General features: G+C 37.2%; 7 protein-coding genes across 12 annotated transcripts in view; 4 read left to right on the top strand and 3 right to left on the bottom strand.

Moving 5' to 3' along the window:
• LOC117984702 (acyl-CoA Delta-9 desaturase) overlaps positions 1–10101 on the top strand; it is an 11230-nt gene extending 1129 nt beyond the window's left edge. The window contains exons 2-7 of one of the 2 annotated variants that reach the window (XM_034971347.2): positions 4079–4255; positions 6347–6477; positions 7037–7242; positions 7803–7988; positions 8504–8610; positions 9553–10101. In XM_034971347.2, the coding sequence (XP_034827238.1) occupies positions 4087–4255; positions 6347–6477; positions 7037–7242; positions 7803–7988; positions 8504–8610; positions 9553–9746 (993 nt within the window). In that variant the 5' untranslated portion in view covers positions 4079–4086 and the 3' untranslated portion in view covers positions 9747–10101. The remainder of the gene's footprint in view (positions 1–4078; positions 4256–6346; positions 6478–7036; positions 7243–7802; positions 7989–8503; positions 8611–9552) is intronic. The other variant, XM_069500327.1, reaches the window with a different exon arrangement.
• LOC117984526 (probable glutamate receptor) lies at positions 10007–22473 on the bottom strand. 3 transcript variants are annotated; one of them, XM_069500281.1, is made up of 11 exons: positions 22362–22473; positions 21339–21486; positions 19175–19766; positions 16977–17178; positions 16020–16190; positions 15361–15584; positions 13582–13790; positions 12382–12533; positions 11073–11192; positions 10462–10628; positions 10007–10140 (listed from the first exon to the last, which is right to left on the bottom strand). In XM_069500281.1, exons 2-11 carry the CDS (start codon positions 21483–21485, stop codon positions 10052–10054), a joined length of 2073 nt encoding a protein of 690 aa, XP_069356382.1. In that variant the 5' UTR covers position 21486; positions 22362–22473; the 3' UTR covers positions 10007–10051. The 3 variants fall into 3 exon arrangements, with proteins under 3 accessions (XP_069356382.1, XP_069356384.1, XP_069356383.1); XM_069500283.1 differs by having other exon boundaries at positions 21339–21508; positions 22362–22422; XM_069500282.1 differs by lacking the exons at positions 21339–21486; positions 22362–22473 and adding an exon at positions 20606–20697.
• Positions 22474–24385: 1912 nt separating this feature from the next.
• On the top strand, positions 24386–31886 carry LOC117984700 (acyl-CoA Delta-9 desaturase-like). Of its 2 annotated transcripts, none has more exons than XM_034971346.2 (6): positions 24386–24540; positions 27866–28214; positions 29288–29418; positions 30113–30318; positions 31018–31200; positions 31556–31886. In XM_034971346.2, exons 2-6 carry the CDS (start codon positions 27869–27871, stop codon positions 31803–31805), a joined length of 1116 nt encoding a protein of 371 aa, XP_034827237.1. In that variant the 5' UTR covers positions 24386–24540; positions 27866–27868; the 3' UTR covers positions 31806–31886. The 2 variants fall into 2 exon arrangements, with proteins under 2 accessions (XP_034827237.1, XP_069356424.1); XM_069500323.1 differs by lacking the exon at positions 24386–24540 and adding an exon at positions 27021–27214.
• Positions 31887–34131: 2245 nt separating this feature from the next.
• On the bottom strand, positions 34132–41454 carry LOC117984704 (uncharacterized). The gene is made up of 3 exons (XM_034971349.2): positions 40916–41454; positions 40611–40717; positions 34132–39893 (listed from the first exon to the last, which is right to left on the bottom strand). Exons 1-3 carry the CDS (start codon positions 40983–40985, stop codon positions 39381–39383), a joined length of 690 nt encoding a protein of 229 aa, XP_034827240.1. The 5' UTR covers positions 40986–41454; the 3' UTR covers positions 34132–39380.
• A 1087-nt stretch (positions 41455–42541) lies between these two features.
• Trim9 (E3 ubiquitin-protein ligase Trim9) lies at positions 42542–55064 on the top strand. 2 transcript variants are annotated; one of them, XM_069500284.1, is made up of 10 exons: positions 42542–43935; positions 44286–44381; positions 45308–45541; positions 46485–46632; positions 47051–47077; positions 47370–47512; positions 48286–48424; positions 48705–48935; positions 49204–49376; positions 49516–55064. In XM_069500284.1, exons 1-10 carry the CDS (start codon positions 43255–43257, stop codon positions 49648–49650), a joined length of 2007 nt encoding a protein of 668 aa, XP_069356385.1. In that variant the 5' UTR covers positions 42542–43254; the 3' UTR covers positions 49651–55064. The 2 variants fall into 2 exon arrangements, with proteins under 2 accessions (XP_069356385.1, XP_034827235.1); XM_034971344.2 differs by lacking the exon at positions 47051–47077 and having other exon boundaries at positions 42553–43935.
• Positions 55065–57961: 2897 nt separating this feature from the next.
• On the bottom strand, positions 57962–67645 carry me31B (ATP-dependent RNA helicase me31b). The gene is made up of 8 exons (XM_034971345.2): positions 67519–67645; positions 66879–67094; positions 66726–66807; positions 66431–66637; positions 64982–65153; positions 64092–64242; positions 62768–62963; positions 57962–60774 (listed from the first exon to the last, which is right to left on the bottom strand). The coding sequence occupies exons 2-8, from the start codon at positions 66938–66940 to the stop codon at positions 60325–60327; spliced, it is 1320 nt and encodes a 439-aa protein (XP_034827236.1). The 5' UTR covers positions 66941–67094; positions 67519–67645; the 3' UTR covers positions 57962–60324.
• Positions 67646–68992: 1347 nt separating this feature from the next.
• Positions 68993–71553, top strand: part of LOC117984703 (WW domain-binding protein 4) — a 10689-nt gene continuing 8128 nt past the window's right edge. The window contains exons 1-4 of the mRNA XM_034971348.2: positions 68993–69149; positions 69631–69703; positions 69780–69971; positions 71087–71228. Of these exons, the coding sequence (XP_034827239.2) occupies positions 69148–69149; positions 69631–69703; positions 69780–69971; positions 71087–71228 (409 nt within the window). The 5' untranslated portion in view covers positions 68993–69147. The remainder of the gene's footprint in view (positions 69150–69630; positions 69704–69779; positions 69972–71086; positions 71229–71553) is intronic.

The following is a 71553-nucleotide window of genomic DNA, read 5'->3' as shown; positions in this document are numbered from 1 at the left end:
TATACTTATGTCACGATTTTGCAAATTCCACCCCCTCACCAGTTTTCGGAAATTCTACTCGAGCATAGCCCGGGTGGGTCAGCTAGTCTATATATATAAAAGGAAAAGCTGACTGACTGACTGACTGACTGACTGAAAGGAAAGGTGACTGACTGACTGACTGATCTATCAACGCACAACTCAAACTACTGGACGGATCGGGCTGCATGCAGATAGCTATTATGACGTAAGCATCCGCTAAGAAAAGATTTTTGAAAATTCAACCCCTAAGGGGATGAAATAAGCGTTTGAAATTTGTGTAGTCCACGCGGACGAAGTCGCAAGCATAAGCTAGTCTACCTATGAAGTAAAAAAAGATACAATTTGTAAATTTTCCATAATAATATTATATTAACATGCTCTACATTTGATTAGGCACAGCCATTCAACGCATAATAACTGACAATAAGTTGCATCACTGAACCGTATTATTATTATTTCACGTGCAAGTGATTGCCACTTTAGAAGTTAGCTATTGTAGTCAGCTACATCGTTTGTCGACGATCACACGGCTCAATATAGGTACGAGTATAATAATTAAATACCTACGTTAACATATCGTATAGGTATAAGTATTTTAGTAATATCGATGCAAAAGGCAAAATCTATTTCTCATTAGTGCTTACATATTATTTCTTAAGTATTGTAATAAAACGATGAACGATGAAATACCGGTGAACATTTTTGAATTGCTTTAAAAATACAATCATGAAAATTTAAGTGCTCTTAATTTAACTGTGTTAAATTTTTGTCTAGTGGCATATTTACCACGTAAGTCGATTGTCGAATTCATAAACCGACATAAATTATTTAAATTTTTAACTACCTACCTACTAATTAAAAATAATACTTTAGTCAGTTTAGTAAATGCACTAAATACACTCGAAAGCCGCGATAGCCAGAGGGTTGCAGGTTCAATCCTTGCTGGTTTTGCTTATTTAATACTAGCTGACCCGGCGATCTTCGTTCCGCCTAACAATCGATTCAAAATTTATTTTTTTTAAATATCAATTCACTATCAGAAATTCTCAAATCCCCACGATTTAGGAGTTCAGTACCTTGCAGCATCAGGATTGAGGAGTTGGGATCCGAAGTTCAATGATGTAGCCTATGCTTCGTACCTAAAATAATTTTGCATCATCCGCAGTTCCTGAATCATTATAGTTTAGGAGTGCTGTACCCTACATCATCAGGGTTGAGGAGTTGGGACTTGAAATCTGAGAATGCAGTCGTTGCTTGGTACCTATAATATGAATTCACTATGAACGCTTCCTGAATCTTGATAACTTAGGCGGGCAGTAACCCTGCAGCATCAGGATTAAGGAGTTGGATCCAGAATTTTTTATGGGACTACCACGAAAACTTCTTCTGTTGATTTAAAAAAAATTTTGCAAATCGGTCCAGAAACCTCGAAAAAATCGATGTAAAAAAAATAACCACCTCCTTTTTGACAGTTGGTTAAAAACCGATGACCTTGAAATATTTACGGAACAATTTTTAAAATATCCCCTTTCTAACAAAAAAAGAATGAATGAAATCGGACTACGCGTTAATGAATTACAGCTCAGTATACATTTTAACTTTCAACCCCTCTCCTAAGGGAACCATGCTGAATTTCGGGATAAAAAGTATCCTAGTGGCCGTGATACAGACAGACAGACAGACAGACAGACAGACAGACAGACAGACAGACAGACAGACAGACAGACAGACAGACAGACAGACAGACAGACAGACAGACAGACCGACAGACAGACAGACAGACAAAAATGAAAAAAATTACAGTTTTGGGTTCAGTATCGATTATAGAGTGCCCTCGAAAAAAAATTTTCAAAATATCTTCAATGTACAGAATTGGACCTGTTACAGTTTTATTATAAGTATTGATGTTATGTATTAAAAATTTGTTTCGGAATTTCCTTCAAGATAGTTAGGTAGGTACTCACTTTAATAATATATACAAAATCGTAGACCAAAGCTCTCATTATATAGATTGGTCCCGCCATTACTGCAAATGTCGATTCTGCTGGGAAAATTAATCAAATGATTGATCATTTGATTAATTTTAGTTTAGAGATTGTGTACAACAGAATTAGCTACATTAGTATGTGTTTGCATTCAAATGCAAACACATACTAATGTAGCTAATTCTGTTGTACACAATCTCTAAACTAAACGAAAATGACAGCTCAAATTTTATATTGCTATCCCTTTCCTAATATTCCCTGCGGAAAAGGTTAGGACTAGATTTAAACCTGCCAATTTAGTTTAGAGATTGTGTACAACAAAATTAGCCAAATGTTTACGTAAGTCGTACTTTTTAGGGTTCCGTACCCGAAGGGGACGCTATCATTGTACTAAGCCTACGGTGTCCGTCCATCCATCCATCCGTCCGTCTGTCAGCCTCAGCGGGCTCTATCTGATGAGATTGTGGAAATGAACTAAAATCTATAATTATTCTGAGGTTTAAATTTATAAAACTTACAAGAAGGTAATCTATTATATTAACGTGTATTAACGGTAGTGTAAAACACCTACCTACTAAGGCTGGTACTAATTTTATTTGCATCATAATACAACAATGTGATAAACTCTACAGGTCAAGTTACATTGAACTCAGCATTTATTATTCGTCGTTGTTAAAGTAATACTGTATTCAAAATATGCAAATGCAACCTTTGTGACGTGCTACGTGGCGGCCCTACCTGTCTGGAAAAACAGTTTAGATTTAGACATTCAAAAATTCTGAGATATTATTAGGGCGAGCCATGGGCGAGCCTGTTATCTGATAGAAAATAAAAATCAGTCAAGTGCGAGTCGGAGAACCCTCGTACACGAAGGGTTCCGTACCATCGTATAAGAAATAACACTTTTTTATAAATTTTCCTGGCGGTCATTTTGAAATTGTTATTAGGTATTTGTTGTTAAAGCGGCAATAGAAATACACATTCTGTGAAAATTTCAACTCTCTACCACGATTCACAAGATAAAGCCAGCTGACAGACAGACGAAGGGAGAGCGGAGTCTTTAGTAATAGGGTCCCATTGGCAACCTTCGGGTACGGATTAAGGAACTCTAAGAATTATTAAACCTTAGGTATTTTTGCTGCGCATATAAAATAAGAATATACCTAACATATTATAATATTTCTTATGAAGGCGCTGAAGATTAAATTTTAATCAGTCTTAAAATGTATAACAATAATATGTATATGTAGTTTTTTATAAACTGCATTGCATGGCCATTAGTACCTACCTACCTCACGCTGCCTACCTCAGGTGGAGTAGGTAGGTAACTAGGTACTAGCAGGTACCTACGAATGAAATTGTTACATTCTAGAAGAATATGTATTAGATGTAAGATTATTTATTTGTATAGACAAATGACCATGACCATGTCGCTGTCGCTTATAAATTGATATTGGAGGTACCTAGTTTTGAACTCGAGGGCCCAACTCCTCAGCCCTAATGGTTTAAGGAATTGCACGGGCCTAAGCATTTCTCATTCTGAGAGGAGACCCGTGCTCAGCAGTGGGCCGCGGCCGGCGCGGCGATGGGTTGGGGTTGATCATCTTGATGATGATGTACTTAATTGATACAGTTTTTTTAAGCGAAGTTGTATTTAACTTTTTTTGGAACAAATAAAGATTTATTATATCTTCTCTCTCGCCCGTGTACAAGATAAATACATATATATATATATATATATAAAAGCCAAAAAGAAATATAATACACTTACATACATAAAAATAGATAAAATTTCATACACTTTACATAAATACATATTTGTACCGGGCGAAGGATTCCACCCCGGCAGGGGAGACCAAACGGCCGGGGGTCAGGGCGACAGGTTTAGAAATCGGCGGACTATCCTAGCCGAGTCCAGCAAGACCGCTTTTTGCATCCTGGCTGCGAGCGAACTGCCACGCAACCCCAGTCGCCTCAGATGGTGAGCGAGGCTGACTGGGATCAACCCATTCGCAGATATAACGATTGGGATTTTTTCGATGGAATTGGTTTGGTTTTATTATTATTATTAGTTGCAGGCATGTCCACCACAATGACCGTGGAGCCTACTACGGTGCAGCTGCCGAAGCTAAAGAAGTCACGCGAAGCCAACTGGCCGGCGGTGCTGTTCTTCATACACATTCACCTACTTTCGTTGTACGGCTTATGGCTACTACTCTTTGAAGCCAAGCTCTTGACTATTTTATTGTGTCAGTACTTACATTATCTACTAGCTGATGCCTGCGACTTCGTTCGCGTGGACTTACGTTTTTAAAAATCCCATGGGAACTCTTTGATTTTCCGGGATAAAAAGTAGCCTATGACACTCTCCAGATCTTTAACTACACCTACTCATGTAAAAAACTGGCCAAGTGCGAGTCAAACTCGTGCACTGAGGGTTCCGTACTTGTGTAGGTAATTTTTTCGACATGATAAATCAAAAAGTGTTGTGCAAAAATAAATAAAAATTTGTTTTAGAATGTACAGGTAAAGTCCTTTCATGTGGTACCCCACTTTGGTATAGTTATCTTATTTTGAAAATTGAAACATATTTTAATTTTTTTATGTGATGTAACCACAAATTCACGGTTTTCGGATTTTTTACTTTACTTGTGCTATAAGACCTACCTTCCTAACACCTACTAAATTTCATGATTGTAGGTCAAAGTGAAGTACCCTATAGGTTTTCTTGACAGACACGACATATAGACATACAGACAGACGGACAGATAGACAACGAAATGATCCTATAAGAGTTCCTTTTTTTGCCTTTTGAGGTACGGAACCCTAAAAATCACGTCGATGTCTCCGTTGCGATGTGATTAAAGGACAAACCAAAAACCAACAAACAAATACACTTTCACATTTGTAATATGGCTATGGATGAATATCAGTACCCTTATTATAAAGTGTGTTTGTTTGTTGGTTTGTCCTCCCATCACGTCACAACGATGCAACGGATTGACGTGATTTTGCATGGGTATAGTAAAAGACCTGGAGAGTGATATAGGCTACTTTTTATCCCATAAAATCAAAGAGTTCCCACGGGATTTTTAAAAACCTAATGCCACGCGGACGAAGTCGCGGGCATCAGCTAGTATTAAATACTAATCATCACAATTCTTAAATAATAAGATGGTAGCTGTCCTAGAAATGCAGTCTTTCATACCGAACAGTCAATAAGAGAATTATCGAAGTTTGAAATGTTGATACTCAGACTAAGAGTAGGTACTCTATTAAATTCCCTCACTTTCATAGTTCCCTTCTCTACTGGTCATTGCGTGTGCTCTAGTCGGCACTGGGTAAGCAGTAAGCACTCTCTTTTCTCTGTCTCGTAATTCCCTTCACCTCTTCTAGTCATTGCCGTATATCGATAAATTACCCACTGCGCAGGTACAAGATCGGAAGGTCTTTTAACGAGCCTTCAAACAGTAGATATAACAAGCGAATGCCAACTTGTATAATTCTTACGTACATAGTAGCTACATCTATTAAAATTTCTAGACCTTCATATTTATAATTGCCCACTGTTTATTATTTTCAGTAATTAATTTTCATGAGCAAAATAATAACAATAACGTCTCAGGGCATGCACAGTATTACTTCTTGGAGGTAGGATTCCCATCCGTCCGGGTTTCCCCGGATTTGTCCTAGTTTGGAGGGCGTCCGGGGAGCGTCCGGGCGGAGTTTAGCGTACTGTCCGAGTTTTAGAAATTTATTTCAAGTAAGGAATCCATTTTGATTAATAATAATATCAAAACTGAGTTTGTTTTTATTATATCTTCAATTATGAGATACTAGATGATGCCCGCGACTTCGTCCGCGTGGATTTAGATTTTGAAAATCTCGTGGGAACTCTTTGCTTTTCCGGGATAAAAAGTAGCCTATGTCCTTCCCCGGGATGCAAGCTATCGCTGTACCAAATTTCGTCAAAATCGGTTGAACGGATGGGCCGTGAAATGCTAGCAGACAGACAGACAGACACACTTTCGCATTTATAAAATTAGTATGGATTTCAAGAAATGTAATTTTTAGATGTTTCCGTTATCAGTAGTATACACTATACAGTACACGGCAGAAAGTAATGTACATCGGTCTTTAGAATGTAATTTCGGCTTTGTAGAGCGTTGTCTCTGTCACTTATACTTATATGACGTATTGTCGGTCTCAACGACAGAGAGACAACAATTACTTACTTTTACTTACTCTACAATTAATTTACTATCTCCTTCTAAAGGTCGATTACTTTCTGCTGCGTACTGTACTTATTGTATTTTTTTTAATCTTACCTATCTTTTCAGTGGCTTTTCTGTCTTCCGTCGCTATACTAGGAGTAACTATAGGCTCACACAGGTTATGGGCTCACAAAACATACAAAGCCAGTACAAAACTAAGGATAGTTCTTATGCTGTTTCAAACATTAGCGGGACACGTAAGTAATTCAAATTAATTCAAAGTTACTTTATTTACCTCTCTGATACGGAATAAACCAGGAGCCGATCTATTTCCTAAATCCGTTTAGACTGAATCTTTAATCAAACTAAGATGATTTCTGCAAGGGGTTTATGACACAAATTTTAATAAAGACCGGGTATAGACACCTTTAAAGTTTAATAAATTATTAACGTTTAAGGGCATCTGGCGGGAGATCCCACGACACTGAGTATCTGGCAATGCATGCCGTGATTTCATACTACTCCGAAGAATATAATATAAAAAAACGGGCCGAATTGAGAACCTTTTTGGAAGTCGGTTAAAATAGACTTTATTCTTAGACGTAACATTTTTTACACCTTTATTACCTGTTATCTTCCAAAGCCACCATTACCCAAACAAACGTTCCTCCCAGTGATGGGGACAACACGCAAAGAAACTTTCAACTTTTATAAAATAAGGAAGGTCTGGCACGCGCTGGCTTTCTCTTTATCTTTCAAAGTTGTAGGTATATTGATTAAATATATATGTAATATGAAAATTGTATTTTGTTTCAGGGATCAATATACGACTGGGTACAAAACCACAGATTTCACCATGCGTACTACAAGACTGACGCGGACCCTTACGATTCAAGAAAAGGCTTCGTCTACGCACATTTCCTCACTAGGCTACAGAAACTCAGCGAATATCAGGAGTCTTTTAAGAATACCATCGATATGTCAGATATTGAAAAAGATTCAGTAGTTATGTTTCAAAAAAGGTAAGGTGTTAAAAAGTATTTTCGTATATTTCGTACAAAATGATTCCTCTCGTGCCATTTTAACGCCATTTTAACTAAGTATATCAATTGTCATGTCAAAAGTAGGGTTCACTTAAAATAAGGACTAAAATCGTACTTTTTACATGAAATTTGACAAGTTAAAATGGCGCATGAGGAGTTAAATTTTATGCGTTATACCTACCTACCTAATACCAAGTATTTATATTCAGACTAATGACAAAAAAATAAGAATAAGAAATATGGGTTTGGGCCCATAGTCCACCAAGCTGGCTAAGTACGGATTGGTAGACTTCAGACACTTTTGAGAACATTGTGGAGAACTCTGTCTCTTTGTTGCTGTACCCTCCTACATCATCCGGGTTGAGGAGTTGGGACTTGGAGTCCATGCATGAAGTCGTTGCTTGGTACTTACAATATTAATTCACTATGAACACTTCCTGAATCTTGATAACTTAGGCGGGTAAAGATTAAAGTTATATTTTTACCCGACTACGTCACGGGCTTTTATTTTATTCAGAACGGTAGGTATATACTTTCAGGTTTTACTGGGTTATGTATGCTGTTCTATTTATTCTGCTGCCTATTAACGCACCCCTCGAGTATTGGAACGATACCATATTGAGCGCTGTTTTCATAATTGGTTTCGTTCGCTACGCTATTGTTCTTCATGGATCCTGGCTGCTGGAGAGCGGGGTGTGCCTGTGGGGTCTCAAGGAAGGCGAAAAGTAAGATTTCCTTATACAAACCAAGAGTGAATAGGCATCTTTCAGGCATGCGCGCTCCACCTGGCTGCATCGTCAATCATCGCTCTTACCATCGTAAAAAACCACCATACCACACGTACCATAAAAGAGAACACACTACTGCATACTATCACTCTATTTGATATGAGGTATGATAATATGAGTACTTACATTTATTTTATTTTACCCTTTACCGCGAAGAGCAAACAATAGCAAACAATAAATCCATTTATTGTCAACAATCAGACAATTAAAAGCCTTTTTTATTCTGCTTCTTTCTTGTATTGTCTTTGTACTTATTGTGAATTGTGATGTACAAAATATAATAATATGTTCAACCAAAATTATGGTTGCTTTGAAATTTACGTATGTTCGGTTGAGCAAAAAGTTTCGTATGAGATATTTTGATGTCAACTACATAAATAAGGATACTCATAGTCATAGGATATTAATATTCACGACTTCTCTACGACCTGAAAATAAAATCTATTTTTCAGGTACCCTCCAGATACAAACTTGGTGTTCATTCTCTCAAAGACTTACTGGCCTGAATACCATTACATATACCCTTGCGACTACAAGTCAGGAGAATATGGCACTTATGGTAAATATTTATTTTATTATTTTTATTTTTGCTAGATCTAAGCCCGCAGTAAAGTAATGCTTTATTGTGACTTAAGTGATCCATCTTAGCACGGTGTAAAAATGGATTAGGTACGTGTCGTCACAGATTCGTGACTCACGCAGTCTTTTGAAGTACTTTTCACACCACTCGCTCTAGAAAGAATGCCATTACAAACTTGATAGCTGGTACGTCATAATATTTCTATGACTTAGCCGGGTGGTAATGTTGTACTGAAATCCATTACGCCTTAAGGGATGTAATGTAGCCGAAAAAAATTCTGTTCCTTACAAGGAGTTTATAGTTCAAGCTGTTCAAGCAAGAAGTGAGACAGCAGTAGCCTGCTGTCTCACTTCGACGTATGATGGCGATCCCTCTCACTCACCCTAGCCTCATAGATTATTGAAAACCAAAACTATCTCCGAAACGTTGTACTTATTAAAATTCATTATTTTGTTAATTTGAAATAAAAAGGTCGAGTAGCAGCAGTAATTTAACTCCGGAAACTATTAATGTTCAAAGTGTTATAAACGATTTGCTCCAAGAAACTTCTAAAGACAGATAGGTAGGTACCTATTCAAGCAAACGAAGATTTTCATTGTATTGTCTTCCTAGGTGTGAAAAATAGAGTATTGAACTTGGGGGTAATACTGTCTTAGTCTTGGGCGCCCCTAAACCCAGGATTCTAGATATAACACCCTCGTTACGCCCGGAAGTTACTCTAAAATCTCTCGTTACGCTTGAGATTTATCCCGGCGCCCGTGACGACGAGACATTACCTCCATGTTGAATTATCTACTATTAAAATAAATTCAAGTAGAGGCGCGTTGTTCGTCGAAGGTCGTTATTCATCCTTTAAATATTAAGATTGAGTCGTTAAGTTTGAGTTAAGTTGGTCGTAATTATCACGTATTTATATTTCAGGATCTGGCTGTTCAACTGCTTTCATTCGGGTGTTCGCCGCGTTGGGAGAAGCAACAAATCTTTGCACTTTAGAGACAAACACACTACACAAGGCCTTAGCTGTAGCAGCAAGAACTAAAAAACCCTTAGCTGCATGTATAGAAAGCGCTATTTGTCAACAAGCCTTAGAGAAAGACCATTTCTTAAAATCATGATAATTTTACACAAAAACTCTATTGTTTTTAAACAATTTATTCAAATTTAAGTATTTAGTATCTAACGCTACCTAGAATTTAATGACATTTTCGAATTAATTAAGATTATAACATGTTAACCTCCATAGACCTAGTTTTAAATACATAATTGTGTCTGTTCATTCGTCTGTCTGTCTGTTGGTCCGGACTAATCTTCGAAACGGTTGAACCGGAAAATACAAAGAGGACTACGTAAGAAAGTGATCCTGAAGCTACTTTTTATCTTATCTACAAATGAATTGGCCGGTATTCTTTTTTTAATTAAATTACGTATTAATTAAAAAAAGACGTTGAAATGGCTTCTTCAAAGTACGGCTATATTTACTTTTATTTTTCCACGTATATTCAGCAACTCCTGTAAGAATATCAACGTTATATTATTACTAATTCTTACAAGAAGAAAAATTCCCATGAGTTTACACTAACGAAACATTTGCAAAAAACAATATATAATTGAAAACTCTATTTCCAAGTAGGTATTATACATTGTCATTGAAATAAACCTACAAACACATGACTGTTCAAACGGGCGAAGTTTGGGCGAGAAGACAGACCTCACCTAAGCGTATTATTAGGTAGGTATGATTAAATCTCTATACTCGCGTGTCTGTATTGAAAAAGAAAAAAATAGTAATGGAAGGCACAGTTACGTAGAAAGATGAACTTAGATACTTACCGAGCAACAAGCCGGCGTGCAGGCCCGCCAGAATCACGAAGAGTGCTGTCTTGACGTCAGCGGCTCGGGCGGAAGCGAAGCCCGACGGCGGAGTGCACTGCGGCATGGCCGGCACCAGTGCCGCTTCCAACCGCGACAGCACAGCGCCACTACGTAACTGTAAAAGACTTCACACAACGCCTACCTATGTACCTTATCCTTGCTGCCCCTCCCTCAGTGTGATAGATTATATAGGTCGGACATACTAGTAAAATAATCTCAATTGTACCAAATATCAATCAGATCATTACCCAGCCAAATCCCTGGTTCTGCACAGTTCTAAATATAGAGCTGATTAAATTATTATCAAAATATAATAATTAGTGTAAATAAGTATCTTAAACACACTCGACCTGTGGCGTACTATACATAAATTATGTATAGGTCGAGATGGCAATCGGGGAGGGAACGCCCCGCACACCGGCATAGCCCCCGCGCTAACCCGGTGCGGGCTCGTGCGGGCGACGTGCGGGTGAGCAGGGCGGTCCCCCCGCCTCATACCCCGATTGACATCTCAACCTGTCGCGGACTATAGTTAATAGGCATGTACTAAAATATGGAGGACAAAATACCTCATGAGGATAGGTCGAGCATACGGAGATCGTGAAGGCAGAGGAAACCCGAGCTGAGCACGCGTGGATTGCACGGGCAACTCACGCAGGTCACAGCGACCTCGGGCTTGGCTGAGAGACCTGCCAATACAATATACCCAATGAAATAGCTAATAGGGCCTGAGATAAGTAACAATTAGGTTTTGAATAAAGGTGCAGTTCCATTTTTACGCACTTCATGCATCGACGCACAGCGTACCTATTTGCCGCGTCCGATGCAATAATATAAATCCATACTAATATTATAAATGCGAAACTGTGTTTGTCTGTCTGTCGGTAATCTGTATGTCTGTCTGCCAGCTTTTCACGGCCCAACAGTTTAACCTTTGATGAAATTTGGTACAGAGCTAGCTTACATCCCGGGGAAGGACATAGGCTACTTTTTATACCGGAAAATCAAAGAGTTCCCACGAGATTTTTAAAAACCTAAATCCACGCAGACGAAGTCGCGGGCGTCATCTAGTTAATAATAATTTATAGCTGCATCTTCAATAATTGTATACTTAGTTGTTGCAAAAATTGCTGATCATACTATGGAAACAAAACAGATTAGTGTGCAAACGTGTGGGTTGCCATTCCTATACCTACATACAGGCTGTAACCAGAACGCTAGCAAAAACGAAGGCAGGTGATAGTTCTGATGATTACTGGTGTGATACCACAAAAAACGTGATTTGTTTTACAAAAATCCTATATTTTGTAAAAGTTCACGATATATTGCAAATAAAACAGCTGACTGACACTAGAGGTACGATACTAAATTACTAAAACTACAAAATGAGGCAAATGGTAATTGGTATTAGTGAATCCCAATCACAGGTGATTGCGATCGTGACATTTTTTTTTTTTTTTTTTTAATATTCTTTATTGTACACTAAAAAGAAAAGACACAAAAAGAAACATGTAAAAGAAGAACATACAATCAGCGGCCTTATCGCTGTGAAGCGATCTCTACCAGGCAACTAGGTTGAAGAGGATTTAAGGGCTAGTGAAAACTGGGTTTAAGGTGTACGTAAGTTGTTAGGGAACATAAAGATAATAATTATAATATAAGTAATATGTATATTAATAGGCACAGAAATGCCTTAATAATAATATATAGACATTGTAGCTGTAATTCTACCGCAATCGCACAGCAGCTCCCTGCGACTCGTTTGACGTAGTCTGTCCTGTCCATCTAGTGGAGAGTCTTCCAACGCTGCGCCTATGGTAAGGTTTGCGTTTTTCCTTTTGCGGTACGTAACCCTAAAAATATGAAAAAGGAATGAACCTGAGAGTAGATCTGGCCACTCTTTGACCAGCGAAAAAAGCGTAATCCTGGCTCGCAGCTCTCACCAGTCCCTCTTCTGCCGAAGATACTAAGTTTTCTGCTTCAGAATAACCGCGGATGTAGAAAGCGTTTAGCTGCACATCTTTAGTTGACTGTGAAAGAATATAAACTGTATAAGTAGTAATAAAATAAACCGGCCAAGTTCGAGTCAGGCTCGCGCACCGAGGGTTCCGTACTACAGTCGTATTTTTTCGAAATTTTGCACGATAATTCAAAAACTATGATTGATTATGTGGATTAATTAATTAAATAATAGGTAATCAGTAGGTATACATTCCCAATGATCTACTTACAGCTAAAAATAGTTTAGCTTACCAAACACACTCTTTCTTTATACTTTACGGACTTAATTAAGTATTAATTTTATTTGGGTGTACTTCAAATGAGGCTTCCTGAATACAAATTATTTGAAACATAAGAGATACTTAATAATAAGAATAGATCCGCCCACTTTGAGTTGATTTTATCTTGAAGAGAAGCGTTGAAAATGAAAATATGAAGAGTTTAAAATAACCTTTCTTATAGGTACCTAAAAGATTAAGTTATTTATCGTAACATTTCTATTCTAAGTTCGTAGAAGGTAGAAATACCTCCAAGTTTGTATTTGTAAAGATTTGATTACGATTTCCACGGTTTGAAAGAAAGGGAATTGAAACTGACGTCTACAACAAACTTGGTTTCGCGATATTCGTATCCCTTGTAGATATTCATCTTTATTCTGATACAGCTATATGCAGGTCTTTTGGTCAAATTGTCTGTACGACTGCCTTTTCGGTCTAGTAACTAACTTTTGGGTGCGGATTATGAAGTCCCGGGTAAGGCCAAAAAAGTTATATAGTAGATTTTTCTTTCAAGTAATTTTTAGTAACATCCCGGACGTTGGGACGTTTACTGTGTATCACCCCCAAGCCCTGAGAGTGCCTCTGTGTTTAAGTATGGATTTATATTATGTATCTTTGCGCATGCACATGTGCTTTATAATACCTCCTGCGTGATTAAAATTGAAATTGGGAGACAGTATCATTATTATCACGTTGTCGACCACTATCGATCTCAATTCTCAATCTGTTATTATGATCGCTTTATCAAACGCGAATTATACCTACTAATCCAAAATGAAATCACTGTGAACATTATTACCATTAAGTACATTTGGTCAGCTCCATTCCTTACATATCCAATCTTCATATTTGACTGCAGCACATCAGAGAGGGAGCCCACACTGGCTACTCGAACGGATAGCACAGAGGTTATAAAGGCTGCATATGCGTTGTAGGTCACCAGAGCAAAGAATAGGCACACTATGAGAACAATACTGGCAGCCGGATTCTGAGGTGTCCACGTACCACCTATGAAAATGTTTAACACACGTTTAACAACATCATAGACTATATTGTCCTTACTAAATGCGTATTTATACACAACACAATGATGTGGTGTATTGTGACTCGTGACGCAACAGAATGCTATAATCCGACACACTGTATATCCTAACCACGTGCACGATGTGTCGTTGTGATTTGGTGCGGCAGAACGTACTACGACACAGATACACACTGTATCTGCAGAATAAAACCATCTATCTATCAGTTTTCCCCTCCCTCTGGGTCCCACTGGGTAACTTCAAGTCAAGAGTTAATAGGCATCTTCTAGACAAGCGCGTGTGAGATTTAGATAAAGCGTTAAAATAGCGTTTAACAGTGATGATTAATATGGCTTTAATAGTGATAGTTAATGACGACTAATGAAAATTATCATCTATCAATTAATTGAAATGTAGGTAGTTGTAACTTTTGTCAGGTAAGGCCAAAATATTAAGTAATTAAAAATCAAGCAAGGCATCTCTACAAAGCAATCATTACTACAAATATTTATTTTAGACTCCAAGTTTATGATTGGGTCAATTTTAGCATAATAATTTTGTATCCAATTTTATCGTAATATAACACGCGCATCTCATCCATCATAGGCTGCATCATCTCTTGCCACCAGGTCTGATTGCAGCCAAACGCTGGCTTATATTTTAAAAGAAAACTATGTCACTGGCTTACATATTAACACAAAAAAATACTGACTAACACAAATTATCAACGTATAGCTCAAATCAGTGGATCCAGCAAGAATCTTGAGATTTTGCATGTGTGTAGGTAGAGCCCCACTAGGATGATTTTCAGAAAATCCATACTTCCATATTCCATATTCGCATATTATAAATGCGAAAGTGTGTCTGTCTGTCTGTCTGCTAGCTTTTCACGGCCCAACCATTCAACCGATTTTGATGAAATTTGGTACAGAGTTAGCTATCCCGGGGCTACTTAGGGGGGCGTATAGGCTACTTTTTATCCCGGAAAATTAAAGAGTTCCCACGGGATTTTAAAAACCTACATCCACGCGGACGAAGTCGCGGACATCATCTAGTCTAGTGAGAAATAATTATACCTACTTATGACATTCTCCTTGGAAATAGATGGGTAGTCGTCAGTACTAAGTTCGCGCAATAGCTCTGCGTATCCGCAACTGCTCCTATGGAGACGGTACTTGCGTATGGGGAAAAACTCAAATCAAAATGGTACGCACTCTCGAAACGTACAAAGCTTCGTATTATCGGAGCCACGACTTCGGGCAAACGTAGGCTGCTAAACTGAACGTAAAGGCAGACGGTTCTGAAGTAGATACTTATAAGAAACGAAAAACTAACAAAATGTGGTTCAGTGAAATTTACTGCATGATGTGGCACGCCTTAGATTAAGATACCGCATGCCTCGAGACACCGCCTCAATCTGCCTTCAACCTCTTGAAAGCTCAGAGATGAACGTGGAGGTTTGAAGCGGGTTAAAGGAGCAGTTACTGAGGCACAGAGCACAGCTGACAGTGTGTGAAATAGTGGATATAAAATAAAAAGAATTAAACCAACAGTACCTTGTTGACAAAGAATTCCGGTGGACCAAATAACGCCCTCTATGCAGCTCATGCGTCTCGTGTCTACTGAGGATATAGACAGTGTGTTCCTGCTTATAATAACAATTGCGACAGCGGCCACGAGTGCCATGCAGGCTACATAAGCTATTAGTTTTGAGCTAAATGGTGCTAAAAATATGTCACGAACTGCTGAAGTCTCCTGGTGACGAATATAGATGTTACACCTACAATCCATGAAAAATACATGTATTTTTTAACATATTAAATATTATAATTTAATTTATCAGTAATCAACTGAATAGATTTACATAAAACTTCGCGCAAGAATTTTCTTAACATGACAATTCAACATTAAGTGAACTTCGGGTTCCAACACCAGCTCAATCATGATGCTGTATGGTAGGTACCTACTTCTCACTTGAAACGCGACGAGCATCTTAAGATTTGCTGACTGTAAATTGATGTTGAAGGCACAGAGTAGGTACCTATAGATTTTATTATTGAACTTCGGGTTGGAACGCCTCAATCCTGATGCTGCAGGTGTAATGTACACGAACGATGAGGATGGGTAATCTTTCGATCAAGTCTTATAACGTTCTTAACTTATAGCAAAACTTTCTTACCCACTGTGGTAATATGTACCTAGCTACTATACTTACATTGTATCAGCTATAGGGAATATGAAATCCATATCCTTATGACGTGGAGCTATCGCTGTAACGGGCTCTAGCGCCATGTCCACGGAATGATCCATCAAAGCTCCGAGAAGGCCAGTCCAAGCGCCTTCGTATGTGCGGAACCCAAGTTTGGCATAATAACGTGTGAGAGGCCTAGCGAATATAGAAAACATAGCAATTAACGCTAATATCCTCATTCCCCTGACCAAATTACGGCCATGGTGGCCAATCTCTACAGTCTACAGCAATCAGCTAGGTATCCATACACGGGAGATATAAGAGTGCACTAGTATGAGCACAAACACAGATGCACTCTCTATTCTCTTACTCCCATTCTTCTTCTTCTCGAGTCAACGGTCACTTCAAACACGGGCAGCCCAACGAGCCGCAACCGAGATAGCTCGGTCGGTTGCCGCGATTACTCCAATAGTCCGATGGGATGGCAATCCGACACGACCGGATGAACGACCGGAAGATCAGGCGCAGGACCGACGACGGCTTTACGTGCTCTCCAAGGCAAGAGGGTGAAACAACTTTCTAACTCTTGGCTGGTAGGTAATGAGAATATCTTCACAGAAAAATGTGTATGTAAGCGAATACACGGACAAATACGGATTGCGACTTTATTTTATGCTATTCATCCAGTTCATCTATGTGTGAACATTCATACTTAAATTTTTTTTTTTTTATTATTACAATAAAACTTAAAGCTAGCCTTATCTAATTACTATATAAATCATGACCGCGTGGAATGGTGCCAAGAATACTGGCTGCATTTCCGCGCTGGACAGCCAGGCTGATCCGTTGCGCAAAAAATGAGCCAGCCCTTCTGTCACCAGATGAGGCTATTAATCGCGGTGAAATGTCTCGTAAAAATTTTTTAGCACTAAGACTCCATGGCCCCATACTTAAATTAATTAATTAAAATTATTTGTTTACGTAGCGTTTAGTCTCAAAGTGAGAAATTGAAGAATGTCATCCAGCAACTCGGGCGCAGAAGGCCCGTCGTCGTCCAGCGCCGTCGACCCTTCTGCAGAAGAGTTGCATCTTCCAATTATAAACTTCTCGCCCATAAAATTACGTGCTTCTACTGGGTATGGAATATCCACTAAAGACATGGATCGCGTTGTACTCCATGCACCTGTAATATATTATAACAATAATTAATACATATAATAATTAAGTAGGTAGGTACCTACATAAAGATCGTTGGTTTGTCCCATACATAAAAGAGGTCGCCTTTGCCATGTCATAGGTTTGTAGTGTCGGGAAAAGGCAATCGGAGGTCATTTATTTTTCTTTTAGTATTTATCGGTCGTAGTTCTTATTCCCGCTAAGGCAATTTTTTAATAAAACCTTAGTCATCTGATATTATGATTGTAAAAGTACCTACCTACTCTGCTGTTTCTAAGTTTTGTGTTCTCATATTCTAGGGCTTTTGATTCAATATCACACGATAGCATCTGGAAAGCATTAAAAGCTCAAAATATAAAAGAAAAATTCATAAACATTTTGAAAAACATCTATGCCAATAGTACGAGTAGAGTCAAGTTAGACAGAACAGGCACAAAAATTAACATAGATAGAGGCGTGAGATAAGGGGACCCGGTCTCTCCAAAACTGTTCATAGCCGTCTTACAACATATAATGGAAACCTTACCATGGTCTAAACATGGCATCAATATTAATGGGAAGTTTCTAAGTCACCTCAGGTTTGCCGATGACATCATTCTGTTTTCAGAGACCACACAGCAATTAAATGGTATGATAGATAACCTACATCAGGCTAGTATCGAAGTTGGATTAGAAATGAACCTCGACAAAACGAAAGTAATGACTTATTTCCACAAATCACCGATTTTGGTAAATAACATACCTCTCGAGTTTGTAGAAAAATACACCTACCTTGGCAAACAGATCTCTTTTAACAATGAAAGAAATATAGAAGAAGTAGAGCGTAGAATAGCGATCACCTGGAATAAATACTGGGCTCATAAAGAAATATTCAAATCGCAGCTCCCGTTGCCCGCTAAGAAAATAGTTATGGATTCAGAAATATTACCATGTCTTACCTACGGTTGCCAAACTTGGACGTTTGATCACAAAACCAGAAACAAAATTCAGACTACCCAGAGCAAAATGGAAAGAAGTTACCTAGGCATAAAATTAAAAGACAGGGTGAAGAATGTGGACATTCGCAAGAAAACAAAAGTCACTGACGCCTTATCTTTCTCGCTACAAAGGAAATGGAGGTGGGCAGGTCACGTGGCTAGATACGGTGACGATAGATGGACCACAAGATCAGTTAGATGGTCGGGACCAAGAGGCACCAGAGCCAGAGGCAGGCCATATGCCAGATGGGTAGACGAAATAGTGGAGATAGCGGGTCGAAGGTGGCTAGCCTCAGCTAAAGATAGAGCCAAGTGGAAATCCTTGGCTTTTACCCGAAGGGGGTCCATACAAAAACTTAAATTTTACATTATAATATAATTAGACCTACTTATGTAAATAATTTGTAATACTAACATACTAACCCTAATTTTATTTTATAATATTAACTAACTACTAATCATAATTATTTTAAGTACTTACTCACTGTAACTTTATGTCAAAAACTTTGTATGGAATTAAAGCTTTATTATTACTTAGGCTTTTAATAGAAATCTCTTAAAGAGATAAGTAAGGTCAACTCATCTCTTTAAGAGATTTCTACTAGAAGAATGTGAATGTCCTTTCAAAGTTTATGTTTTAGTTTTAAGTTTTGGTACAAAATAAATAAATGATGAAAATTATGTACAGTCAAAAGTCAAATCATTTATATTCAGATTGGGTATTATTGTATACACTTTTTGATTGTTGATTGCTGAATTTGCAATACAATGATGTAGTGATAATAATTAATTACTCGAGGCGAGTAGAGGTGCAGAGTTTAATTTTCAATAAGCATCGTGTGTGATGCAACGTTTTCATATTATATACTTGTGAGTAAAAAGAGTGAAAAATTTACTTTAGGTAGGTACGTCATAACATTATGTTTAAAAATTACAGCACCGATCACCCATCCACCAGGTCCACCCAGCCATTTACGCATCCACTCATCCTAGCAAAAAAAAATATTTTTCTAACTACTTACTCACCTAAATATTTCACATAAAGCGTGGCATTAATGCGTACTTTAAAACACTGTACAAGGTAGACGTCGAAAACTGTTTTATTGAAGTTACTTGAATTGCTCCACTTTCTTACAATACTTATCAAATTAAAACGACTAGCATTAATAACTTCAAAAGTCCTTGAAAAATTGTAATTTAGAATTCCCGATCGTAACAACGGCCAAGTTTTTTCAAGAACCTGGTAATTTCGATACCTTGAAATGTTTTTGAATCTTTGTGACGTACGGTAATAATTTCTCTCAGATTCCGTTTTCCTATTGTAAAAGGCATTTTCATCGTCTGAATCTGAATTGAAAAAAATATTGTCAACTTGTGAAGAGTTAATCTGACTGCTATAATACTTTTTCCACGTTCCAATATCTTTGTAGTAAATAAAGTTGTGGTTACAAGGACCAAAATTCCTCGTACGTTGCTCATCAGTAACACCCAAGACAATATTCTGATCAAAGCGCAGGGCAGTTGCATTTAAAATGTTACTTATTATTTTAAAATCTTCCACTGATCTGGCCATAACCAACCAGTCATAAGATGGTGTGTTCATTCCCCATTGGTTTAACTACAACAAAAGGATTAAAATTCACAACGCGTATAGATTTAGCTTATAAATATCGATAAAAATATAATGGGTATATTCACATTTAATGTAGACGTTTTTAGTGTGGATTGAGGATTTTCAGAATACCGTTGAGTTCCATAAAATAAGGGAAAATAAAAGTAAGTGACACTAGCATAAACCATACCTACTCTTTAACTCATCTTTTGCCGACCCGCGAAAGAGCCCATACCGACAGACGGCTTTCAAACATTTATAGCTACTCAACTTAATAATAAATGAAATTAATGAAAGTTAAAATTATCAGGTCATAATTTTAACAAACCTTCTTGAGTAAGAAAAAAAATTGGCCCGATTTTGGCGAAATTTTAGATCAGTAAAATGCCTCTTAATTCGAATTTATCTAGGTAAGTAAAAAAAAGTTAGCAGCAAACATGAGCGCGAGCGTACCGAATCTATAATTTTTTGAAGCTAGCTGGTCCACCCTGGCTTCTCTCGAGTAGAATTTCTGAAAATCTTTTCTTATGCGCCATTTCCACGCATGGGAAAATCGCGGCGATAGTCTGTCTCACCGTGTCACAAAATTAGATACAAACTCTATGTATCAAAATTTGTCAAACGGCGAGACTATCGCCGCCATTCTCGCGTCCTGCGAAACACGAAAACCTACAAGCAAAATTTTAAGTATACAGGGTGTAACCAGAACGCTGACAAAAACGAAGACAGGTGATAGTACTGATGATCAGTGATATAAAACGCGGAAAAAAACACGAAAAATAGCAAAAATCCTATATTTTGTAAAATTTCACGATATATTGCAAAATAATAAAACACGCACTCACGCTAGAGGTCAACGAACGTTCCCGAAGTAGGTCACTCGGAGTCAATGCCGCGTCGTAGGCGGGGCATTGGCCCAAGTTTTGCACGCTATGCATTGCGGGGTTGAAAAATACTCAATCAATAAAACTACAAAATGAGGAAAAAGGTAATTGGTATTGGATTATGTTTTATAACATTGATTGTGAGGTAGTATAACAATAACGCTTACTTTTTGCTAGCGTTCTGGTTATATCCTGTATAGATAGACCTTTGGATCGATGTTTTAGCTTCCGTTGATATCATAATCAGTTAGTAGGTAGGTATATCCTTTTTAGGTATGGTTTCATCCATAGTAAGGCGGGAAACCCGTGGGGGAACCCTTGTTATTTTATTCAGGTTTGAACCCTCAAAATTTCCCCTAACTACGGCCATATGCTTGTATAGTAATTGAGTATGGAGTATTGTATATTACTTGGCTTCTTTCGGATGTAATGTCTGAAAATCCTTTCTTAGGAGGCTCTGTTATCAGAAAACCTATATACAAGCAAAATCTTAAGTATAGGTACCTATAGACCTGGAGGTTTTAGCTTACGCTGATAACTTAATCAGTTAGTACATCCTTTTTTATGGTTTAATAGTAAAACTAGGAACCATTATAACTTCGTCTAGGTTTGAACCCCCAAAGCCCTACTACGGCCATGCTTAGACTTGGTAATAGAGTAGGTATAGACGTGTGGCCTACAATAATAATGTTACCTGGTTGATTACAGAAGTAAAACTTTTCATAGCAATTCCTCGAAGTATTGGCGCGAGGATTACAATCCCTAAGGACGAACTTGTACCAGCTTTCTCTTTGACGTTTACTGCTGAAGCTATTCCGTTTACGCTTAGACACTTCACCATGCTTAATGTTGCCCAATAACATTCTGTAAAGTATGATAATTACTATACTTGTAGCAAAAACTCGCTGCCCGCGGGGCAAGTCTTCTTTTGTTGTTTGCTTCACAACAAAATAAGTTTTATTGCCCTGCGTGCAGCGAGATTTTGCGACGACTATACTGAACCATATGCGAAGGTTTTTGAAAATCCCGTGAGAAATATGATAAAAAGTACCTATCCTACAATTTTAACGCAAAGAAAACATTCGTTTAAATCAAAACTTTTTTACTAATGCACTGAACTTATTAGAGTAGATAGATAGAAGTTTAAAATGTAAACATTACAGGAAAAATAAAATGAAGTCTGAAGAATGAGTCGGAAAAGAATGAACTTATTTATAGCACAGTTTTGTAAGAAATCAGCAGTAAACCTTTACAAACTTAGTTTTGCGGTCCCAAATAAAAGGGATTTGTAGGTGTCTTTCCAAGTTACAGAACCTTCGATGAGGGAGAACTTTATTTAGCTACTAGCCTGTACTCGCGACTTCGTCTGATAAATCCTGTGGGAAATCTTACACTTTTCGGTACAAAAAGTTTTCTATACGGATTCAAGCTATCTCTATGCCAAATTTATCAAGATTCATTCAGTGGCCGAGCTGTTACAAAATAACAGACAGACACACTTTCAAGGAAAACATCGTGAGGAAAACTGCATGCCTGATTTTCCATAATGTTCTCGAAGGTGGGTGAAGTCGCCCAATTCGCACTTGGTCAGCGTGGTGGACTATGGCCTAAAACCTTTGTCAGTATGCGAGGAGACCTGTTCTCAGTAGTGGGCTGGCGATGGGTTATCATGATGATGATAGACTGATATACGTACAAGCAGAAGGTATATATTTACCTGCGTCATTATGTGGTGTTTGAATTATGACCTGAGGCCAGCCGCGCCACACTGCGTACTCGACAACGAATCCCAAAGATGTCACAAAGGCCGTGGAACATTTCGCATCAACCGTTCTATTGGCACACAACAATATACAGGCCAAAAAATAACTTTCAGACTTCATCGTCACTCTTTTTGTATACTTTAGGTACCTAGGTACCTAACCTAAACCTATCGAGGAAAAGTCACTTTATAATTTTCTTTAGGTTCCTTATGGAATCAACTTAGTGTCTGCCTGTGTCTCTTACAACTAAATATAAAATTATAGAAAGTGGAGAGAAAACTAACTTTTGCCTGCGACTTCGTCCACGTGATATAGTCAGGGGTACAGATAACATAGCTCTATCAGCGAAAGAATTTTAACAATCGTATCATTGGTTCCGGAGATTACCCCTACATACAAACTCATAAACTAAAAGTGAAAGGTCGGAAAAAAATTGTACAATCTCCTTGAATGGTACTTTTTTCCTCTCCAGAAAACCGAATGTTTATTTATTATTTATTGTTTAAATGTTTAGTTTCAGGGTCCTCGAATATCGTGTAGGTATATCTTGATTCAAAATCCTAGAATAGTACGAGGTACCTGATTGAATAAGTCCGTGAAAATGGTTCTACTAGAAAGAAAAAAAAATCTCTTTAGAATAAAATATCTTTCTATCGCCAATTTCCAAAAAGTGCCACTCTAGTCTCCTACCTATTTATAAAATTAAATGGAAGACATCTGCAGTGGACAAAAATATCCTGACTAAAGATTTAATAAGTCAGGATTAATTTAGTGTCTTACGTAGGCAGTAGGCACCTCCTACCCCAAACTCCGTTGCTCTACTGTTATTTGATTATATTGTTGTTCGATAATAAATAACAACAATTACGGAATACCTACCTTGATATGGTAGAGAATACGGAGCTATTCAACCAATCGGTTATTGTTTAATTTGATTTATGATAGGTATGTTCGATACCTACTATTTTCCATAGCTATTTTCATTTTTGGTACCTACCTTACCTAACTATGTTCAAACGTAACGACAATTAATATAATGTATTTTATCGTTTCTGAATTCAAAAGGAAATGTATTCATATCACACAAAGCGGTGATGGCCTAGTAGTTTAAAAAGTCGTTGGTCTATTCGGAGTGTCGTAGGTTCGATCCCGCGGGCACGAACCTCTAACTTTTCAGAGTTATGTCAGAATCAAGCAATTAAATAATACTTGCTTTAACTGTGAAAAGTAACGTTAGGAAACCTGCATACTTGAAAGTTCCCCATAATGTTCACAAAGATGTGTGAAGTCTCTCGAAGGATTGGATTGCATCATCACTTACCACCAGGTGAGATTGCAATCAAGAAATCAATCAAAAAAATACTAATAACACTAATATTATTATCACGCGCATTATCTATTAATTGGTACAGGAGATAGCTTGCAACTCCCAGACGGACGGACGGAAATTCAAATAGTTCTCACGGTATATTTAAATACCTAAATCTACGCGAACGATGTCACGGGCATCATTTAGTCTTCTATAAGTTAGGGTGAGATAGTTAGGTTAGATATTTATTTGTACTTGCTCTAAGGGCTACTAATTAGGGTTCCGCACCTCAAAAGGAAAAACGGAACCCTTATAGGATCACTTTCTTGTCTGTTTGTCTGTCTGTCTGTCTGTCCGTCTGTCGGTCAAGAAACCTACAGGGTACTACTTCCCGTTGACCTAGAATCATGAAATTTGGCTGGTAGGTAGGTCTTATTTTTTTACACAATAGATGTTACTTCATCAGCATAGTGTTTCAGCAACTCCTAGATACATTCAAGATATACTTACCTACGATTTTTGTGGAGTAACAATTTGCATCAGCCTTTTAATAAATGCTCATAATATGTTAAACATATAAAATACGTGATAATATAAATACAATCTGATGTACATAGTATACCTAGATACCAAACGTGACACGTACTGCATGAAACGTGACTGAAATGCATTTTTTCAATTTAGCATACATAATAATTATAATTCGATCGCAGTAATAACTACACTGTGATCAAATACATTTTGACGAACGTTTCCGTGATTTACCGTGATGTTATTTTTTTTTAAATATTGTGAATGAATGTGCTTAAAAAATAATTATTCATGTAAGTTTTTTTTTGTAAATTTAGCAAGTACTGTATAGTTATTATTATTTAATATTTTATATCTTAGCTTTGTGGTTAAAACGTCCGCCTCCTATTCGGGAGTTCGGAGGTTCGCTACCAGACACGCACCTCTAACTGTTCGGAGTTAGGAAGGTATGTGCGTTTAAAGCCATCAAATATAACGGAAAACATTGCATGCATGCTTAACAGTTTTCCATAATGTTCTCAAAGGTGAGGGAAGTTTGTCAACTTAGCCAGCGTGGTGGACTATTGGAAAACCCATATCATTCTGAGAGACCCGTCCTCAGTATTGAGGCGCCGATGAGTCGATAATGATGATGATGATATCAATAGGACGACTATCTCAGAATATATCGATCTATCTATACATACATGTTCTAAATCTAATAAATTCTAATTCTAATAAACGGTCTAGAGCTGCTACTTGCATGTTGTAATGATGCCCAGACGCTGGATTTGATTACCTACGCTAAAACAGTTTACAAAGTACTCTGTGACAACTAAAAGAAGTTTCCTAGCGCGCTCCCCAGCGCTTTCCATAAAAACGTAGTTTGATTCTCATTTGTCATCTTAATAGAGAGAGAGCCGGCGCGTGCCAGACCTTCGTTATTTTCTCTCTTGTTGACTCTACGTATTGTCCCTAACACTGGGAGGAACGTTTGTTTGGATCATGGTGGCTTTGGGATATAAACTGGGTGTCTGGAAGGGGGTTGCCATGATACTGTGTCTAGCAATGCATACCGTAATTTCTACTACTATTCTGAAGATAATAATATAAAAAATTAGACTTTATACTTTGACGTAAGATTTTTTACACCTTTATTACCTGTTATCTCACAAAGCCACCATGATCCAAACAAACGTTCCTCCAAGTGTTGGGGACAATACGCAGAGAAACTTTCAGATTTTATAAAATAACGAAGGACTGGCACGTGCTGGCTCTTAGTCCATAACCAATCAAAGGTTATGTTTGTAGACACGTTCATGAAAGAAATATTTTTTCAAGAAAGAAATCTACAACGTAGGAGGTATAAGTCCCGCAAATTGCTATTGCGCTGGAACTATGTCTCATTAACATCAAAATGACGTCATTTTGATATCAGCCAAAATAAAAATATACCGTCAGGTCGAAACTACAGTCTAGTGCTGATGGCACTAAAATGGCGGCCACGCGCATTAGCAATTTGCGGGACTTTTACAGTATCTTTTTTTTCTATAACCGAGTAGATGACGTGCATCGGTCAGAGGTTAAAAAATTTATGTACACGAAAAGTGAAGACAAATAAATACAATATACCTATTTACGTACAGACCTACTTGACTTGAGGTCAAAAACGAATACTGTTTTTAAAGTCCACATAACGTCATCAGTACTATGATAATAAACAAGAGTGTGTCCGTTCCGTACGGCGTTTAAACTAGCTTTTTGCCTTCGAGTTCCTCGCGTGAAATGTAGAATTTCTGAAAGTACGTTCATAGTGAGAGTCTATGTGAATGAATAGAGAAAGCCTCGATTGAAATCTGGAGTGTCTAGTCGTAGACCTTAGTCATGTACATTTTGTCAATCAATCAATTTCTCACTTTATATAGATAGTCTACAGGTACCTAGGTACCTCCATACTACAGTTATAAATAGGCTTTCATTAAAATTGTACATGAGTACAATTAGTATTTTATTATAAGATATTTCTTCGACACATAATATTTCCGTTTCTCCAAAAGATATATTTTGCATAACCGCTAAGACTACGTCCATGGAGATGCGGAGCGTTGCAAGGTGCGTTTTGCAAAACGTAGGTACTTTCCTATGCTGATATAATAATTTGAGATAAGGCAAAGATCATGCTTTGACTCAGCTCAGACTTAGACACTGTTAAAACGGGACAGCATTATATTGAAGCTGGTTCATCATTACATAACCACGCAGCTACATTATTGGTGACCCTCGACATTCAAGCAACATCAGAATCAGCAAAAATTCAAAGGCGAGGAGGTACGGGAGGTATTAGTCTCTTTTTAACTGAAACTAACTAACTAAGTCTGAGTAAAGTCAAAGTAGGTACGCTCTATAGATCTCAATCTCAACATAAGCTTGCACTGCCGGACAAATCATCAGACTTTAAAGGCTAATGAATATGCCAGTTTGTCTTACTTCTTATTGGCAAGCTTCTACGCACTACTTATTCACGAGAGTGCTATTACCAAAAACGTGGTTTATTTGAGTAGCTACGGAACCCCGAAAGCGATCTTAAAAAAACAGTTCGCACATATAATTAGACACTTAGTCCTAAAAGACATGACCAATTTTACTTTATAAATCATACAAATTCTGTAAGTAGGTAAGTACCTCGTAGGTTTTTAATTAACTAATGATTTGCATAAAAAAACAGTGTATTTGCTGTGCTCATAGTTAGCTTTTATAAGCATTCCTCATTCAACGTTAACTTTTGTGTCGTGGTGATTCTATAATTAAATGGGTCAAGAAATTTTTTATTAGTTTCAATAAAAGCAATGATTTATCACTGTATCTAGATCCAGCTCATTTTGTTGTCAGTAGATAAAACAGTTTGCTATCGTATCCTATTGTCTAACGGATCTTTTTAATTTAATATCCTGGTTACATCAAACAATTAATGTACCTAATATAATCGCAGTGAGTGTTATTTCTGACCTGATCAATAGATTTTAAGGTTCCTACATATAATATATTAATAACAAAATGCGTCTTATGCGATTAATGTAAGCAATTCATTAATACATCAAAAACAGAGGAGGTTCTCAATCAGTGCGTATTTTTTTAAGTTACAAAAATGATTCTACGTGTAGGCATTGCGTTAGTTATTAAAAACGTGCTAAATGTATCCGCATTGTCGAATAAAATCAGCCACTTATAAGAAGGTTCATTTAGTTCTAATGCTATTATTGGTTTGGTTAGACTGATATTCAGCAAGTGAGTATAACAATGATTTAGATATTTTTACCTATTGGTTCTTACATAATACGTTGTTTCATCTTCCTGTTCTATCTTTAAAGTTAGACTGCTAAGGTGAAGAAAGTCATTTGTCACCATTTGCAACAATATTTACAAGAACCACTTAATAAACTTTCAACTTGTAGGTATAAGTACAAATATCCTTCAGGCTCTCGGATCACTGAAAAATAATAATGCAATTATTTAAATTGAAAATATGATAATTAAGTATGAATTTAAAAAGCATTTTAAACACATTTAGTAGGTATATCGTGTCCTACAGTTCAATTATTGTACTTACTTAACCCTGTTAATGTGTGTTTAATATTACAGAAAATGGCGCCAGCGGTCACTTTCACGAAAGTGTTAACAAAACAAAAACTGCTTATTGACAATTACAATATTATAAATCAAGATACAAAGTTTGATTTGCGAGAAAATTGCAATGGGAACGGTGTTGTACTACACAAGTGTGTTGATTATTACGATGAGGCATTACCAAAAAGTGATCCAAAATTTCTGGCACCTATAAGGAGATGGGAAAAGAGCATGGGGTTTGTGACACCGATTCGATGGATTAACACTTTTCTCATATCTTTCTTTCATATAATAACAACGGTATACGCTGTAAATGCCTTTTCCCAGTACGGGATAGTGCCTGTATGGCAAAGTTGGCTTTTTGGTAAGTCCTAATGCAAGATTTTTATTTATACACAACAAGATAGCAAAACCTAATATTTACTAATGGGCGAGTTCAATTCATTTTATCTTAGACTGAATGATCACTTACCACCAGGTGAGACTGCAGTCAAGGGCCAACGTGTATAATCGAATAAAAAACATTGTCTTCAGGATGATGCCCGCGGCGTAATCCGCGATTTAGGTTTTTAAACATCCCGTGGGTAGGTTTGTTTTCCGGGATAAAAGCTTATATCCTTCTCCGGGATACAAGCTATATCTGTATAGCCCACGGAACAGAAATCCGTGGTATAGTCAGTACAAAATGACTTTCCACGCGCCATTTTAACTCTATGGGTCAACTGTCATGTCAAAAGCACGGTTCACCTTTAAAATAAAAATCGTACTTTTGACTTGAAGTTTGACACATGAAGTTAAAATGGCGTGTGAGAAGTAATTTTCTACGCATTATTTTCGATTTCGTGAAGATCGTGAAACAGATGGGCCGTGAAAAGCTAGTCGACAGACAGACACACTTATACATTTGTACTAGGTAATATTAGTATGCCGACGTATTAGTAGTACCTAGTAGTAGTAGCAGTAGTAGTAGCAAAGTGTGCGCAGACTCCCTTTGAAAAAGGACCCCGGATGGGTTCGAAACTAATCGGGCTAACGTCGACTAAACACGTGAGTAAAGCCGGATGTGACATATGTATAATAGTAGTATGGATTAGGGCTGTTACGAATATTCGCATTCGCATCATATAATGCGGAGCTTTTACGGATGCGGATTCATATTTGCAACCAGTTTGCTAGTTGATATTTTCGTTCGCTAACTGACCAATCAAAAAGTGTACAATGGTACTCAACAGGGGTATCGGACATTCGCATCCGCATTCGCAAACGCCGAATATTCGCATTAATTCAAACATCCGCATCCGCATCCGCGGAAGGTAAAATATTGGAATCCGCAACAATCCGTATGGATTAAATATTAAATATTAATAAGTGATATAATAATATATAGATAAATACCCTATATAAAAAAATAACCGTACAATATGAATTCGTCTTCAGAATTATTTATGGGAGGAGTGAGCGGCTTTGGCGTAACTGCAGGAGCTCACAGATTCTGGACCCATAGAGCATTCAAAGCCACGCTACCGCTTAGAATAATATTTATGATCTGCTTTTCCGTATCTGGTCAGGTATGATTGAATAATTCTTCAATACATTTAGGTACCTACCCTTAAAGTGACTCTTACACTCGTGTCATACCTACCTACCACACATTACCACACAATAATATGTGTCCACCTACAAAGACAGACAGATCTACAAAGTTTTATTATCGCACAGGTACCTACTGCAATTTAATCATGTTCAAATAATAAGATGGCGTGACATTTTCCACTAGCAAGTGTCCAATATTGCCGCCAAACATAACAGCTGTTTTGAGGCCGCCATTATTTTTAGTTACAAAATATATTGGATACTGAAAACATATTCGATACACATAGGTAGTTAGGGGAAGGTTGATATGATTGGACCACTTAAAACTTCACGGCTTAAAGTTAATTAAACTATAAGAGATCTGAGAGAGAGAGAGAGAGACTGTCATGTCAAAAGTACGGTTCACTTTTAAAATAAGGACATAAAGTTAGAATGGTACGCGAGAACTCAATTCGTACGCATTATACCTACCTACCTACCTACTTGTTTTGGCGTGTCACCACTCACCGCGCATTGTACAACTACAAAACCAAGTTTCAGGATCTTTCAGGGTCTGTGACCTGCGCAAGCCGCCATAATTATGTTTTAACTTTAACTACTTGTTTAGCGCGCACTGTACCTCTAATAATAATAAATTGCTACAAAATTGATGTTTGTTAATACTTTTAGAACAATATATTTAATTGGGTGAGAGACCATCGGGTCCACCACAAATTTTCTGAAACCACGGCGGACCCCCACGATGCCCGACGAGGATTCTTCTTCTCCCACGTTGGCTGGCTTATGATGAAGAAACACCCACTCGTCGTCAAAGAGGGAAATAAACTTGACATGAGTGACATTCTCGACGACCCAGTCGTCAAGTTTCATGCAAAGTAAGTCAATCATCATCATCATCAACCGATAGACGTCCACTGGACATGGGTTTCTTGTAGGTTCTTCCACACGCCATGGTCTTGCGCCGCCTGAATCCAGCGGCTCCCTGTGACTCGTCTGATGTCGTCCATCCACCTAGTGGAGGGTCTTCCAACACTGCGTCTTCCGGTACGAGGTCGCCATTCCAGCACCTTGGGACACCAACGTCTAACGGTTTTACGTACTAAGTCAGTAGGAATGTTATAATATAGTTATAGAGAGAAGGCCGGGAGGTTCAGACGCCCTTTCAGAGAGCCTTTCGTTATTTTATCAAAACTGAAAGTTTATCTGCGTATTGTCCTCAACACAGGGAGGAACAATCAGCGACTATGAAGTTCATGGTGGCTTTGGGAGATAACAGGTAACAAAGGTGTAAGCGTCAAAGTAATAAGTGTAATTTTTTTTTTGTTCAAAATTGTATCAAATCACGTCATGCATTGCAATGCATGACGTGATTTCTAATACTAAAATATAAAAAATTGACTTTATATTTTGACGTAAGATTTTTTACACCTTTATTGCCTGTTATCTCCCAAAGCCACCACACCATTAGTATCGAGGCAACCGCTTGCCTACCTTAAACTTTACTTAAAAAAGTTTAAGGATGTCTGGCTAACTGGTACCTATTTATCTAACTTGTAAATGATCTTGCTTTTCAGATACTTCTATTTTTTCAAAATAGCATTGTGTTTCGTAATACCTACTGTCATTAAAGTGATATTTTGGAATGATACATGGGATATGGCCATAGTTTCTACGTTTGCACGTTATCTAATGAGTGTCAACTTCACCTGGTCTGTGAACAGTTTTGCGCATCTCTGGGGACACAAGCCGTACGATGTGTAAGTATAAGTAGAATTCTATTTTATAGTCTTTCAGGAAGTGAAATCTGAATTCTGGAGCAATAAGTGGAGCAATCTGGAGCAATCGTTTCGCATAACATTGCTGAAGTAGATGGCTGCAGAAGTAGGTACCTAGATGTATAGTGCAACCTGTGAGTGCAACGGTGGGGTTTACCCCCGCCGCGCCGACCTTTCGAATTTCAGTCCGCTCGCTTCTTTACCGTGGTTTAGCTATTGGGGCTACTTTATACAAAATATGCGTTAAATGCATCAGAAATATTTATATATAGGCAATGTAATTTACGTACTCAGTGTATAATTTTTTGATAGTAACGACCTTTGTATAACATTTCAGCAATATCATGCCTGTTGAAAACTGGAAAGTGTCCTTTTTCGCCATGGGTGAGGGCTGGCATAACTATCACCACACCTTCCCTTGGGACTACAAAGCGGCAGAGCTGTCTTATTTCCTTAACATTACTACCTTTTACATAGACTTGTTTGCACGCATCGGTTGGGCTTATGACTTGAAGAAAGCGTCGCCATCCCTGATTGAAGCTATTATAAACAAAAAAGGACCCAAAGGTTTTGATAAAATGATGTAGAATGCCTTTTTATAGTGACTAAATTATTATTTGATATGTTAAGTTATAAATTCTAATTAAATAAATCGATATCTACTGTTAGTCTTTTTTATTTACCGAGCGAAGCGAGGTCTCTGAGTCTACTCGAGTATGTCCGTCTGTCACAACCTTATAACTTCTGAATTACTGACCGTAAATAATTAAGTAGTTAGGTACTTCAAATTTAAATATAATATGTACCTAAACTGATGAATGGCCTTCAGCTGAGTAGGTATTGCATACAAAATATAAAAAGCTTTATTGATTCATAGGAGCTCTCTTACTATGTCTCTTACGATAGTGGACATTGAAGTCGACGCTATATATGTCAAAAACGCTGTGCAAAAACGGCTATATAACTTCCTACATAGGTATTAGAAATTGACACATATCCTGTACTTGAACAAGAAAATACTAAAATTACCTAGATAAAGTTTATGAAACATAGTTGTGAGTTTAAAAATAGAGCCGCAGGCAGGCAAAAATGGATTGTCTATCATTTTTGTCTCAAATAATAAGTCAATGCTAAAATTACAGTGCAGCGCCATCTGTGCTTTAGCAAATTATTGTTTCTTGAAAACGTTTTAATTTTTTTTTGTGATGTAACCACAAATTCTTGGTTTTCGGATTTATTCCTTTACTTATGCTTTAAGACCTACCTACCTGCAAAATTTCATGATTCTAGGTCAACGGGAAGTACCCCTATCTCAGGTCAAGGGGGGGTCCAGGGGTTCCCAATTTTATTTGGCCATGGAACCCCAATTGATCATACTTTTTTTGGCGGAACCCTAGCTGGCTATTTTGATAATGATAAATAATTATTATTATAAGTATTGCAAAACATTTATTGTGACAAGAAATACTGACGTTAATTACCTCTGTGGCGCAGTGCGTGCACTGTTGAATTAAAAGTTGGAGGTCCCGGTTCGATTTGAGGATTCGGCGGCGGCTAGTTACCACCTTATCGGTAAAGACGTAACGCCAAGCGATTGAGCGTTCCCGGTAAGATGCCGTGTAGAAACCGATTAGGAGTATACCTACCGGGTAGCTTCCATCTTAGACTGCCGTGTCGGCGTGACGGTGCGGCGCGGTTATGAGTCTTTTCCACAAACGTCTTATTTAGGTAACTCTCGGACAGACCGTGGAACCCGTGACCCTTCCACGGAACCCCAGGGTTTCGCGGACCACCAATCGGGAGTCTCTGCTATAGGTTTTCTTGACAGACAGACAACAAAATGATCCTATAAGGGTTCCTTTTTTCCTTTTGAGGTACAGGACCCTAAAAACGGATAAAAGCAAACATGTTTTGTCTGGTTTTTTAGCATTTATTTAATAATATTATATTATTATTAAGGTTAAATCATGTAGATACAAAGTCCGAATCAATAGATAACTATATCTCATGAATAGATGGGCAAGGAGGTGCTTGCTAAAATGAAAGTTTGTAAAGTGGTTCTACAATATAATGTTGGCAGATAGGACCTACGAGTATTTCTAACCTAATGATAAAACTTTATACAAAATTGTGCAGTCAAGGTTCAATTTCTAGTAGGTATATTTTATAGCACCTTGGCTATCACGCTTGCGACCTATTAGATTCAGACAAAATACTATTATTATTTTATCAACTTTTCCCCGCAACTTCGTCCGCGTTGATTTAGGTTTTTATATAAGAAGGTAGTACCCGCTGTAGTTTCTCCAAATCTTCAGTGAGTTTACGTTTTACAGACAATCTAGGTAGCTCAGCTGTTTAAGCTGTACGTTTGAGCTAAACATTCGTTAATAAAAATATTAAAAATGCATTCTCGAAGCCTCCGCAGACTGGCTGGCAAGTCTGTTTTGCCATAATATTATGCAGGGAAGTTAGAGAACTACGCAGCTTTTTGAAGCACCTTGTAACAATCATGGACTCCCATACTAATGATCTCCCATACTAATAAAGCAATAGGAAAATTTGTTGAAAAGAGTACTAAAATATTAGGTTAAAGTTTATGAAATCAGTTTAGTAGATTATAATAATGCTGTACTAACACATAAAAACATAAAATAACTATTTTGAAGATCAAATTTACAAAACGTTATAAACACTCGTATAACGAGGAAAACTGCAGTTGGGAAGGTAGTACATGGGAACGACCCAGCGGTCGATGCCTAAATGCCAAATGAGTTGTCGCGGGTGTTGACGGACCACCGGCACGGCGGTGCTTGCATACATTGAGTGCTAAGTGCAAGGAAACGTGCACAGAAGGAATACGTTCTTATCTGTAGGGCCGCGCATGTGTCTGAAACTAGAATTGAATTGACTAGAGACACAGATAGGTCTGTTGATCTCTATGTTAAACAGATATTGCTTGGAGTTCTGCACTCTTTTGATGGCTTTTATAAATACAAATACATAAACCAACTTTAGCGTTTGAAGACACTCATGCGAGAGAGGGTCGGAGCGCTCTGGTGTTTGTACGTCCTGCCTAAAGGAAATCCTAGCGCTTCAGTGCTCTGAGAATCTTTTGCTAAAGTGATTTCTAACGTGAAATATTTTATCGCTTACATGTATAATACAAATACATCTACAAACTAAAATTGTGTTGGGATAGTTATTATATCCTTCTGAATGGCAATAATATATTAATACAAATGCATACACGACCAACTCGAAAGATTGGGGTCTGGCCTGCGAATATAGCTCGTTTCGGCGATACCGTAGTGCTGCCGCTCATCTTTCTGATCTTCTAAAGATCAAATGTGGGAATGCACCACGATAAAAATGCAACTCATGTTCATATTCATGATCATTATCATTATCGTAATCATATTCGTAATCGTCTATTCTCGATTGAACATAAGCGGGACGCACCGCTTTAAATAGTATGCTTGCATACGTTGCGCTATATAAAAAATGATGACGTGTTGTGGGGGGGGAACTACTGTTCGTTGGTATTTCATGAGATAAATTGCTCTCTCAATAACTTGAGAAATCAAGAACAAAAGATGGGATACTAAGGGAAGGCAGAAGTTCACCGTTGATGGCGTGGCGGAGCGATCAACCATCATTTATCTTTTAATCTTTTCACCCATAAGGTAAATGATGCCAATACACAAAGCTCTTCTCCTGCTTCACCGGAGAACAGCTTGCACACGTCTAATAAATTCGGGTTTTAACTAATGTGTTAATCTCGTTGATTACGGCATGATTGTTGTCCATACAAACTAAAGGAAGATTTATTTATTTAGATTCATGCTTAATAGGACTCAATACGTGAACAACCGAATGATTGATTAGACAAAACCAATACACGAACGCACGTTTCAAAATAATATGTTAAGTTTTCAATGCGCGAACACATACTTCCAAAGCCCGAACACGGTAGACAGTTGGGTTTCAATACGCGAACCACCGAATGATTGATTAGACAAATCCAATACACGAACGCACGTTCCAAAATAATGTGTTAGTTTTCAATGCGCGATTACATACTTCCAAAGCCCGAACACCTACACTTACAATCATTTGGGTTTCAATATGTGAATACCCACTTCCTTTGCCCAAACCCCGTAAAGTCATTTGTCTGATGAACTCATTACTTCTGATACTCTAAAAGTTCTTGGTTTATTATGGGCACAACACTGCCAAAAGATCCTTCTGCTAGATGATGCACGTGCCACTTTAAAAATAAATTAGGAGTAACATTTATAGGTAGTTCTGTATGTGATGTAGGGCAGGGTTTTCTTAGGTAGGACCACAGGTTAGTTACAACCTCCCCAAAACTGCCAAACAGAACTCGGAACCATAAAGAAAAACAAAACAATAATTATAGGTAGTCATATTCTAAGTAGAATTTTCCTAGCACACGCTCAAGTATCTATAATAAGTCCCGCAAATTCCTAAAGCGCGTGGCCGCCATTTTAGTGAAGTCAGCACTAGACTGAAGTTTTGAGCTGATGGTATATTTTTATTTCGGCTGACGTCAAAATGGCGTCATTTCGATGTTTAGACATGGTTCTAGCGCAATAGCAATTTGCGGGACTTATACCTATCCTTCGTATTTTAGGTATAGTTGACCATAAAATTGTTTTACCATTTTTGACAACAACAATAAATCAAAATTTCACTATGGCTCAGACTTTCATAAAATGTATGTACATAGTCCGCTACAGGTCGATACGGCAATCGGGGTATGACGCGGGGGGGGCGCCCCGCACACCTTCAAGTCAACCCCGCTCGCCCGCATCGGGATAGCGCGGGGACTGTGCGGACGGGCGGCGTTCCCTCCCCGATTGCCACCTCGACCTGTCGCGCATTACAGGTCTTGTAGCGAACACTGAGCGAAAATGAACGTTGCAGTTTTATGAAGTGCATACCTAACATTGTGATTTGTGCATACGACATTCAACCACAGAATACTTAATAAGTAGGTTTAACCTACCTGAATTAACCTGGATGGTAAAGCGATTTTATGGTTGATGTTACAATTAAAAATTGACTTCTCGATGTTTTTGGTACAGTACTTTTGAATGGAAGTAGGTAATGAGGCTTCATACGATCACTTTCTACTGACTGAAGAATTATAATTTCCTACATCCACAATTAAAACAAAGTGTGTAGCATGAAAACTGTCAGAAAACTGTGGGAATATTTTATTTTCACATTTTTTACTATCACCATAAAATCAAAAGTGATCGTATGCACCTACCTATAGGCATCGTAAGTAACAAATAATATGCAGGTATAACTAGAAATTATTGCCAGAAAGATTTCCCTTCAAATCTTGTAAGCTTCGCTAAAAAGATTACATAAATCTACTAGGTACTTAACTATTACACATTTACATAAAACAGTCCAAATCAAGACTATTGCTATTTTTTAAATTATTATCGACTAGCAAGGAGCCCTGGCTTCGCCTGGGTGGCAAAAGGCAATAAAGATACTTAAATTAAATAAAATATGAAAAAAAAAACCTATTTCTCTGAAGCTTAAAATAAAATCTGACCGTTTGAAATCACGATAAAGTGATTAGCTCTTTCAATCGGTCAGACTTTGCCTAGCGGGCTGACTTCAAATAACCTACTATCTTGAATCTTACTCTAACTTAAATAACTGTTCTTGTCTTAATTTTAGCTCAAGAATTACTTGGCTTTTATTGGGTTGGTTCATCATACTCAGAAATTGATTTTAAATCAATTGATACATCAATCTTGATTCTAATTTCTGACACGAGATTTGTTTTTGTTTCAACTATGGAGTGTCTACAAAACTTCAATATCATCGTCAACCCATAAACGTTCACTGCTGGGCGTACCCGCACTGTCTCTTCCATCCTTCCACACATCACAGCTTTGTGCCGCCTAAATCCGGCGGGATTGGTCCACAGGATTGAAACAGGTGTTCGAACGCTGCCTTTTCCGGTGCGAGGTCGCCATTCCAGCACTTGAGGATCCCAACGACTATCGGCTTTTCGAACTAAATTAGCTTTTGAAAATGTATTTGTGCAGATAAAACTTTAAAAATAAAAACAATAGTAAAATATTTGATATGAGTAAATCTAATAATTGTGATATTTCATCAGTAATACTAATAATGACGAGTCAACTTTTTTTTGTACAAGTCAAGCTTTTTTTTGCCCAAATTTTTTGCCACTTGGATAAACAAAATACGTTATTATCAACCTTTGCCTAGTTCTCAGAATCTTCCAATAATATTTTAATGTCCTTCTATTCTATCGGCCATCGGAATTGCGGAATTATCTTCCTGTCCCTCAAACTTCTAGGTGTCAAACAACTGTCAAAAACTTCCCGAAAACACAGATGGCATCATCAATAAGTGTGAAGGTAATCACTACCCTTATTATAAATGCGAAAGTGTGTTTGTTTGTTGGTTAGTCCTTCAATCACGTCGTATGGCGTTGCATGGGTATAGTTAAAGACCCGTGGCCCTACCGCGGTTGTTTGACAGCTACAATGTCACGATCGCAATCATCTCTGATTGGTTAATGCTCGCTCACTATTGGCCACAATGCATTGATGCAACAAGAATCGCACAAATTCAGCCAATCAGAACAATTGAGATTGTAATAATGATTGATGCAGGTTTTAGACAATCGCCCTGCTGGAGCGTGAAATAGGCTACTTTTTATCCCGGGAAATCAAATAGTTCCTACAGGATTTTTAAAAACCAAAATCAACGCGTACGAAGTCGCGGGCATCAGCTAGTAGGCTTAAATATAGTGCTCACCTACTTCTTGAGTGTCAGTTCATCGATCCAAATTATATGGATTTACAAAGGAGCGCCGCCGCAGCGCTGCAGCCGCGCTCCAACTCCCGCTTCGGCAAATTTGAAGGCACCCGAAGCTGTGTATTGTCTGTCATATCAGTCAGTTAAGAAACTATTCCTGACAGGACAAAAATTTTATTGACTCTCCCCATTACTAAGGTTTTTATGCTTGGACTTTTTCAAATTGTTTTTTACTGAAGGCAAAGTAATTTGGAGACTGTGCCCTGCAGCGACACTGTGTTGTAAAGAAAAATTAGAAATAACAATCACCAGTCACAGCCGCCAAAATCCAAATCAAATTAAATTTACAATCCAAATCAAATTAAATAATACAAAATCCGGGGGCTCAAGCTCTTTTTGAAGAAATTGCGAAAAGAGTTATCGAGTCAACTGGGGACCCGAGAGCTGGCAGCTACCTTGGTCAAAGAATAGGCTAGTTGACACTTTTTTTAAGTAGGTCTTAAATGGTTGATATTTGTCCTATTAGATCAAAAAAATTAACACTATATTTTTTTGCGCCCTAAAAACCGTAAAACTTTAATTTAAAAATATATTTTTCTTAGTCAGGTGAAAACACTGTCGGCCATGTTTGGCCGATAGATTATCTGTGCTCTGACGTCATGCATTTGTAAACAACAGCATAACTTCCCAAAGTTTAATAAACATGACTTCTATACTAGTTTACATAGGGATGACATTTCTTTGTTTACATATTTAATGACGTCACATTATGGCTGACAGCGTTTTCTGCGTTTCAAATAAAAAAAACTGTATTTTTTAAAATTGGATTTATATATCCATCCTGCGTTTTTAATAATTGTTATTGATATATTTCGTTGTCTTACGCAAAATACTATAATAAATAATCATTTATTGGACGAAATTAGATATGAGTCAAGTAGCCTATTAGTTTGGCCATCCAAAGGGGTAATGCTGCCAGCATCTTGGGTACAATGCCTCGCTGCGGTGGTCTCGATGAGGTTTTAGATTTAATTTAATTTATTTTAGTTTTAATTTATTGTTGTTTTTTTTTAGATTTAAGTTTATTAATAGTTTATTTAATAAATTTTATTGAATGAAAAAAAAAAAAACAAAAAAGTGTCCAATTCAAATAAGTAAAGTACATAAATAACTTAATCGCAATCATGGATGAGCACTAATTTTTCACATACATTTTTTGACAACCAACATCATTATTATTATCTTGTGTCTTATTATAATACTAATAATTTATAATAATAAACATAACATGCACTAATATACTTCAAATAACTTATTATCTAAAACTTTCAGTCTTCAATTGAGTAGACATCATGACTATCCAATTCAATTTTATGTATTTCAATGATTCTGGCTTCTTTCATGGGCCTATTATTTTCATCTTTTGGCAATTTACGTTTTAAACTTAACCCTTTCTTTGTATTCACTACTTCAATTTGGTCATTGGTTGATACTTTTCTTTTCTTTGTCTTTGTTATTATTTGATCAAAATCAGAGGAATCATCATCAAAATCAGTGTAAACAGGAACCGAGCGACCACTCCTCGTGGATCGAAGAGGTTGTACTCTTGTTGATTCAACAATCTGTATTGGCAATGGCCAAGAAGCTAAATTGACAGATTGTCTTGCTTGACGATAATTATTTATTGACATTACTTTTATGTATGCAGCAAGGGTCCTTGCTTTCTCTGCTGGTGTAAGGGGGGTTGGAAAAAGACTCCAAGGCATGCGCCTATCTTTTACGTTCAAATATCTTCTCTTCATTATGACTTTTGGAGGTGTTTTGCAGGCTCCAACATCTGCCTGTAACATTTCAAATAAAATAACAGTTTATTTTTATGTATAAAATCCATTTGATTATAGTTTTAATACATAGTATTAATATCAGCCTGCCGAAGCAGTCTGTATAAAGCACCTAAATAATTTTTATGTAAGTTTATATAACACTTTCTATATACATAGTAATATTTAGAGCCCGCATGCAAAGCTGGGCTCATCAAATTACATAATATACCTAATTAACAAAAGAAATTCATTTGGAGTAATCTCTACAGTCTAAAATAAAGTCGCTTCCCGCTGTCTGTATGTATGAAGGCGTAGATCTTTTAAACTACGCAACGGATTTTAATGTAGTTTTCACCAATAGATAGAGTGATTCAAGAGGAAGGTTTATAGGTATAGTTTAATATTGGTTTGTGTTACTTTGTTGAAATATGACGATATTTGAACAAAATGTCGGAAGAATCACTCCTCACTGTCACCACATTAGTATCTACATTGCACCCCATGCGAAGCCGGTGCGGGTCGCTAGTATTATTATAAATGCAAAAGTGTGTCTGTCTGTCTTATAATTCTTCACAGCCCATCTGTTTAAATTTGATGTAGAGATAGATTGCAGAAGGCTATCTATATACTTTTGGTCCTGGAAAATCAGTGTCTACAGGATTTTTTTTAATCCAAATAAATTTGGATGAAGTCACGGGCATCATCTAGTAGGTATTAAATATTAAAGGTAGTTACCGTTTTTGATGCCTCCTCTTCTTGTATTATTGTCTTTGAGTATGTAAGAGCTTTAAGTAAATCTACCATTTCCTCTTTACTTAAATTATCTTCATCCAATCCATATTCTAAAAAAAAAAGTGTCTTTACAGACTTTACATAGGTACTTAAAAAAATATTATTTATTAGATAAAATAATATGACAAATAACTTTTGCAAAACTGGTGTAATAGATATTAAGAGTTAAGACCATCTTGATATTTGAGAAATTGCTTGGTAGGTATTCTTAAAAACTTTTGTATCAGTTCATGGTTTGTTACACTTACCGGTTAATTGATGTTTCAAACTTTTTATTTCACGATCGCAACTATCGTCGGAAGACAATACTGATTCCATAATAAAATAAAATAAAAATTTAAAGGCTAAATAAAATAAATATCCATTCTATTGATCGAACAGAAACCATCGAAATTGTAATATAATTATTAGTCTATGACAGAAACTATTATAAAACAAATCTGAGTTGTGACTTGTGAAGTTGTGACCCCAACGCATCCCAAATCGCAATGAAAATTGATTGAAATTGAATTCAGGGTAGTAAAAATTTCCAGAGTAGGTAATTAAAGACACTGAAATAATTGAAACGGAATAGTTTCCTCAGTTGAAAGTTGAAAGGAGGCCAGTGCTCAAAGCTCCAGCCCCTCGCTTAATCGCTTAACTATTACAACTTAATTTAACCTGAATTTATATTTTTAACAATAGGTACCGATTTGTTTTGATTGGAGGCAAGATGCAAATCAGCAAATTGCTGCAAATTGCAATTGTTTGTTTTCGTTTTGTTTGGTTTTGTTTTCAAACTGTCAAAGTGAAAGTGACAACCACAGACCAATATCTGCCAATATCCCACTCAGAACAATAAGTATATCAGCACCATGTTATTAGTCTGTGATCCTGCATTTTGCTGTCAGGGTGACCAGATTAGATTCCAGGAGAATCCTACAATTTTAGCAGGTTACGACGACCCCTAATTTAGGCCTTAGCAGATATTTTTGTAGCAGTTTCAAAACATTGGCAGTTTTTAGCAGTGTCCAATAAACATTAGAAGAAATCTAACATTATTCGGCATTATTGCATTTGGAGTTACACAAGTGACAAGAAACGTAAAGAAGCAACTAACTACTAGGTACCTTTTTTTATCGCTGGGAAATGCGTTTACGCAACCCCGGGCTGGAACTTGGAAGCTAGCCAGCTACCCAACCAGCCAGCTGGAAGGAAGGTATGGATGTGGGACTCGCCGGCTGAGAGGCGACCGGAATACCCACTAAAGCTCAGCGGCAGCGCTCCTGCGCGTCGCCTGGCAACTGGGTCACGGCCCCACGGGAACTCCGAAGCAATCAACTGCATCCCAGCCAGTGACGTACGCCGATGTGGTTAGGTAATTACCTATAATATTATCTTTATTTTGACGACCTCCCTGGCGCAGTGGTAAGCACTGTAGTTTTATTAGTGGGAGGTCCTGGGTTCGATTCCTGGCAGGGATTTGTAATTTTATAATTTCCAAATTTCTGGTCGGGTCTGTGGGAAGCTTCGACCGTGAGTAGTTACCACTCTACTGGCAAAGCCGTGCCGCCAAGTGATTTAGCGTTCCGGTACGATGCTGTATAAAAACCAAAGGGGCATGGACTCAATAAAAACTGCCGTACTAAGGTTAGCCCGCTTCCATCTTAGACTGCATCATAACTTACCACCAGTGACACTGCAGTCAAGGGTTAACTTGTATCTGAATAAAAAAATCTTCTTTGTAGTCACTGGTAGTCTTATTTATATTATTAGTTAAACTATCTTGTGTTGTCTTCTATCTTAACTATCTTGTGAAAAGAAAATAATTTATCATGACCAACAACATTATCATTGTCAGAGGAAGCAAGCAATTCAACGTTTTCATCAAAAGCCAAGAAATCGGGGCTTTTTCTAAAGTTTGAATGAGCGTATATTAAATCAGCTCATGCTGATATATTATAGGATCATGACGTCTCTACCAGAGTCAAAACAAACAAAAAACTTTAATATTTTGGACAGGCATGGCTTAGAAATAAAAAATGTACCTACGTATACTTATCTAGGTTTTAATTTATTTTCTATAATAGAATATATTTTTTCCATAGATTTACTGATTGAAAAATAAAAACAATAATTAGTTAGTTAGATAAGAGATTTTATTTCATTTTCCCTATAAATCATGAGTTAATATTTTGTTATACTTGCCGTATTACATTCGGCAACAAGTCGTACATAGAGCATCTACGCATCAAGTAGATTACGGGCATACAGTACTTACCACGATTAATCTTAAAAACTTAAAATCATTAATATTTTGTTAGCATAATTTTAGCATTTTTTCAAAATAGTTTAGCACGTTTTAGTAATTTTTAAATGAGCCGCTATGCGCTAGCAGGATCTTTAATTTGATTCTGGTCACCCTGTTTGCTGTATATATTTTTGGAAACTATTTTTTTTAAGATTTTCATTGTAGGCTACCAAATCGGGTTTTTCTTTTGAGATCAATCTTTTATAAATAAACAAACATGTTAAACTTCACTCAGCAAATCTCGAAGATAAATAAAATTATTATGATCTATAATAGTTAATTGTTATCAATTCCAAAATGGAAGAAGAGCTCAGGTGTATATGTAAAGAATTCTACAGGGAACCAGTTCTGCTTCCCTGTGGGCATGCATTGTGTCGTGTATGTGCTGTTTCACTTCAAATTCACGTAAGCGATAGCGACAATGCATCTGCTTCGAATACAGACTATCAAGAAGCAGACAAAGCATCTGTGTCGAGCGAGACTGATAGTGGTGTAGTATGTGGCTCAAGGCCTAATAGTTACGCAGGGACCCCAGCCGCTCCAGTGTATCCTACTGCGGTATTTAGTATAACATGTCCATTGTGCGGTAAACAAGCATTTCTAGACGAGAATGGAGCCGAGGGCCTCCCTCCTTTTCGTGTTATGCGAACTATTGTGGAACGTTTCGGCGGAGTTACGGTGGCTCCTGCGGCTGAAGAAGCTTGTCAAATGTGTGAAGGTGAAAAGCGGGTGGCCATAGTTCGGTGCGAGCAGTGCTCCGTGCGATATTGTGGCAGCTGTAGAGACGCCTGGCATCCGACTAGAGGCCCGTTGGCTCAACACGAGCTCAGAGCATTGGGGACGATATGCACAGACCATGGATCACCGCCTGTTCTGTATTGTAACACATGCCTGCTGCCTATATGTCAAAGATGTCTAGCTGAGAGACACTCATCGCATGAAACACAACATTTGTCTAGTGCAGCTAGAACTCATAAGGTATAGATATATGTTTTTTTATTTATATAAATAGCAAGCAAACAAGCAGACCAGTCACTTGATGTTAAGTGATTACTGCTGCCCATGAACATTTGCAGTACCAAAGGAACCACCAATGTGTTGATGGCTTTTCAGGAATGTGTTGATCCAACCCTTGAAAAACCCATGTTAAAATGTAGTGGGAAAAGTCATGTCAAAGTGAGTTGGTTCCACAATTTGCATTTCTTTTCACTGAAGTAATTTTATTAATTTTTATAAAATATGTTTAATTGAAAATGTTAATTATAAATCATTGCTTATATTCTAATCTTTTTCATTTATTTTTATTAAGTAATTATGTCCAATTTCAGACTGAACTATCTCAAACACTCCAGCAACTATCTGAAGAAGCCAAAGCTATGACTGAATGTATACAACTAGTCAAAGGATCAGGCGATAAGATTAATGTATGTATTTAATACTAGCTTTCTCCTGCTATTATGTCAGTGTGATATAATTAATAGTGTATTAGCACTCAGAGATAATGTAGCTATCTATGAGTGAAAAAAATTCAGAAATAAATCATTAGTACAAACTTTACCTTTTTACAAATATTAGTGTACAATGAAAAAAGAGATCTCATTGGCACAAATGTTTTCCTAATGCACATTAAATAACGTTGAAATGAAACAAAATACGTATTTTGCCTTCACATGTAGGAGAACTTGACGACCACCCTGGCGCAGTGGTAAGCACTGTGGTCTTGTTAGTGGGAGGTCCCAGGTCCGGCAGGGGTTTGGAATTTTATAATTTCTAAATTTCTAGTCTGGTCTGGTGAGAGGTTTCGGCCATGGCTAGTTACAGTGCTGCCAAGCGGTTTAGCTTTCCGGTATGATGCCATGTAGAAACAAAAAGGGGCAGGGTTTAGTAAAAACTGCCATATCCCTTCCAGGTTAGCCCGCTTCTATCTAGACTGCATCATCACTTACCACCAGGTTAGCAGTCAAGGGCTAACTTGTGTCTGAATAAAATGAAAAAACTAGAGTAACCGACATAGCTCAAGGGGTAGCAAAGCTGAAGAGACAATGGGCAGGACAAATAGTTAAGAAAACCGATAGACATTGGGTTCTCAAGCCATTGGATTCAGGCGGCGGAAGCCCGTGGTGTGTGGAAGCCCCTACTAGAGATCTATGTCCAGCAGTGGATGTCTATCAGTTGATGATGATGATATTCACATGTCAGCATTTTGTATCACAGTGTCATATACACTGCTTTAGATCATTTGGCACATAATAGAGCTAAACAGCTGTCCCAGACTTAGGTATGACAGCAATAAAGTTTCAAATTTTAAGCTTAGTTGTGTAACCTCAGAAAGATAACCTCTTTATTCTAGGAATCTTGTGAGGAATTAGAAAGACAAATAGATCAAGCCTGCTTGGAAATCACACAAGCCATAGAAAGAAGGAGAGATGAACTAATCAGAGCAGCACGCAACACAAGAACGGAAGCCGTAGCAAACATGCGATCTTTTATGTCACAAGCTGCACAAAAAGTCCACGAAGCAACAGCGTTATTACATTTTTCAATTGAAGCTTTAAAAGAATCGGATCATGCAGCATTTTTGCAGGTCGGTTTTATTTATTTTAATTTTAAATCGAAATTAGTAGAGGAAAAGTAGATAGAGGACAAATTCAGACCGAAATTCACACACAAAAGCATCGAAAAACAAGCATAGTTGACTGATAGCATCAGGATAGCATTAGGTGCTATTTGCGTCTACCACACAGCCCTCAACATCCTTGTAACTACTGCAATTGAATTTTTTAAGCACATTGACATAAATCTAAATATATAAAAGGAAAAGGTGACTGACTGAATGACTGACTGAATGACTGACTGACTGACTGACTGACTGACTGATCTATCAACGCACAGCTTAAACTACTGGACGGATCGGGCTGAAATTTGGCATGCAGATAGCTATTATGACGTAGGCATCCGCTAAGAAAGAATTTTTGAAAATTCAACCCCTAAGGGGGTGAAATAGGGGTTTGAAATTTGTGTAGTCCACGCGGACAAAGTCGCGAGCATAAGCTAGTATTTAATATTATAAATGCAAAAGTGTGTCTGTCTGACAGCTTTTCACAGCCTATAACCGATTTTGACAAAATTTGGTACAGAAACAGAATCCATCCCAAAGAGGGACATAGATTCTTTTTATCCCAGAAAATCAAACAGTTCCCAAAGGATTCATAAAAACCTAAATTGATTTGAACAAACTCACTGGCAATCATCTAGGCCATATTTGCATACTAATATTGTGATGTGTGATGTCTCTCTCTGTTTGTCTGCTAGCTTTTCACGGCCCATCCGTTTGAACAATTTTGACGAAATTTGGCACAGGGATAGTTTGCATCCAGGAATGGACATAGCCTACTACTTTTTATGCAGGAAAATCAAGGAGTTTCCACAGGAAATATAAATAAAACACTTTTAAGTTTGACATAACGAAATTAGTTACATAGCCTGACAAAATAAACTTTCTTTTAAAATAATACTTTGTTTGACAGGTGGGTAAGATACTAACAGATCGAGCACAAGAGACTGCATCGGGACTTCGGTCGTCATTGGAGGCACCTCCAACTCCGCCCGCCCTGACACTCGACATTGAGCCTGTGCTGAGAACTGTAAAAACTATAAACTTTATGGAATGCATACGTAAGTATAGTTTTTAGTTAGCATCTAAGACATATTACGCATGGTCGATTAGTCGTAGAATAGATCGTTAGAATCTGAAAATTATATGGAAGTCGCCGTGTGTATGCACACGGATTTGCGGCGACTTCGTGCGCTACGGCGACTTCTGTATGAATTATAGATTCTAACGGTCGCCGTCGACTGAGTTGCCGCGCAACTAGTTGACTGTGCGTAATGGCTCTTAGGGCGGTTTCAGACTAGCATATTTTTTGCGCGTATACGGTCGTTTCAGCATACGCGCTTACACGCGCGCTACATTACTCGCTTCAAAAAACCAGACTCGCGTATACGGGCATATTTCGGCGTGTTCGCCCATTGTTATTTTATTTCACTTAAAAAAAATTAAATAATTACTTATTTATCTAACACTGGAATGCAGCTCCAGAGAAGGAAATGAAATCACCAGGTAAGCTATAGTAGGATTACAAAAAGGCGTCGATTCTGATGATTTCCTTAGACTAAATTTAGACTACTGATCTTTTGCTTTTTAATATTGCCAAAAAAGAACAGAAAATGAATTTTAAATAAAGACTTATCTACTTTATAAAGTGAATTGCTTGAAACGAACATAACTTTAAAAAGTTCGGGGTACGTGCCCGAGATAGAGCCCCCGGCCTCACCACTAGATTATGACAGGTGCTTGTTTATGAGCTACGGTTGTAAGTTGTCGAAAGATCATGGCATGTGCATGATTGCAGCGCCGGGCGCGCCCGAGATGGCGGTGGAGGCGTGCGCGGCGCGCGGCTGCTCGTGCACGCTGGCGTGGCGCGCGCCGCCCGCGCCGCGCGCCGTGCGTGGCTACGTGCTGGAGCTCGACGACGGCTTGGGCGGACCCTTCCGGGTGAGCACTGGCCTAATACCCGAAGTTATTAAATAATCAAGCCTATATGTAATTTGTCAATATAATACTCAACAACGTTATTTCTCAAAATGATATTTTAGGGTTCCATACTCGAAGGGTAAGAAGACCCTGTTACTAAGCCTTATACGCTTTTCATCCGTCCGTCTGTCTGTCAATGGGCTGTATCTCCCTAGTAAATAAACCGTAATAGGTAGAGGGTTGTAATTTTGACAGAGTATAATATTTCTATTGACGCTATAACAACGAATAATAAAAATTTCAAATGTGAATTTAAATGTGAATTAAAAAGCACATAATCTTGTTTGTGTGTGAGTCCAACTTGTTTAACAACTAAAATGTTGCTAATAGTAATCTATCGACGGATTACAGATAGATTGATTATTGTTAACTATTAATTTCGGTCGTAAGACAGCTTAGGTATGTACTTTTTTCATGCTATAGCAAGATACCGACTTTTCGCTTCGCTTTTTTATCAAAAGTACTCCTACAGCTCCCCTACAGCTCGGGTTTACAAACGTCAATTGGCTTGTAGAAACCTACTTACAGTACGCGGCAGAAAATAATGTAGGTGGGCCTTTAGAATGAGATTTCGGCTTCGTAGAACGTTATCTCTGTCTCTCATACCTATGTGACGTTTTGTCAGTTTCAACGACAGAGACAATATGCTCTTCAAACTGCTATCTCTTTCTAAAGGTACATTATTTTCTGCCGCATACTGTACCACATATATGACAATGTACCATCATGGGCAGGAAGTGTACTGCGGGCGTGAGACCGTGTGCACCATCGACGGACTGCACTACGCGTCGCTGTACAGTGCCCGTGTGAAAGCCTTTAACGGCGCGGGGGAAGGGCCCTACAGTGAAGTCATCGGCCTACAAACATCACCAGGTGTGTACATTCTAAAGGCATAAGTTTTCACAGAAATATCTGAAAGGCTGTGCTTAAGACTCTCACCGCGTACAAGTAAGATAACCGTGAAGTAAGTCTAAAATCAAGAAAAACAAACTACTTATGTCAAATAAGAACACGTTTTTATCACGACTATACTGCCTCGCTGCTCTGGGTGTTGGGGAAACTTAAAATACTAAATAAGCAAATCGCTTCGTACGAGACCATGTAATTTGGACTATGTAGGTATCTCACAGTATGTTTGTTTGCGCTGTTGCAGTGGCGTGGTTCACGTGGGACGCGCGCTGTGCGGGCGCCGAGGGCGGGCTGAGCGTGGACGCAGCGGGGCTGCGCGCGCGCGCCGCGGGCTGGCAGCCGCGCGTGGCGCTCGCCGACCAGCCGCTGGCGCGCGGCGTGCACTACTGGTGCCTGCGCGTCGACCACTACGACGGCAACGCCGACCCCGCCTTCGGCATCGCGCGGGCTGAGGTAGCCCGCGATAAAATGCTCGGTATGTGATATTTTTTATACTCAACAAATTACAGATGTTAACATTATTGTTAACATCTGTAATAATTATATATAATTACAGATATTACATATACATATAATATTATCAACTCCTAGCACAAGCTTTATGCATAGTTGGAGGGGAAATGGGAGAATATTAGCCATGTTGACCATGTTGACCATGACTAATATTCTTTAAAAAAATGTATATATTTATATAATATATAACTAGTGATAAATCTTTGAAGTTCTCCGTATGCGTTTCCCAGGGAGTGACGCACTGGGCTGGGCGATGTACATCGACGGGTCGCGCTCGTGGTTCGTGCACGGCGGCGCGCACGGCGGGCGTGCGGCGGGCGGCGTGGCGGCCGGCTCCACGGTGGGCGTGCTGCTCGACCTCACGCGCGGCACGCTGCGCTTCACCGTCGACGACCGGCCGCAGGTACGCAGTACGCACATCCATGGGCCGCGGCTCATTTAACATTTTACCGATAGCACATTCGTTCAATTTCATCATAATCGATACAGCAACTATTAGCGATTATTATAGTAATGTACAAGCGTGGAAATATTATCAACAGGGCGACATTGCGTTCACGGGGCTGCGCGGCGCGTTCTACCCCGCAGTGTCGCTCAACCGCGGCGTGGCCGTCACGCTGCAGCCCGGCCTGCCGCCGCCGCCCGACCTTGACCTGGCCAGCCTCGCCATTGAATAGACATAATGTTCCTTCGCTTACAAACTTGCCCTAACATCATTTTGAGACTACTATAATCACCAGGGTATCTAATGCAGAAGCAAGAATATTATAGACACTATAATAATCGGTTTTTATAAGTGTCGGTACTACGAAATATCACTGCGCGATTTCTTCAGTATAATTCTGTGACATGGAAATTGCATGAAGCTGTTCGCGCGTATTATTTTTTTGCGAGTGCGTGCGACTGCATACAATTTCCATATGTCACAGAATTCTGCGGAAAAAATCGCGCGTTGATAATTTGCATTGCGATCTTACCCTTAGTGTCGGTGAAGTTCTTGCAACGGCGCTACACGTAGGCTCCACTAATGTAAATTTTGTAAACAAATAAATAATTGATTTATGCGCAATAATTAATTTTATATGATATAAACGACATAAGTACTTAAATGAAGCAGTGTACAAGTGTGTGAGCTTGAGTTTATAATAAAAATATTTTTTTATTTATCTCAATTACAATAATTTTAATGAACAAGCATATCATAATGTTACATTATAATAGAATAATGTATGTACCATTATGGTATGTTACATATCTGTTATAGTAAATATATTGCATGCATGCATGCATTATAAAAGTATTATTAAATGTCCAATACGTCGAAGTATACTAGTTTGATATAATACTATACTCTTTAACCTAAGGTAATTAAAAATGTTAAATCTCGACTGAAAACTTAGATTTCTCTTTCGAATTTTGGTTGCAAATGTGAAACTTAAATAGTTTTACGCTTGTTCTAGTTTAATCAAGTAATTTATTGAAATAGTTAACTATATAAATATTATAATTAAGAATGAAAAACAGGGCTACATGTTGTAACGTGGTAGTATCGATACTTATCATAGATGATGTGTCATAAATCAAAAAAATTAATGATTTCTTTTTCTTTAACTCTATGGGTCAACTGTCATGTCAAAAGCACGGTTCACCCTGGGTTCACCTTGGATGAATACTATCTCTATGGGGTTCACCCACCTATCCTGAGCCTAAATCGTACATACTTTTGACATGAAATTTGACACAAAAAGTTGAAATGGCGTGTGAGGAGTTAAATACGCGTGATTATTTCCGTTCAGAATTATGAAGGTACTATATAAAGAAATTTTTATGACTGTCTTTAAGTAAGAATAAGGGCTTATGTTGTTGGGGACTTAATTTTAGTTTCGTACTGCCATTAGAATTTAACATTAATTGTAACTATAAGTACATAATTGTACTTATTTATAATTTTAAATTAAATGAGAATAGGCCTTTTTACAACGTTTGATATGCGTATGATGAACGTTACGTGAAACTTTAAGTTTGAATTCATACTAAGATTTAAAGTAAAAGTACCTAAAATGATTTTAGTTGAATTTTTTACACATAATCTCTAAACTAAACGGACAGATTTAAATCTAGTGCTATCCTTTTCCGCTGGTAGGATTGTGAAAGGGATAGAAACAAAGGACCATTGGCATTTTTGCATGAACTCTGGCCTGATGACCATTAGAGTTGTAATGTATGTTAGTTTATTGCTTATAACCTACAGTTACTGTAACACAGTAGTTTATCTCATAAAACCACGGTACTACTAATACTTTTAACGTCCCCGACTGTACATACGTACAGTCGGGGACGTTAAAAGTTATATTTTATTGTGAAAAAATCAACAATGGTTCATGCTGCACTGCATTTTTGGCAGCTTATCACTTGGGTAATTAATTGATTAACCTTAGAGTAATACCTAAGCAGAACCTTTGCAGTGTGGAGAGTTTATAATTACAATGAATACTAGTAAAAACTGCACGTTCTTATGGTACTTGCATTGCAGGGGTTTTTTCTCTGGTGGTTTACAGCGTTCTGCCAATAATAAAAATTGAAGAGTGTGAGCTTTCATTTCATGGGCAAGTGGTTTTTATTGGTTATGCTGGCTAACTTGTCCAATCGTCCTTTAAACCTGTGGTCCTGGCGACTTGCCATACAAAGTTTTATTCCGTATCAATAAGATTCCAAAAACTAAACGCAATCATAGGTAGCTATAAAGACTTTAAAGTTAAATATCGGCAGCTTTAGTAAAATGTTTATTCATTAAAGAGTGTGACAAAGTTTATATATGTAGCTACTGAATATTGTGTATTCATTTCTTTAATTAAACTAAATTATATTTGATTCCATTCGGACGAAATCATCCGTCGATATCATTGTAGGCAATATTACAGTACGTGGCAGAAAGTAATGTAAAGTCCTTTTCATGAAAGAAGTCCCTCAGACGCAGCGCTGTAATCGCGTGACATAATGGCATTGTAAACAATCTTTAAAATGCACTAAGCTAGTTAAAAGCTCACAAAAATCTACCACAACAAACGAACTTGATAACATCGACGAACGACAACATGGCCGACAATCACCGCCAACATTAGTCCGCCGACATCATAGTTCTAAAAATCACCGCGGGACTTCTTTCATGAAAAGTAATGCACATCGGCCTTTAGAATGACATTTCGGCTTTGTAGAGCGTTGTCTCTCATACCTTATACCTATATGACGTTCTACCGGTATCAACGACAGAGAAAATGCTCTACAAATCTGCTATCTCCTTCTAAAGGTCGATGTACATTACTTTCAGCCGCGAACTGTAGTTTAGTAAACGTAAGTTTAGGAAGTAACAAATTCTTAAAATGCTAGAATTTATAATACTTTACAGTTTATTTAGTCTTAAATCTTGATAATTTGTTTATGGTGTACTTTAATTTTTGTTTAAAATTATATAGACTATAACAACAAAAAAGTTCTAAATTTTACCTAGTGCCAATCAAAATGCGTATTTCGGAGGTAATTAATGTTATTGTGACCTACTTACGCCCTATTAAAGGGAGTATGTCAATGACCTCTGAGTGCAACACACTAGATGGTCATTCTGAACATTAATTTATGCAGGCTGTAACTCGCTTTTATTACTTGATGGCCGTGGCTAATTCTGCTGTAAACATAATCTTTAAACTAAATTGACGGGTCTTAAACTAACGATACAGTAGCCTGCAGGACATAATGGCCCCGATTCTCTAATCTCTCTCTAAACTAAATTTAGAGTATCTGCATCCTTTTCTTTTTACTAATGCTAAAAAAGGAACGGAACATGACTTTCACATTTAAAGACTCTAAATTTTAGTGCACAATACAAATTTAAACAGTAGGTTCGCGAGTGCGTGCTAAAATCACGGGTTTTAACATCTAAAAATTAAATTTAGAAATGTCAAACTGCTTCTGTCCTTTTCATATTACAATAGTAAGAAGAGGATGCGAATACTCTAAAATTAGGTTGTGCTTAGAATCGGTGCCAATGTGGCTAATTCCGTTGAACACAATCTCTAAACTAAACTAAAATGGCTCGTCTAAATCTATTGCTAGCCCTTTCACAATGTTGCTTGTGGAAAAGGATAACACTAGATTTAGACCCGTTAATTTGATTTAGTTTAGAGATTGTGTACAAGAGAATCGGCCCCATTGTACATCTACCTTTAGAAAAAGACTTCGGCTTCGTAGAACGTTGTCTCTGTCGCTCATATCGATGTGACGTTTTGTCGGTCGCAACGACAGACGATGCTCTACGAAACTGCTATCTAAAGGTCGATGTATAATATTTCCTTTTCCGCAAGGAATATTGTGAAAAATATAGCATTATATTTAGACTTGGGTATTATTTTAGAGAGTATGTACAACAGAATTAGCCAAATTATCATACTTTTTGACAACTTCATAGAAAACGGATTTTTTATCGGAATGACCCATTTCGTGCGTCGTTATACCTAAAGGTCGTTCTAACTTCTACCTAATGAATATACATTATTTTGATCGGTGCTGGGTTGTTTCTATGTGGGAACTCGGGAATTCGGGTTTCAAAATCCGAGAAAATAAATTCCCAGATAAATTTTTCATGATTTTTATACCTAATTTAAGTATATTATTTTATTTAATGCTTGAAAAAATAACTAAATTGCAACATTAGAATTAAGTCTGTAGCCGCCTTTCAAGAAATAATGAACTTACTGTGTATTTTTAATTTATACTTTACATTTTCATCAGTAGGTAGGTACTTACTTACATTTATTTATATAATATAATTATTCAATGTTATAGGGACCTGATATGCAATTAAAATATTCCATTTCCCACCAAATTCAAATAGGTAGTAGTTATATACTTACTTATTATTTTGTCAGTTAGTTGGTTCTATCGAAAATTGATTGGTTCCGCGCCGACAGAGCGTTAAAAACATCGAAAACGGTCGAGCACCGCGGGCATCAGTTACGCACGATCGACGAGTTGACCGGCACCTCAATCGACGGGCAACTCAGATGAAGGCAACTGTGGTCTATTTTTTAATCCCAGAGACTGAAATGACAGCTAGAAATGTCAAACTTTAAAATAATGGGCTTATAAAAAACTAGTAGGGTGCGCGGACCACTGAAGTGGTTCGCGAGCATACAGCGTTGGCTTTTCAAAAAAGCGGACCTTGTCTAAATGACGTTTCGAGTGACATTTGCTCAAGCATAGCAAGCAACCCATATCTTCAATACCTTAAGCGTGCTCTTCACCCGTCTCCGAAATCCTCAATAATGTACTCTGTGTCCTCAATCATCAGCTCTCTCCTTATTTTTCCTCCGAATGAATTTTTGTCTTCTATACGAAACCATCAGTCAAAATTTTTTTTTCATACAAAAATGTTCAGGAGAGGTGAACAAATAAGTGAGTCAGTCAGTGAATCAGCACGAATAGCTATATATATATTAATAGTGTTGTAATAATATTTTGTGCATAACGAGTAAAACAAACATACGAAAGGTGTATTACGAGATCAAAGAGTAGCACTAATCAGATATTATTAATTGGAAGACTTTTAGTAGACTAGATCAAATTCACAAGATTGTATGCCCTGTGAAAATCATGCTTGAGCATCTGACCCGTCTGGCTATTATTTTATGGTTTTATAGTTTAATACCTATACCTAGCTACAATGAGGCTACTTCTGTTGAACAAAATCTGTAAAGTGACAGGTCTAAACATGGAACTAGAAATCTGCTTAGCTTGTCTAAATGTATTGATATCTCTTCCATCACGAACGACGGACGAAAAAAAATAGCACTAGATTTTAGGCCTATCAATTTAGAGATTATGTAGGTACAGTACAACAGAATTGGTCACTGACATTACAATAAACCCTTTATTATTATAGATTCTTACTTAAATTGTGCTCTATTTTATTGCATTTAACATTTGTAAAATGTTATTTGATTACAAGTATTTATTACCTGATTTTTATGTACTTATCTAAAAACAATTTACATGTAATTTGAGTGGATGGCTATTAATAAACGCTGTAATGATGACACTTAAGCATTTTTTTAATTACCCGACTGCGGCGAAGCCCAAAGGAGGGCTATGTGTTTGACCTGTATATATTAATATTGTATATATGTCCGCTTGTAACTACTGAACGGCTCAACCGATTTTGATGAATGATATGATAGATTTGTCTTGATGGAAGCTGAAATTCTTAAAAAATCAAAATGGCGGATTTTATGCGCTTTAATGTGAGATAACGCATTGTAAACTTTACTTTTCAGATAGTGTCATAAGAAAAAATCGGCAGGGGTTAAATCTGGACACTTCGGTGGCCAACTAATGTCGTACTGCAGAATTGGAGTCGTTTGATAGGGTCATCGGACTATATCTCCTGTACGATAACAATTTTGTAAGAGTGGATTATATAAATGCTTCTTTTATAATCCGCAGAACTTCTTTCCAATGTTCCAACTTGTTCCAATGATATAATAACTAGAAATTGTTCAGTCATTTTACCCAAAGTGGGTAGGCACATACCTAATCTCATTGAATTAGATCATCATCATTCGTACAGACGTCCACTCACTGAAAGATTTTAGGGAGGGCCTGCGCAGGCGAGGGACTTTTGTCCACGGACGAAACGAAAATTCTCGAAGCGTACGAAGTCAGATTTTTAGATAAATAAATGTCCACAGTGCCACGGACAACGTAAACGTGCGACTTGTGTGCAATAAATGTTCACCGAAAGCGAACTAGAGTTAACGCCGCGGACTTTAAATGCGCTGTGTGCACGCACGACTTGCTTTGGAACGTTAGTTCTATTTGTTTCGAGGGAACCCCCTACTGTTGTGCGGTCCGCTCTGTCGATTATATCCTCGGCTATTCGGGGGGGGCTGCTTTTATACGGTGTACTTACTATAAGCGATCTATTTTGACGGACAAAAAAAATATTAAAAAAACCGACCGTGAAACAAAAGTTATTTTTTACTTTGTATTCTAGTGGTTTTGGGAAGTTTTTAGGGTTCTGTAGCCGAATGGCAAAAAACGGAACCCTTATAGATTCGTCATGTCCGTCTGTGCGTCCGTATGTCACAGCCACTTTTTTCCGAAACTATAAGAGCAATACTGTTGAAACTTGGTAAGTAGATGAATTCTGTAAACTGCATTAAGATTTTTACACAAAAATAGAAAAAAAACAAAAAAAAATTTGGGGTTCCCCATACTTAGAACTGAAACTCAAATTTTTTTTTCCATCAAACCCATACGTGTGGGGATCTATGGATAGGTCCTCAAAAATTATATTGAGGTTTCTAATATCATTTTTTCTAAACTGAACAGTTTGCGCGAGAGACTTTGTTGTTGTAAAATGTGTGTAACTTCTAAAATAACACAATGATAAAACTAAAAAATATATATGATGTACATTAATTGTTTTTGATTTATCGTGCAAAATGTCGATAAAATACAATTGTACTACGGAACCCACAGTGCGCGAGTCTGATTCGCACTTGGCCGGTTTTTAAATATTTTTTAATAGATGCCCGCAACTTCGTCTGCGTGGATTTAGGTTTTTAAAAATCCTGTGGGAACTCTTCATTTTTCCGGGATAAAAAGTAGCCTATGTCCTTCTCCGTGATGCAAGCTATATTTGTACTAAATTTCGTCAAAATCGGTTGAACGGTTGAGCCGTGAAAAGCTAGCAGACAGACAGACACACTTTCGCATTTATAATATTAGTATGGATTTTAAAAAAAATTACAAGTAGGCATTGCTTGGTAGTTGGTACCTAAAATGTCAATTCACCACCAAAACTTTCCAAATCCACACTGCTTAGGAGAACCGGCGTGAATAGGGTCTTGGACTGTAGTCTACACTAATATTATAAAGAGGAAAACTTTGTTTGTTTGTTTGTTTGTTTGTACTGAATAGGCTCAAAAACTACTGGACCGATTTTAAAAATTCTTTCACCATTCGAAAGCTACATTATCCACGAGTAACATAGGCTATATTTTATTTTGGAAAAAAATAGGGTTCCGTAAGATATTTGGGTTTTTCGGACACAAGGTGTAAAAAATCAACCAGAAAAGTTACTTATTTTGCGTACGCTGCCTAAACTATAAAAGATAGAACCATAAAATGTTCTAATTAATTGTAGATCTTATAAATATCTACAAAAAAGTCCGCGACACACTATACCCATCTATGTCGAGTGAGGCACAGCAACCATTTTTTATTTAAAAATCTTGAATTTTTTTTGGACTACATTTAAACGCGTTTATTTTACTCATGCTATTAATCCTTATCAAAATAAATGATTTCATCACTAAGACAGTTTATGGAGATAATATTTGGTCTTTGAATGATTAAAATTGGACGTTTGGTTTTGAAGTTATGGCGAAATTAAAATATTACGATTTCTGCTGCACGGCCCGTTGTATTATATAAAGAGGTAATGTCGTTAAGTTTGTTTGTAGAGGGTAATCTTTAGAACTACTGAACCGATTTTAAAAATTCTTTCACCAGTAGAAAGCTACATTATTCCTGAGTGACATAGGCTATACGGGATCTTTAAAAACCTAAATCTACGCGGGCGAAGCCGCGGGGATCAGCTAGTACCTAATAAAATGATGTGAATTTTTGTACAGCGGTAGTTTATGTGACTAAGATTCATTATTAAAGAGAATAATTTAAAAAATCTTGATTTTCATTTATTTTTAACATAATTAATTATTGACGTCACACTGTACGGAAAGCGAATAACGACGTCACAATCCGTTAACGACAAATATTTTTCCAAAATATAGTAATCTCTGCTGGAAAAAATAATGAATTCTAGCCCCATAAACTACCACTATACAAAAAATCACTTCAGTTTATTACTACAGTCCGAGACCCTATCGAGCGTAACAAGTTAGGGTAGACAATAGTAATAATAAAAAAAGGTTTCGTGTGAAGAGTTTATTCTTGGCCCATTTTCAATAATATTTTTGTTAAACAGAAACACAAATAATTTAATACAATAATTGAGTTGTCTTAAATATCTATTTTCACATCCTTTTGGTCTCAAAAATCATAATGCATTACAAAAAAAATCGCGCTATTCATTAAGGGCAGTGCTACATGCTCAATATTTATCACGATATATTTGGATCGTGGTATGTATTTTAAATTTTAATATATTGAGCGTGTACTTTTGATATCAATCTACATTATGTACATATTCGCAAGTATTGAGCGTGTAGCATTGCACTATAGAAAACACCTTGCCATCACAAATTATATTACTTTCAGTATTGGCTACTAAAATAGTGTTAAATTAGTTACTGCAATTGATTTGATATTAGATATAGGTAAATAAGCGAAAGTCGAAAAATACATGCATACATCCATAATATCTGTACACGCACAACTCACTCGCAGGAAACAATATCACACAGTATTTTGTAAATAATGTATCTGTGTAAGTAGGGTATTGTTTTACTTCGACTCTCGTTAATTTATCTATACAGTTCCGAAGAACAATAAATAGATTAAAAAATTAAGTTAAAATTTATTGGTGTGCCAAATACTTATTTTAATATACAAAAAGGATTGATTTTAAATGTATAATCTTAAGAGCATGATTGTTTGTATCTATTACATTTTTACAAAAATATCTGATATGCTATCTTAGCCTGGTTGAAAGATGAGATGATAAAAATAATGTGGCAAGACTAAAAATTTTCCGACCCTACAAAAAAACCCTAAAACAAAAGTCCAAAAGACTTTGTACTAATGAAATATCACGGTTAAGATTAGGAATACCTGTGTGATTCACACCAAAGTTCACATTGTTTGCTAATAGATCTACAAGCTATTCGGAAGACTAAATTAATAAACATTTTTCTCATCTCTTCGCCGCTTTCTCATTTTTTCTTACCAGGCATGTGCACAATGAAATATATCACAGATGTACAGATATTTCAACAATCTTTAATTATTATTGCAATCATTTGTATCACTAAAAAGAAAATTTCTTATTATTGAAATAAAAAAAAGAGTACCGATAGATTACAGCTTGATGAATGTTGAACTGAACAAAAATTGCATCTGAAATGTGTGCCTCGAACTGTGGCCAAAACATATACTCTTCACGTGACATCCCAAATATCTAAAATCCCTAAGAGCTCAATATTTTATATTAATTTGAACACAAATGCTCTCATCATTAACACCCCTAAGCAGAGCAATGTTCACAATGCAAGCCATAACAAGATGAATTCATTGCTCCACTTTGTTAAATTAGTCACAGTTCCATATGACCTTTTCTGGTCAATCCTTTGCCACAATTCCATGGGGTTGACAGACACATTGTGTGATTTTAAAAATTCCTATTACCTAAGCAGTAATATGCTCAAAGGAACTGTAAAATATCTTCAATGTTTGACCGACCCATCATGTGGCGCCTAAAATTTAATTTGCATTAAATTTTTTCTTATACTGTGACTCTTGCCGCTTCAACTAAAAACATCTACGATCAGGCTAAAACAATGTATGACTTTGTTTGAGAAATATTTGGAAATCATATATTTTTATTCATTTTGATAAGACCCACATACTTTTTACAATTCCATTGCTTTAACCTAATCTCAGTAATTGTATAACCAGGTTTACACAATATTTGACTCTACTTGATAAATATTGGAAGAGGGTCACTATTATATATATTTTTTTCATTTTGATAAGACTTATTTCAAACATTGAAGTTGCTTTGTAAGCCATTGTTTAACCTGATCTCAATAAAGGAAGGCTTGTTATTATATCAACATTGTTTCAAGCGACCAGAAACAACACTGTTTATGCTGATTTGTAAAGTTTTTCAATATGTTACTTGAGCTAGACTTATACCTACCCATACACGGACTCATGTTAATGTTAAGTTTTGTGTAAAAATAAACCAGTGCTAGCTCAAGTGATAGTAATTATATGGGTAGGGTTCGCAAGTTGCACATGTCAAAAGTCTACCACAATTTATGTTAGGATCACTGACAAATTTAGATAGACTCTCACAAGTAGGATACTCAGATAAATATTTTACTTTTTAACAATCTTAGGAAACCACGCACAGAATCCAATATGGACAAAGAACGGAAGGTGCCTTTCGTAAGTCCCGATGTTTATTATATACACTTTAAAAAATTAACCCTTTTCAGGTTCAAGTCTTATATCACGATAAACTATATACACGCACATTTCGTTATAATAAATTCATTACACTTTTTACAAATAAGTTTTTGTTTTTGTGTCGTCTCGGGCGGCTCCGTCGGTTACTTGTCGGCGTCGTCGTCCGCGACGCGCGCCACATACAGCGCGGGGTCGATGACCTTGGGGATGGGCTTGATCTCCGTGCCCAGCTCCTGCTCGATGCGGTGCAGCGCGAAGCGGTCCTCGTAGGTGATGAGGTTGATGGCGATCCCGAGGTGGCCGAAGCGGCCCGAGCGTCCGATGCGGTGCAGGTAGGTCTCGGCCATACGCGGGAAGTCGAAGTTGATGACCACGTTGACGGCCTGCACGTCGATGCCGCGCGTGAACAGGTCCGAGCACACGAGGTTGCGGCACAGGCCGGCGCGGAAGTCGTGGAACACGCGGTTGCGGTGCGCCTGGGCCATGCGCGCGTGGATGTAGTAGCAGCAGTAGCCCAGCTCAGTGATCTTCTTGGCCAGCAGCTCCACACGCTGGGTCGAGTTGCAGAATATTATCGACTGATTGATTTGCAACTGGAAGCATATATTGTTCCAAATTAATATAATAACCATGGAAAGAACATTATGCCGCACTAGATGAACACTGACGCCGCGCCGGCTCCACACGTTGGCCCCAACGCTGCCAATGTCGCCAACGTTGGCGCCAACGTTCCCGATCCACACATTGGGCAAACAGTATTGGGGCCAACGTGTGGAACCGGCATCACCCTCCATAAATGTTGTTTAGCAATTGTAATAATTAGGTACGTATTTTGTCTTCTTTCGCGTGTCAAAATTTCACATGTTACTGAAATAAGAATTTTCTTCTTCTGTATGGCTCTTTGTACATAAGGATTTTACTACAGTTCGCAACAGGTCGACATGGCAATCGGGGTGGGGACGACCCACAGACCCACACAATCCCCGAGCCAACCCGGTGCGGGATAGCACGGGTGACGTGCGGGGTGTTCCCCCCACCTTATACCCCGGTTGCCATCTTGATCTGCCGCAAACTATACTTGGATTATTAATTTATTATTCAACTAGCGAACCGCCCCGGCTTCGCACGGGTAGCTTATTACAATTTTATTTTCATAGGGTCTCTAATTTTTTTGAAAATAAAATATGTCATAGGCATGACACTCAGGAATGATGTAACTTTCTATGGTGAAAGAATTTTCAAAATCAGTTCAGTGGTTCCAGAGATTACTTTCTACAAACAAACTTACTAACTTTACCTCTTTATAATATTAGTATAGATTATTAAAGTTCTCATTTTAGTCTATTTCAAAGTGAGGAACTAACACAAACACAATTGGACCCCCATTCCAAAATAAATCAAGCCACATTGCATAAATTTTAAGTAATTTTCTCAAAGTCAGTGGCTTGGTAATTTTGACAGAAATAGGTCCATTTTTATTTTAAACAAGTTTATGGGGGTTATCATGAATATTTATGTTATGAATATAACAAGGTGATATCATATCATACTGCATTAAAACTCATATTTATTATGATACAATTGACAAATCTAAATAATATGACTAGAAGAGAATATTTGTGTGTCTGTCTGTCTGCTAGCTTATTACAACCTATCCATTAAACTGATTTTGACGAAGATTGGTACAGCGATAGATTGCATGCTGGAAACATACATAGGCCACTTTTTTCCAAAAAATCAGTTCCTACAGGTGTTTAAAAAACCTGAATCCACATGGACAAAGTTGCAAGTATTACCTGTTTGGTACAGAGATAGCTTGCATCCCAGACAAATAAGGGGGCGTCCATAAATTACGTGAGGTGTTTTTTTAATTTTCTGTCCCTCCCTCCCCCCTGGTGAGATTTTATTCAACCCCCTCCCCCATCCCCCAATCTCACGATTTTTCAAAATGTGGGTTTCTTACGTAAACGCGTGGGATTGTTATTGTAAAAAGAAAAAAAAATTGCTTCGTGCTTTTATTTACGACTAGTTAAGACTAGTAATCAATATTGCTGAGAGTTATAACTTTACAATGGGGTCGATTCTCTTGTACACAATCTCTAAATTAAACTAAATTAACATGTCTAAATCTAGTGCTATCCTTTTCCGCAAGCAACATTATGAAAGGGATAGCAATAGATTTAGACGTGCCATTTTAGGTTAGTTTAAGAGATTGTGTACAACGGAATTAGCCACATTGAATACTTAAAACGTATTACGATTACGCTTAAGATTAAATCTTAAGCATGTACAATCTGGATTAAATGGACCAAAATAGTATATATTTTTTTTGTTTGTCAGAAAAAAATTGCATGAAATTTGCCGAAACCCCCCCCTCTCTCCAACGTAAGATTTGACTCGACCCCCTCCCCCCCTTAAACATCTCACGTAATTTATGGACGGGGCGTCCATAAATTACGTGATAAAAAGTAGCTTAGGGGGCATAAGCTACTTTTTATCTCGAAATATTGAAGAGTTCCATGGGATTTTTAAAAACCCAAATTCAAGTCACTGGTATCATCTAGAGTAAGTATATATTTTTTTCACCTTTGAAAAGAGTGTATTTAAACAATGCACTTTCTGTCTCTCCTGCACAAATGCATAGTACTGTGTAACACCCTTCAGTGTAAGCTCTTCCATGAGATTTATCTCATATGGCTCTTTTAAGTGCTTCTCCATAAACTGTTTGACACTCAATGGGAAGGTCGCCGAAAATAGAAGAATCTGACGCTCTTTTGGTAGTCTGAAATAAAATATATTCTTCACAAACCAGAATCTTACAAGTAAATAACGTGTTCTTGAAACTCTATAGTGACTAATAATAAAATCTTACACTTGGCGCTAATTCAGTCAAACAAAAATCTCTGAAGTAAACATATCACTCGCTTGCAGAAACAATGACACAACTCAAAAAATTCTAATTTTGAGTATAATATTATACAGAAATATTACCCTTTCAATGTAGTTTTTGCAGTAAAAACACTATATATATTTTATATTCCTAGGAGTTAAAACAAAAGCAGAACAACATAAATTGTTATTGCACATCTCTTGAGATGTACAAACCATGTAATAAAAAGCTCACTATTACGCAAAATGTGTTTCGGCAGTTTTAACATTATAATATAATATAGTACGCGACACATCGAGATAGCAATCGGGTTGGGGACGCCCTGCACACCCGCACATCCCTCGCGCTAACCCAGTGCGGGATAGCGCGGGCGACGTGCGTGCGGGGCGTCCCCCCGCCTCATGCCCCGAATGCCATCTTAATCTGTCGCGAACTATAGTTTGTCTCTTCAAGCACAACTTATTTCAAACTCAGGTGATCGGATAGCATTACATATAAGTAAAAAAAATATATACATAAGTGATTCCATATTACATTTTCAAAATAACTGTTATAATGACGTGATCGCAAAACAAATAGTGCAATCTGATTGCAACATGCCGGTTTGCACAGGTGGGAGTAAGAATTAAATACACAAGCCATCTGAGATCTGTGTATGTAGAATGTGCAGTCATATATACATATACAGTATGTGGCCGAAAGTGATGAACATCAGTCTTGAGAATGATATTTCATCTTTGTAGAGCCTTGTTTCGGTCCCTCATGCCATAATGACGCTTTGTCGGTTTCAACTACTGAGACAGTGCTCTACAAATCTGCTGTCTCCTTCTAACGTTTGATGTTCATCACTTTTGGCCGCGTACTGTACCTCACAGTCAGATTGGACAACTTGATCTGCAATCACTGTAGAGATAATTCAATAATTTGAATGGAGAAAAATATTTGAAAAAATAATGGTGAAAATTGGTGCAGGTGATGGTACAGGTGCAGAAAGCAGATTGAAATTGTATTTATTCTTACCGCGATATAACTGTGTCCAGCATGCCCTTAAAGTCCTGAGAAAGAAGTTTGTCTGCTTCATCAAGTACCAGCATCCGGCACTGGTCCATCTTTGCTACTTGTTTGTCCATGAGATCAATTATACGCCCTGGTGTGGCAATTATAACTTGAACTGAAACAATCAATCAATTAAAACATGAATAATGAGGAACAGTATCGCACAATTACAATATAATACAAAAAGAAAAGGTGACTGACTGATCTATCAACACACAGCTCAAACTACTGGACGGATCGGGCTGAAATTTGGCATCGGGCTATTATGACATAGGCATCTGCTAAGAAAGGATTTTTGAAAATGCAACCCCTAAGGGGGTGAATACCTGCCAAATTTCATGATTCTTGGTCAACGGGAAGTACCTTGTAGGTTTCTTGAAAAACCGACAGACAGACAGACAGACAAACAGACAACCAAGTGATCCTATAAGGGTTCCGTTTTTCCTTTTGAGGCACGGAACCCTAAAAACGCAACTAATAATTTATATGGGGATTCCCTGTTTATTATTGGTAGAACGTAGAACACCATATAGTTATACAGATAATGTTTCTATGACCATGTTTAGCCAATAAGGTTCATATTGTTATTATAAATATTAATGTTCTTAGAAGAGTTTGGCTGGTCGTCAGCCAGTGTACCTGCCTATTGTCAGATTCTCTCTTCTTTCATTGTCTAGTTTGGATTTCGTCAATACAAAACAAACGAATTGGATTGCCCACAGGCCACAGTAAAGCAATGCCTACACAACCAAAGCTAGTAAACGAAAATATGGAATCAACTATACAACATCATTCAGTAAGTAGTTTCTTTGCACCAGTTTTACTACCAAAAAGCAAAACAACCACCAACTTACCGTTTTGGTAAATGCGCATTATATCATCTCGCAAATTTGTGCCTCCTGTAGTTACCATAACACGAATGTCTGTGTGCTTGGCAAGTTCAATGCAGATTTGTGATGTTTGTAATGCCAACTCTCTAGTCGGCACCACGATTAAAGCTTGTATAACATCTTTTTTAGCATCAACCTTAAAAAAAGAGAAGGATAAGAAAAAGGAATGATGTGTGTGACAAACAATTACTAAGTAAATATTATATTCAGAAATGGTTTTATCACTTATCAACAAGTGAAGGGGAATCCAAATATTGTCATCATTTTGTTTTGAAAACATTAGCTTAGCTTAATTAAACTATACTAGCCCATCCACCCAGCTTTGTTCTGGTAAAAAAAACCGGCAAAGTGCGAGTCAGGCTCGCGCATTGAGGGTTCCGTACTACAGTCGTATTTTTTCGACATTTTGCACGATAATTCAAAAACTATGATGCATAAAAATAAACAAAAATCTGTTTTAGAATGGACAAGTGAAGACCTTTCATATGATACCCCACTTGATATCTATATACTTACTTCGAAAATTGAAAATACTTATTATTAGTTCATGACCACAATTAATTTTTTTTATGTGTGATCTAACCCTAAATTCACGGTTTTCAAATTTTTCCCCAAATGTCAGCTATAAGATCTACCTACCTGCCAAATTTCATGATTCTAGATCAACGGGATGTACCCTGTAGGTTTCTTGACAGACAGACAGACAGACAACAAAGTGGTCCTATAAGGGTTCCGTTTTTCCTTTTGAGGTACGGAACCCTAAAAATATATAACGTGCAAAAGTTGAAATGACTCCACGCACCATTTCAACTTATTGTGTCAAATTTCATGTCAAAAGTAAGATTTTAGTCATTATTTTAAAGGTGAACCATACATTTGTATGGACTATACCTATATAATATACAGCCTATGTAACTTCTGGATATGGTAGCTTTCTAATGTTGAAACAATCACTAAAATCAGTTTAGTAGTATTAGTTTATTGATCACAAACAAACCTTTCCTGTTTATAAAATGAATAATATGTGATATATATGATTACATAAACATTCATCATCATCATCATCATCATCATCAACAACAACATCAATAAATGATTATATAAACATTCTGTGTTACTACATAACTGTTTCATTAGACAATGTATCTAAGATCTGTTGCTGTCACTTTTTTACAATATGAACGAAAATGTGACAACAGATTTACTTAAACACTGTTTAGTTTTGTAGTAACACTGAGAATTTTTATTATACACACTATATGCCACAATATCATTAGCATTTTATCCAGTTTAGCAAATTGTGATGAATACCTCAAGCAAAGATAGTATAAGCAAAGTTATCATCAATACACAGTATTCGCAAAATTACTGAACATAACTTAGATTTAATTTTAATATCTAGTTTTATTGTACCTGTTCTAAGACTGGAATACAGTAAGCGCCTGTCTTGCCAGTTCCATTCTTGGCTCTTGCTAGTACGTCTTTACCACTAAGCGCAATGGGAATAGATGCTTCCTGAATAGGGGATGGCTTTTCCCATCCCTTTTCAAATATTCCCATCAATATTTCTCTTTTTAGACAAAATTCTTCAAACTCATTACCTCTTGTGTCAGTGACATCCTAAATAACAAATTCATAAAATCTTTAGTTGGAGCCAATAAAATAATAGCAAGTATGTGTATTGTAGGTAGGCACTTCATTGACTTACACTGGTTTTGATTCTTCTGTCTTTGGGGGGTAGTTTTAATTTCGCTTTCCACCCAATGTCGTCTACAGTTTTATCAACATCTCTGCAAATTGACAATTCTAATTAGAGAAAGTCTACACAATACAAAAACAAAGGAAACAGTAGTACACTTACCCTTTTTGACTGCTTATGTTTCCGACGTGATTACTTGAACTAATTCTATTTTCGGTCATCATTTTTGCCAAATATGCCCACTAGGGGTGACTAAAATTAGAAACTTATCACAAGTATTTATTAAAGTCCAACACTAAACAATTTTCACAATAAGTCACTTTTAAATACATATGCTACGTTAAAGTTTATCACGTCCACTAACTTAGCAGGATATATCTGAAACAAAATAACAAAGAGCTGTTAATAATTTAATCAATTCCCTCTGGCGAGTAGAGAATAGAGATTACGAGACGCGTCAACAAGCAATATAATCTATACATAAACTACTCTGCTGAACTAGAATACAAAATATAAAAACAATGTAATTGTAACGGTTTACCGTAACTAAAACGCCTACCGTTAAGATATGGCCGCAAATAATAATTTTTAATCATTAAATTTGAAGACAAGCAATCGATTGCGACGATTAGAAAAGATGAAATTTTTAAACGAATTTCTATTTTTAATATGGCCGACCTACAGTGTATTTGAATGAAGACTTTGTATAATACGTAGAATTGAAGTTTGTTGATACATATGTAAGTAATTAATCATAGAAGGTATAATTAATATTTTAATAATAATAAATTAGAAAATTCACCTTGATAAAACTTTATAAAAGACGACGACACTCGATACTCGAAGACGACATCACAAAAGTAACAGTAGTTGTGTTGCCATGTCATATTTTGAATTTTCTTGAAAAGTCAAAACAACCAACAATACAGTCAAGGTGAGTAACATTTGTAGCTCAGAACCTGCGGGGCGATTGTCTAAAACCTGCATCAATCATTATTACAATCTCAATTGTTCTGATTGGCTGAATTTGTGTGATTCTGTTGCAACAATGCATTGTGGCCAATAGTGAGCGAGCATTAACCAATCAGAGATGATTGCGATCGTGACATTGTAGCTGTCTAACAACCGCGGTAGGGCCACAGATTTGTATGTATTGTAGGTAGTAATATTTCAGTAGGAACGGGTAACATTGGTTTATCAGCGAGGATTTTGTATTTTAGGATAGTTACCATTCAAAAGTTTAGCTTTTAAAGTGTATGGAAAAGCTCTGAAGAGTAATAAAGACAAATAAATACACTTTTTTTTAAGTTTTTTTGTCTCTTTGCGATAGTTAGTTTAGCTTTTATTATTTGGCACAGTTGTTATCTATGCCCAACAAACCTCTGTGATAGTAATTTCTTGTGAATATAAAGAGTTATTATTTAACGTTTTCTGTTTAAAAGTGTTGAACACAGATATTATACGTGTTGAAGGTGTGTAGATGTAAATAAGTACCCTTATTATAAATGCGAAAGTGTGTTTGTTTGTTGGTTTGTCCTTCAATCACGTCGCAACGGTGCAACGGATTGTGATTTTTTGCATGGGTATAGATAAAGACCTGGAGAGTGACATAGGCTAAGAAAATCAAAGAGTTCCCACGGGATTTTTAAAAAACCTAATTCCACGCGGACGAAGTCGCGGGCAACAGCTAGTAGAGTAATAAAGCTAGATACAGGAACGTTTGCTTTCTCATTCACACTAAAAAGAGAGCACAGATAAAGTCACTAATGTGATAAACAGAGACGCAGCTAACCTATTTTTTGTCCCTTATCGTGTAACCGTTCAAGGACTACAACTTTAGTTGCAAAATAAACTTTGAGAAATCGTGGCGTCATTGTATTTCTCATTAGTTATTTACTTGTTTTCACATAAAAATCGTTTAATAGAAATATTGTTGATCGGTTAATACAAATACTGACTACTAAACAATGGTAATAATTGTCGTGTTATTCATCGTTACGTCGTGCTATCGCTATCTCATACGCGGTCACACAGTACTTTAATCTAGCTTTTTTACTCAATCTACGGCCCCAAACAACTGCCCTGAGTCGAGTGATCTGTGACGCCTATGGTCATAACTGATTTCTGGACGGATTTCTGGTCATAACCACAGGCACAGAGTACCTAGGTACTTTTACAGGACCCCGACCACAGGTCATAATTAGTCATAACCTAATATAATCCTACTCTATGGTCATAACTCATAAACCATAAACTCATATTGATACAAAGAATAAGAAAATAAGAATTTCTAAGTACTACTTCGTGTTGTAATTGTATTGATAATCTGTTTTTGAAAGTTTTTATTTTATTTTTCAATAAAGTTTTGATATTTTTTCTAATTTCCTTTGTTGCAATCATTATTTAATTATACTTTTAATAAATTGTTAAAATGTAAGTACGTCTACTAGTTTCTTTCGATGTAGTACAAAAAATACGTTAATATTTTCTGTTTCCGTGTTTGTACTTTTTTATTATCTTTTGCATTTCATAAAACATCATCGACACATCGTCGGCTCATTACTGGACACGGGCCACGGGGTTCCTCTAAGAATGAGAAGGGATTAGCCGTTGGCCAAGTGCGGCTTGGCAGACTTCACACGCCTTTGAAAACGTTATAGAGAACTATCGGGCATTCAGGTTTCCTCACGATGCTTTCTTTCACCGATAAACTAAGTGATACTTAAGTGCTTAAAAGCACGCACATGATTCAGAATACACCATAATACAGGACATAAATCATAACTTCGAAAAGTTAGAGGTCCAACCCCAAACCTCCGTAGCCGACATCACTAGTTTATCACACCAGACTGCCATCACAAAACGCGAACACAATAATGCCAAAACAATAATTTGTTATCAATTTTTCATATAGGACTACTTACTGGAAGTCACAGGACAGAAAATATTGTGAATTTTGTAAGTGCTGGTTTGCAGACAATAAAGTTGTATGTATTTCTGTCTAACTAAATAAATCTATTTAGATACAAACTGTACAATAGTTAATGCTGTTTTTATTTCCAGTCTATATCTTTCCATGAAAATGGGAAAAGACATAAAGAAAATGTTAAAAAGCACATATCACAGCTTAGTAAAAAAAGTGCAAAAGAATTCAAGAAACAGGAGAAGATTGAAGATGATATGAAGAAGATGGAAGCAGCAGCTATGAGTGCTTATCTGAAGGATGTTCAGAATAATGCTGACCTCACATCTCAAGTAACTAATAAATTTTATATTGATATTACAATGAGAAAATGATAGTCCTATCCATGTCTTGTCAACAACACTACTGGATGCCACCACTGGGTAACCACCACTGACTTTAGTTGTTTCATTTAACGTAGAGTCTTACCAGTCAGCGGTATTGTTGTTACCAAATAACTGGCCAAGTGCGAGTCCGACTCGCGCACCGAGGGTTCCGTACTACCGTCGTATTTTTTCGACATTTTGCTCTAAAAATCAAAAACTAATATGCGTAAAAATAAATAAAAATCTGTTTTAGAATGTAAAAAATTGAAAATACTAATAATTAATTATTCACGAACACATTTTAAGTTTTTTGTGATGGTTCCAGAAAATCACGTTGATCCGTTGTGACGTAATTGAAGGACAAACCAACAGAGACCTTTAAACTAACAAACAAACACACTTTCGCATTTAAAATATGGGTAGTGATATACAAGTTTTTGCATTGCCGAACTAACCATACCTGATTACAGCTAAGTTGCAATATGGGCACAGGATCTCTAAGGGTGAAATATATAGAGCGCACTCTGACTTTGCTTAGACTTAAGACAGAGTTAAAACGAGACAGATATATATCTCTCACATAAATCTGTCTTGTTTTAACTGAATCTTAAGTCTGAGCAAAGTCAAAGTGCACTCTATAGATCTCAGCCTAAGACTCAAAAAGTTATATACAGTAGAAACTCGATTATCTGGCCCTCGCCTCGGTTATACGGATTGGCGATTATCCGGACTACCAACTGAAAATTATTCGGCCAAGTGCGAGTCAGACCGCGCGCACCGAGGGTTCCATACTCGGGTATTTTTTCCGCCATTTTGTACGAATCAAAAACTATTATGCATAAAAAATCTGTTTAGAATGTACAGGCAAAGCCATTTCATATGATATCCCAGTTGGTATAGTTATCATACTTTGAAAATTGAAAATACTATTATATTGAACTGCATAATATGCACAAAACCCGCTTTTCTTCATACATTCGATTATCCGGATTTTCGATTATCCGAATCCCTAACGACAAAAATTAGTCCGGTCATTCGAGTTTCCACTGTATTTAATAGCAGTTTTGTATTAAACTTCACAGAGTATCAACGAGATGCTTGGTAACTCTGGAACTACAAGTAAAGATATAGTAGTATCACCTGACACTGCAAGAGAAACTCCTGTTTGGCAAGAAATCAAGAATGATGATGGGAACATATACTACTGGAATACCAACACCAATGGTAAATCTTCCCTGCGTTTTCTTTATTTAACACGTTTTTATTTTTCAAATTAGTTTGAAGCCATACTTATATAAAGCAAGTTATAGTGAGTTATAAGGCCCGCAAATTGCTATTGCACTGGAACCATGTCTCATTAACATCGAAATGACGTCATTTTAACGTCAGACGAAATAAAAATATACCATTAGCTCGAAACTTCAGTCTAGTGCTGACTGCACTAAAATGACGACTAGCAATTTGCGGGATTTATATCAATTTTGCAGCAAAAAGTGATATGTAACTTAATAGCATTATGAAGCTAACTTCTTTTTATAAATTGTTGATG

This window comes from Maniola hyperantus, chromosome 8 (genome assembly GCF_902806685.2).
Source record: "Maniola hyperantus chromosome 8, iAphHyp1.2, whole genome shotgun sequence".
NCBI classification, from domain to species: Eukaryota; Metazoa; Arthropoda; class Insecta; order Lepidoptera; family Nymphalidae; genus Maniola; species Maniola hyperantus.
This window is presented reverse-complemented; position numbering and strand designations above follow the sequence as displayed.

Coding starts and splice junctions, on each gene's coding strand:
- LOC117984526 (XM_069500281.1), bottom strand. CDS start 21,485: ATGGTGAAGTGTCTAAGCGTAAACGGAATAGCTTCAGCAGTAAACGTC. Junction 16,191..16,976: donor ACTTTGAGACTAAACGCTAC/GTAAACAAATAA, acceptor TATATTCGCTAG/GCCTCTCACACGTTATTATG. Junction 11,193..12,381: donor GTGGCCAGATCTACTCTCAG/GTTCATTCCTTT, acceptor TTGTATTGGCAG/GTCTCTCAGCCAAGCCCGAG.
- LOC117984700 (XM_034971346.2), top strand. CDS start 27,869: ATGGCGCCAGCGGTCACTTTCACGAAAGTGTTAACAAAACAAAAACTG. Junction 29,419..30,112: donor GCTTTTCCGTATCTGGTCAG/GTATGATTGAAT, acceptor TAATACTTTTAG/AACAATATATTTAATTGGGT. Junction 30,319..31,017: donor GTCGTCAAGTTTCATGCAAA/GTAAGTCAATCA, acceptor CTTGCTTTTCAG/ATACTTCTATTTTTTCAAAA.
- LOC117984704 (XM_034971349.2), bottom strand. CDS start 40,985: ATGGAATCAGTATTGTCTTCCGACGATAGTTGCGATCGTGAAATAAAA. Junction 40,718..40,915: donor TTTGAAACATCAATTAACCG/GTAAGTGTAACA, acceptor TTTTTTTTTTAG/AATATGGATTGGATGAAGAT. Junction 39,894..40,610: donor AAGAGGAGGCATCAAAAACG/GTAACTACCTTT, acceptor GAAATGTTACAG/GCAGATGTTGGAGCCTGCAA.
- Trim9 (XM_069500284.1), top strand. CDS start 43,255: ATGGAAGAAGAGCTCAGGTGTATATGTAAAGAATTCTACAGGGAACCA. Junction 47,078..47,369: donor GAAGGAAATGAAATCACCAG/GTAAGCTATAGT, acceptor GCATGATTGCAG/CGCCGGGCGCGCCCGAGATG. Junction 48,425..48,704: donor CGGCCTACAAACATCACCAG/GTGTGTACATTC, acceptor GCGCTGTTGCAG/TGGCGTGGTTCACGTGGGAC.
- me31B (XM_034971345.2), bottom strand. CDS start 66,940: ATGATGACCGAAAATAGAATTAGTTCAAGTAATCACGTCGGAAACATA. Junction 65,154..66,430: donor GTATTCCAGTCTTAGAACAG/GTACAATAAAAC, acceptor TCTTTTTTTAAG/GTTGATGCTAAAAAAGATGT. Junction 62,964..64,091: donor CTGGACACAGTTATATCGCG/GTAAGAATAAAT, acceptor ATTTTATTTCAG/ACTACCAAAAGAGCGTCAGA.